The sequence below is a fragment of the Coenobita brevimanus genome, chromosome 55 (assembly GCF_032717465.1).
Source record: "Coenobita brevimanus isolate Jiangsu-jjx chromosome 55, ASM3271746v2, whole genome shotgun sequence".
NCBI lineage: Eukaryota > Metazoa > Arthropoda > Malacostraca > Decapoda > Coenobitidae > Coenobita > Coenobita brevimanus.
In genome coordinates this window covers 52,115,178-52,173,181 of record NC_137008.1, presented here as the reverse complement: position 1 = coordinate 52,173,181, position 58,004 = coordinate 52,115,178, and the positions used below count along the sequence as shown (strand labels likewise).

At 42.1% G+C, this 58,004-nt stretch overlaps 1 protein-coding gene across 2 annotated transcripts; it reads left to right on the top strand.

Annotated features, from left to right (window-relative positions):
• Positions 1 to 5,772: 5,772 nt before the first annotated feature.
• Positions 5,773 to 39,145, top strand: TP53INP (Tumor protein p53 inducible nuclear protein). Of its 2 annotated transcripts, none has more exons than XM_080273531.1 (4): positions 5,773 to 5,826; positions 26,240 to 26,419; positions 33,820 to 34,418; positions 34,655 to 39,145. In XM_080273531.1, exons 2-4 carry the CDS (start codon positions 26,245 to 26,247, stop codon positions 34,811 to 34,813), a joined length of 933 nt encoding a protein of 310 aa, XP_080129657.1. In that variant the 5' UTR covers positions 5,773 to 5,826; positions 26,240 to 26,244; the 3' UTR covers positions 34,814 to 39,145. The 2 variants fall into 2 exon arrangements, with proteins under 2 accessions (XP_080129657.1, XP_080129658.1); XM_080273532.1 differs by having other exon boundaries at positions 5,803 to 5,826; positions 26,245 to 26,419.
• Positions 39,146 to 58,004: the final 18,859 nt, after the last annotated feature.

Below are 58,004 nucleotides of genomic sequence, written 5' to 3'. Positions count from 1 at the left end.
GGCTACTGGCCGTGGCCTGGGGGAGGGAGCAGCTACAGGCCAACTCAGGGGCACCTTCAGAGTGGCTACCAGCCATCTACTGGTTACCTCCGGAGCGGCCGCGGGCCGTCTCCTGTAGGAGAGTTGAGCAGCTATAGGCCGTCCCTCAAGGGACACCTTCAGAGCGGCTGCCGGCTGTCTCCTGGTTACCTCCGGAGAGGCTGCAGGCTGTCTCCTGTAGGAGGGTCGAGCGGCTACCGGCCGTCTTAATAGGGGTACCTTCAGAGCGGCTTCTGGCTGTCTCCTGACGAAGGTGGGAGCGGCTGCAGGCCGTCTCCTGTAGGAGGGTTGAGTGGCTAGAGGCCGTCCCTCGAGGGGCACCTTCAGAGTGGCTACTGGCCCTCTCCTGATGAAGATGGCTACCGGGTGTCTCCTGGTTACCTCCGGAGCAGGCCGTCTCCTGTAGGAGGGTCGAGCGGCTACAGGCCGTGTCTCAAGGGGCACCTTCAGAGCGGCTACCAGCCGTCTCCTGGTTACCTCCGGAGCAGGCCATCTCCTGTAGGAGGGTCAAGCGGCTACCGGCCGTCTCCTGGTTACCTCCAGAGTGGCTGCAGGCCGTCTCCTGTAGGAGGGTCGAGCGGCTATTGGCCGTCTCGTTAGGGACACCTTCAGAGCGGCTTCTGGCAGTCTCCTGACGAAAGCGGGAGCGGCTACCGTCCATCTCCTGGTTACCTCCAGAGCGGCTGCAGGCCGTCTCCTGTAGGGGGGTTGAGCGGCTACCGGCCGTCTCAGGAGTGCTGACTGGAGCTGGAGTAACAGCTCCACACCGTGGTTGTCGGTGGTCGGCTCGCCGGGAAGGTAGTCTCGCTTTCCTGCTATGGTGGCGGGGGGCGAGCTTCGGGTCATGGGGGCGCGCGGCCCGGGCGGACTGTCCCTGTCGCCCGGAGTCCAGTCGCGCTGTATTTGCTCCTCCGTAGGCTCCTTCTAGGGGTGTTGGGTTGCCCTCTGTGATACTGCACAGCATTTTACTAATAGTTCTTTCACCTTAACTTGGCTCCGATTTTCGTCCATCTGCAGCTATTTTGCGTAATTTTTGTGGCAGAAGACAGTGCTTGACATCATTTCTATAGCATATCCTCGTGACGGGGATGGTGTTGAGAAGTCATATTTAAATTTCTCTGGACCTGATATTGCACATATCTGGACAATTACACGTCTGTATCTGCATTTCTTGTTTCAAACTGCAGTGAAATGTTGCAGTGAATGAATTATAACCACATAATAAAACTGTGGGAAAAGAGGTCGGAGTAGTGATGTTTAACACTCATACAAGAACAGTAGAGGACCCAAGCCGTGCTCTGTGCTGACAATTTCAATGCCCGGATTTTTTTTTAACATAATGGAATTTATTTAATTTGAGGATGCAGGACATTTAGTGGGTCCAAGTCGAGTGAAACTGCTGTATTCAAACAATAAATAAATGTTCAGAGTGTAGTTGTGATATTTCTGTGTGTTGTCTGCGCCTATCCTGTGAGGAGTGGCCTTAACTTGAAACTTATTGTTGTAGGCAAAACAACAGACGGTGACGGGTCGTACCACACACCTCCTGATGAAGATATTAAAGTATACAATCAAGAACTTAAGGACCTCTGAATATTTCTGTCTCAACTCAATAACGACTTATCTTCTTACAGTAGAGCAATCTAGAATATATACTTTCCCATTTTGTCTTTTTGTATTGTATGGATGAAAATTATAGCGAGCCATGGCAACTAGTTGGATGCCTTGGTTATGTCATGTTCCTTGTGACGTCATTTCCTTAGCAGAGAGAGAGAGAGAGAGAGAGAGAGAGAGAGAGAGAGAGAGAGAATGCTAATATTAAGTGGAGAGTCTGAATGGATTCTTTATATTAATCAGTATACATTACATTATTTACAAGCTGCTCACAGTGCTCAGGCATTTGCCACCGCTATCAGGCTGGACATTCTTTGTCAATAAAGCATTTAAATCTCTCTCTCTCTCTCTCTCTCTCTCTCTGTCATAGTAAAAGTGAAATTTATTGTCCACGAAGTAAATTAAAACTTGCTAAGCTCTTGATGAAAGTGGTGAGAAGTGTAGGTTGTAGCTACGACAGTCAGGTACAGAAGTTTGCTAAGTATTGGTGTCTTCTAGCTTCTTCCTACTAGCTAATATTCCTACGTTGAGAGCGGCGTGGTACATTTCTTTGGCCAGATGATTCGCTTGATATAATGCGTCAGGGAGGAAATTTATTGTCATGCGCTAAGTACTCATAGACGCCTTGGCACGGTCAGCTTCTTCCCCAGACTGTGCTGTACATGAGTGTCAGGTCAGTCTATATTTAGTACCCGAGGTGGTCACTTGGGTCAGCAGCTGTCTGTCCATCCCGACCCTCACTGGAACGTGGGAATACCCTCTCTGTCTGTCTGTCTCTCAGTCCCGAGATACTGGTTGTGATGCATTCATTGTTCACGTAGTTTGTACCACTACTACTACTGCTGACTACTAATGATAATGGTTTATGTGTGTGTGTGTGTGTGTGTGTGTGTGGTTAGCAACAGTTCTGTAGGATGCCAACCCGCGCTATATTTACCTTGAGCCTAGCTTACCTGTCAGGCATGCTAATATGCCTTTACACACACACACACACACACACACACACACACTTACAAGGCCACAGCTTAGTGAGAATCACTTTTAGGTACAGGCGACAATTTCATAAAGAATCTTATCAACGTCCATGATAAGCTAGTCTCTGAAGTACTTAACTATTATTAGACATCTATTTATTTTTCGTACTTTCAATTTAATATTCACTCACGTTTGATTTTTAAGCGTTTGGTATCCATCCGAGGTAGGGAAAAAAGCACAAGCAGTCGCAATACTCAAGAAAGTTTATGAATATGATCCTAGAACAAGATCAGACTGGTATTCTGGGAGACTGTTCGCCTGTGGCCGTATTCATAAACGTTCGTGAGCTTTAGTTGTGTCTGAGTTCGATTACTTATACTTTTATCTCAACTCCAGGCGCCCCACAACCAAAGTGAATAAGAAAATGAAAAATTACAGAACAAAACCATTCATCATCATCATCATCATAACTGCCACGGAGACCTCTGCTTACCGTAAAGCCTGGCTAAGATAATACGTAAATACACCCTGGTCACCCCCCCTTCCCTCCTCCCCGGTGGTCATGTATACCTGAAGAGGCTAGAATTTGGGCCGAAACCGTTGAATCTCCCCAGTAAACAACTTTCCAGATGTACGTATAATTCTGACAGACAGTATATATTCAAAATAGGCAAAATTTTCGGATCACAAACTAGCTAGTCTTGGTTTTGATGGGCAGTTTGTATTCACCTACAAGAGAGAGTTCTCGAAATTGATTCTGGATGTAAGGTCATAATTATTATGTGACCAGCAATTTCGTAATACCTTTCATTAGCGATTTATTTTGCACCTCGCACCTCAGTATCCTCCAGTATGTGTTTGATGCAGAGCCATATGTTGATATTAAAACGGAATTAATAACATATACAAGAGAGTGTTAAGTGGTAATATGCTAAATAAATCGACAAGGAAGTGGAACTATGAAGTCTCCAGTGCCACTAGGAATTCATTATCCCCCTCGTGTACCCCATCATTAGTATAGTCCCTTCGTTTTCACCAGACACAGTCGGGACTTTCCCACAACTTTAATACTAAAAGTGGTGTCATGAAATTTGATGAGCCTCCGTTATGATTTAGGAATGAATCTCCTTAGTTACCGTACTATTCAGATTAGCCCCACGGCCTAACTACACTTGACCATCAATTGAGCTGAAGGGTGTTAGGAATCTTTGTCAAGTCGTTGTTAACACGCTACAGAGGTTCTTCGAAAGCCTGATTAAAATGGAGAACATGCCGTATTGAAAGGACGATTAAAGTAACAAAAGTTATATAAAGTAATAGTAAATAAATATATAAATAAAAGGATTGTCTTGAAGGACTGAAATATGCATCCAGAATTTCGTATATTTGGCGGGTTAGGTTGGAACAGGCAGCCATCCAATGAGTCAGTGGGAAGAAAGTTGGGAGAGGCCTTTGTTCTGTTTGTTTAGCTGCTGCTGTTGTCGTAGCTTGCAAGGTACACAAACTTGCCGAATTTTTGCCTACTGCAACGTAGACTGCATTTTTCGTTTTCTTTTACTGGAGGGATTAATGAAGAATATATATAATCCCCCTAGTCCGAGAAATATCTTATTCAAAATAAAATCGTCTAGTAGTAACAAAAGTATGATAGAAATGACCTGCTCATAGTGAATGGGATTATCAGCATCGAATTAACTGCCAAATTGTCAAATATTTTGTAGTAGCATAGCCAAGCCAGAAATGAATCCTTGTACAGGGCAACCTTAACTCCCTGGGTGAGAAATACGAGTTTTGCTCGTACAAGCTTTTTGTGCTAACGTTATGTGATTTTATTTGACTCAGAATCTAGTGCAGGGAAGGTAGAGTATAGCTTTTTATTTAGGCTTTAAGTTTCTGAAGGAAATACCAACGCCTCTGCACACTGTTATCCTCAGAATGATAACTTCTTGCAGCCACAAAGGATTTTCTGCAGAAACTTTTTGAACTGAAGCGGCTATGTAGAGCTTTCATTTTCCCCATACTTCTAGAGGTCTTTTGTAAGACAAAGATAATCGTCTCGGAGTAGCAAGAATTATGTAAAGTCCATCATTGTATTAAAGGGGTCAGTTTTATGCTTCTCTATTCTGAGTTCGTTTCTCCGCACTCGTTGCTGTATGAGGATATTCACCTTCAGTCTTCCTCCTCCTCGAAACGCTCTGATAACCGCTTCTTCTTCTTATGACGTTGGTTTTTGTGCAAATAAGTGTATTGCGAGATACCTTTCGTGAGCTGTGGAAAAATGATGTCAATATATTTGTGGAGTCAACTCTTGGTAAATTAAATGCAGTTGAATTAAAGATCTTCGAATTAGAAACCCACGGGGTTTCTAAACCTCTGCCAGTCTTCTTTGTTTATCACAGGCACAGTGGTGCCACATGTCGTAACTTTCGTGGAGCAGTATCTGCAGTATTTTTAAAGCATTTTGGGATCGTGGCAGTTTTGAACTGGTAAATTTTCACTGAGGCACAGATAATTCATAAATTAGGAAAGGTGTAGGTATATTTAGACGTGGCAATTTGTTTCTATGTTTTGATCGGTGACGCGCGCACGAGGAGTGTAGAAAATGATGCCAAATGTCAGTATTTACGAAATTCATACCAACAATTTCTGTAATGATTTTGGATATTGCAGAGGCAATAGCTAATGTTTAAGGGATCGTATTTTGAGCGCTTGAAATTTGTACGGCTGTGAACCCTATACGTAAATGAAAAATGAAAGTGGAGATCTGTGGCAAGCTAGTGTTTAGTCACGTGATCAGAGGCAGGCGATCAGCTGGGAACTGTCAACGTTTAAATTTCTCCGTATTTCACTCAGATATCGTTATATAGCGTCTCTTTCAGAGCAGCGTAAGCAACGAAGTGAGATGGAAAGGCGTAAAATATGTCATGAATATTTCAATATTTAAAGTGTTGTGTCGAAAGTATTGAAGGTCATGCTTGTTACAACAATGGTGTTGTAAAGAAACAATGAAGCTTTTTTTCTTTTTTTTTTGGGGGGGGGAGGAGGTGAACGAAACTCTGGCGCAGACAGGGAGAAATATGGCAACGTGTGGCAACGAGCTTTCCTGCCAGGGTTTCGCAGCCGAGGGTCGCCAGTATTGATCTTTCCTTCGAGTAGGGGTGTACTCTGCGGGGTTGGATAATATATTTTTCAAAATCGGTAAGTAATTTCTTTTTTTTACATGTGTAATGTTTGTTCGGTGATATCAAAGGGCTTATGGATGTTGTAGATGTGTTTCGCTTGATAAACCGTATTCTTGTTAGCCTACTGTATATGGTTTCGTGATGCCTCCTCCCAGCGGTTTACAGTGTTTTACTGAAGCCTGTGTCACAGATGCAGGATTTGTCGGTATTTGAAGCACCTAAAGTGTATACTAGAGAATGTCAAAGTGTAAAATGCAAAATAAGTCGCTGAGGAAGAGGTGCCACGAAGTCTATGCAGGTGACAATAAGCCTTGTTCGGTAACTCAGGCTCACTCGAGTAGGGTTTTAACATTGATAGGTTGGCAACGGATGTAACGGACTTTTTATGTGCATTGCAGAGTTATTGGTACTGCTATTTTTAGGCAGGGTATTACATTGCTGTTCATCGTAGGGAGCGAATACCCTTTTAGAATAGTTAATGTGGGATAGCAAGGGGGAAAGTAGGGGCTCACAATCCCGTACTTCGTAAGTTTCTCGGTGTAACTGTGTTCTTTTCACGGGTTAGGGAAGGACAAAATTGCAGAAGCTTCATATGGCTCTTCATGGGTGCCAGGTGAGATAGTAGGCATGATATGAGTGGAAAATTAACGAGCTTTTGAATTCGGAAACAGGATAAACTCTTGCGCTCCCTTCCCCGTCGTTATGTATTTATTATCACAGGAGGAATGGAGAAAGTGCACAGAAACATCCCACTCCTGGTCTGTTTCTTCCTGCATAAAAAAATATTAGTTGGGAGGAATATTATCTTTGAGAATAATAAGGAAAAGAGGTTGCAGACTTCCCATGTAAATAGCGGCAACGAGAGGAATATTGCCGCCAGGAAGGAGGGTTCAGAAACCAAGGGACATATCGTTTCACAGTAAATCTTAAAGATTGCAGAACCTTTCCAAGTCTCCCAGTCAAAAGTAAATCTTGAGAGAAAAATAGGAAGTAGAAGAGGAAAATACAATTTTTTCGCTTGTCCTGTCCACCCTTCAAGAATAAATTTAAAGAGCAAAATGTGAAGAAGAACTAGGAGAGAAGAATGCAGCAACTTCTCGAGTTTTCTGTTATTCCCAGCGCACTTAGAAATATTACGTACGAAGAAGGAAGGGAGCGTGAAGAAAAGCCCAATCTGTCTTTGTATCTATCTATCTATATATTTATCGATTCCCGCAAAAAAAATCGGAGAAAAGTATTAGGAAGAAGGAGAGGAGAATGCAGCATCTTCAAGGCTCTTCCAGCCAAACTTAGGAGCGAATAATTATTGTGAGTTGTTTTCTTCATCTCGGCCAAGGTTTAGTGCCATGATCACTAATTTCACCATAGTACCCAGTTAAACAAGTTACTACTACTACTGCTAATTTATTATTATAATTATTATTAATTATCGTCCCAAATCTTATTCCCACCCACAGTAGAGGGTATGATGTAGGATTGAGAAACCAAGGAAGAGAAGGCAAGAATGGAAAACTGTCAACAGGATTCTTAGTGAAATGGGCCACACATTTACATGCCGATCGAGCCAGTGTAATGGTAATTTCAACGCCTAATGATCTGGCCAGAGGTTTAGTAACACTCTGTTCATGATGCTGCGACCTGTTTATGGAGCGAGAGCAGAAGATGCACCTCTCTCTCTCTCTCTCTCTCTCTCTTTCTCGCCTCACACACACATTCATAGCGGATTAAGGTATTGCTATTCCGGAAAAAGACTGGAAAACTCCTCAACATTTCCTAGTTCTTCCATTCTTGTCAGCTTTCCTCGTAACTCCCAGTTGATATTGTACGAGAAAAACGAGACTCGAGGAATGTTATGCATTCTCTTTTCCTTGCCCTCCGAAATTCATCTTGGTTACGTTGGCGACAAATTGAATGTAAGTTTATCAGTCTTAGACCCAGTTCGTTGTCAGATGTTAAGGTAGGTTGCCTGTGTGAACGTTTTTTTTTTTTTTTTTTCCCCAAAAAGAGACCATTCAGAAACTTCCTTTGGACGCAGACAAACCATACTTATATACGGAAGATAGTTGATGGTAAGTTTGTGTGTGGATGTGGGGGCAACCTGTTTATTGTTTTCAGTGGTAACACTAACTCTCCGACATTTAATGTTTACAAAACCCATTCACAGCTGTAAGCGTCATCCAACCATTTCTCCAAAACCACTCTTCGATTATTGCTTAATACTAACGAGTTTTTATTGCCAGAAAAATTAGTGGACAAACTACCTGTGGCTGTGTGTGTGTGTGTGTGTGTGTAATTCACCGGGTCGGTCAGGATCACTTGATGGTCGTGATCGTCAGCTTTTACCCTCCCGGAAGGGAGCTGAGAGCTCATATAGTCCGATCTAAGGGCAAGGCTGTGACCTTCACACAAGCACACACCCGTCCCCTTGCTCGAGGGGGACAGTAACCACCCACTTCGTCAGTGAAACTTTTCGCAACCTGAGCGAGGCGCGAACTCCCGTCCACCAGTTGGCAAGCGAGAACGTTACCACTGCACCAGCGAGCGGTGTATATCAGTCTTAGACCCACGGATCTTGCCTGTGTGTGTGTGTGTGTGTGTGTGTGTGTGTGTGTGTGTTCAAAAAACAAATTACGCGGGACATTTGATAGTTTGTAAGTCAGGGTCACAATGGTATTTACAAGCATTTTTGAGCCAGAGTTATATCAGATTGCTTTATTTATACTTTCTTCCTCATTCATACAGGCACCAGCCAAACTATGGAGACTTTTAAGGGAAAAGTTAGACAAAATATGTGATTCTTGATAAAATTTTCTTTAGTATTATGTTTATCCCAGAAATTGACTAGATCTTTGAGTAGGGCTCAAGGCTATATGTGTTTTCCACCGTCTGACATTTAAACTTCAAAACACATTCGGTGGTATCTGATTCACGTAGGCTAGCTAGTGCGCGATGTTGATTGTACAGTTGAAGAGCTGAATAAAATTGAAGAAAAAAATTTAACTTACCCCACAAAATGGCGTTAATGTTGAGAATACTGGCAGGATGTTTCATTAATTGATTTATAGATTGTGTGCGTTGAACGGCGATTTAAAAAAAAGAAAATGCTATACATTCTGGGTTAATTTAATGTGCGAGCTTAGTATAGTTCATATACCTTAACTTGGCAGAGATTTTCGTCCCTTTGCAGTCCATTTCCCTTTGATCAGTGACAGTAGAAGACAGTACTAGGGCTCTATCCTGTTCATAGCATGTCTGTGAGTAGCATGATATTCTCTGGTTAATATCTTGTTACACCTCAGCATTCAAGATGGAGATGGTAGTTTAATGCAGGTTGAAGTGAAGAGTATAGCGGAATGAAGAAGTGAATGTTGAGTAGGATGAAGGGTGGGCGAGGTGACGAATGGTAGGGACGCGCGAACTGATGACGTCAAATTGATGACATCACACTGCAGCTTTGACTGAACAACGAACACGGATCTTGCCTGTTACTCCGATGGTCGTTGTGGGTCATGTCATTGGGGCACATACTAGGTGGCAGAGGAGGCTTCGTAATACCTCTTCCCTAGCGATTTATATTGCTATTACAACTTAGTGTTTTCTGTAGTTTGCATTGGTTACAGACAAGAGGCTATTTAATGTAATGTACAGAATAAATCGGAAAGAGGTGTTACGAAATTCCAAAGTCAGAGAACCCTTAAAGAAAAATCCCCAAATATGACGTTAATGCAGCCAGCTTGTCAAAAACAAAGCGTGAGTAGGTGTGGGATCACCCCAGACGATTTCTTGTTGGGGAAGGAAATGTAATTTTTTGTTGTTGACATTCTCACAAGGTGCTGTTTAAAAGGTGTCACATACGTTTTCAGTCACGGAGTTCTTATTTACGAAGTCTTTATTTTTTTTATGAAGTTTTTACTGTGCCCTTATTGACGGCATTTTTAGTCTTATTTGCGAAGTTTTTATGTATTCTGCATTTTCGAAGTTTTGAACCCCTTTCTTACAGTCTCGGCCAGTGTTTGTTTCCCCGGCCGTGGTCTTTTTATCGGCACGAACTCAACTTTTTCATTTTTAAGTTTCCTTAACATCTTTATCTTCGACGCCCTTGGTTGAAAAAGAAAAGAAGAGCCATTTATCGCTGCACCCTTTTATCTAACCACATAACTTTTTTTTTTTTTTAATCCCATTTCCTCTCACCTAGGTATTCAGTCTTTCCCAGGAACTCTTTTGTTACTCTCGCAGTCTACTCAAATGGTCAACTGTTTCATCAGTGAGGACAACGACCACTTTAGTTGCATCAGCCCCCTCCTGCAGCTGTCATGTTTAAGGCTACCTCTCTCTCTCTCTCTCTCTCTCAGCACGATGCTTCGAACAAGCGAGGAAGAGATAATAGAAAAGCCGGAGTAATAAGGGTCGTGGGCTTGTATGAGACGGTGTTGTGCTGTGGTGGGAGGGGCCATTTCCGTGTTTGCACCGGAATTGCCTGGAGGAAGTCTTCTTTTTTAGGTAGCTATCGTACAGCAGGATACAACCACAGAGAGTAGACAGACGGACCGACGAACTACTGTAGATACATGGGCTGAAATATAATTATGGTGGAATGGTTGAAGTAACTGACTGCGGTTCGTAAAAGCGGGAGTTCGAAGATGACAATCAGGTATATAGCCAATAACATGCAGAGCAGGGGTCGGCAACCATAGGCACGCGTGCCAGACTTAGCACGTGAAGTGCTATACTATGGCACTCGACGTGATCCAGTGTATCAAAGAAAATACTGAAAACGCAGAGAGAGAGAGAGAGAGAGAGAGAGAGAGGTGGGCACGTCCTTTCTTACTAAATCAGTTAACACTGTCGCTACAGTGTTAAAAAATCTTACCTGACACGCAAAGTGGCGAAAAAATTGGCATTAATTATAAATTGGCACACTATGTTCAAAAGGTTGCCGACCCTTGATGCTGAGTAATAAGGCTCGTGGAGTAATAAGGGTCGTGGGCTTGTACGAGACAGGATGTTGTGTTGTGGTGGGAGGGGCCATTTCCGAGTTTGCACCGGAAATGCCTGGAGGATTTTTTTTATTTTTTTTTATAGGTAACTAGCTCTCGTACAGCAGGATACAACCACGGGGAGTAGACAGACGGACCGACGAACTAGATGCATGGGCTGAAATATGATGATGGAATGGTTAAAGGAACTGACTGCGATTCGTAAAAGCGGGAGTTCAAAGATGACATAATCAGGTAAATAGCCAATAACATGCAGAATAAATCGCTGAGAAATTGTGCTGGAAATCCTCCTAAGCTGACGAAAATATGGCCCAGATTTAAAAGTCATCATCATTATGGTGTCAGTGAACTTAATGATACTAGAGATGGCCTGTAACCCAAACCCCTGTGAAGTCGGGGACTATCAACTGCTCCCTGCACATGAGACGCAGAAGACAGCAATGACCTTGTGTGTGTGTGTGTGTGTGTGTGTGTGTGTGTGTGTGTGTGTGTGTGTTAAAGGTAAGTGGAATCTCTTGGCCACAACACGACTTATGCGAGGTCACTCGCCTAAATCAATACTGTAGACGTGGGGTGATTAGGACTGGGAGGGACCGATGGAAGGTCTTTATGTATTCAGCTCCCAGACAGCACAGAGTCAGGAGCCCTAGGCCTGTTCATAAGCTTTCATAGTCGTAAGTTATGTACCGGTAAAGGATTAGTTGTTTCTACTTTTATCTTGATCCGTACCGCAGCCAAGCACTTCTCATCAGACGAGAGTAAAACGAAAAAAAGTTTGATAACTTCTATGTAGGGATATATGGAGCCATAATCGACCCTTTGGAATCTGCGGTACCGGTATATATCCAAAGTTGAGTTAAAATCATCCGATGGTAGCAAGAATACGCAAAAAAAAAAAAAAAAAAAAAAAAAAATCAAGGGGTTTAGATTGTATAGGCTTTTGACATCATGGATGCAGGTACCTGGCACTACTTAATCACCTTAGAATGAAACGGGAAAAACAAATCAATCTATAATAATAACTAACGAATGGAGACGAGGAGTACACGTACGATATTGTACCCCTTTCGCACCTTACGGGGGTACGAAACGTCACTGTTTGGGGGTACGAAACACTAGCAGATTCACAGTATACGGCACAAGGTTATTTTATTTATTTTATTTATTTTACAATTTTGGTGCCCTCTTTTTGCTCTTAAACATCGATATTTTTTCCGTACCAGTATATATGTGATGTGCGCCACTTTCATAATTAGTAAACCATGGTTCTTACTCTTATCTCGGTCAGATATTGAAGAGGCTAAAAATAGAATGATGTCAAATGTCAATAACATTGATATCACTTGTAGGCTACTGCGTTCCAGTTGAGGGTTTAAGATATTGAACTGTCAAGAGTAGTAATATGTATAGGTCGTCCTTAACTAGACTGAGAGTTTCGTCCTTTTGCTGGTACTTATTTCCTGTTGCTCATTGACAATAAGGCTATACTATGGCTTTACGGTACATCTTTTCCATAGCATTTCTTGACTAGCATTATATTGCATTAGTAATCTCTTGTTACATGCTAGATGGAGATGACAGTTTTAGGCCAGATTTGAACGAGTGTGCCTATAGCATCATATGGCAATGTTAGTTTGTTATTACAACTCACTATTCAAGATGGAGAGTTGGCAGTATTAGGCTAAGTTAAAGTGGGTAGGATATAGTATCGTGTAGTAGTATTAATTTCTTGTTAAACATCTGCATTCAAGATGGAGTTACGGCAATTTTAAGCTTAGTTAAAGTGAACAAAATATGACTATTTCATTTTTGCCACTAACTCGGCGTTCAGGACTGAGAGGTGCCAGTTTCAAGGCTGTTAGTGTTGCTTTCTTTGTGCAATTCAGCATTCAGAATGTATGTATGTTAATTTTAAGTAAGGTCAGTTCCTTGTATCAACTCTGCATTCAAGATGGAGGGATTAGTGTTGCTTTCTGTGTGCAACTCAGCATTCAGAATTGATATGTTAATTTTTAGTAATGTTAATTCCTTGTAACAGCTTGGCATTGAAGATGGAAAGATGGCAATTTCAGTCCAGGTTGAAGTGTATAGTGTAATGCGTGGCGGGTAATTGAGTGGAAAGCCTTTGAATGGTGGAGGTTGGTGGTCGCAGTAGCCTGACAGCCTCGGCGCAGATAATTTGCTGACCTTCATAGTTTTAAATATGTGTTTGAGAGTGAGCTTGCAGATGAGATCAAGGGACGTATATTACGTGGATCTTCGCAGTAGCCTGACCGCCTCGGCGCAGATGATTTGCTGTCCTGCATGGGTTTAAATGTTAGTGAGCTTGCAGATGAGAGAAAGGAACGTATATTAGGTGGCAGAGGAGGCTTCGTAACACCTCTTCCTTAGCGATTTAAGCTTTGCATATTACTCCATGGTACTACCTTATATTCTGCTTGCTTCGTTTCCGTATTATAGTCTGCGTCAGTAACATAAGAGGATAGTGAGATGCGATGTGCAAAGAAAACCGCCAAGGAAGAGGTGCTACGAACCCCACCCCCCATGACATGACCTAGAGCTTGAAGAAGAAAAAACGTACTGTCGGCAAGGTAAATAGGTTATTACCCCTAGGACCTGCTCACACTTAGGCTGGGTTCGGCCGTATGTTCACGTCAATTGCTCGATGTTGTAGATATGTACTGAGACCGAAAGAACATCCAGTTTTATCGGGACTTTTTGGACAAGAAGTTTGTGACAAACGTGATTTCTGAGACAATGAGAAGCTTGTGTCCAGAATGTGATTTAAACGAAACGTGCTATTCTTCCAACTTGTATACCGACGTACAGTACACAGACGGACATTGCCAGGAAGAGAGAGAGAGAGAGAGAGAGAGAGAGAGACGGTACTGCACATGATACTTTTTCGAAATTGACCATTGATTCAGGTAGAAACTTGTACTGAAAATGTACCTTACGGTAACAGCACATTTTTTTGGTGACCATGTCAACCTTATGCAATACGCTAAGGATGGTGGGTGAGTTGCCAAGCGAGGTATCTTGCTGAAGGTACGGTGCACATTTTTATCTCTGGCCAGTCAATTGTGCAGGGCTAGTGCTGACGTGAGCCACGCACAGTTCCCAAACGAACCGGGTGTATTCATATCTCAGTTGTTGGCATTTGTATTTGTTTATTTTGCCGTAGCTAATTTAATTCCCTTATTGTTACCTTTTCGTTGCTAAAATTTAACAAAACCTGGTGGTCTAAAAGAGAGAGACCGACCGTGAATCCATCCATTATTGAGAAAAGGTTAATCGAAGCTGTTTAAAGTGGAAGAATTGCAGGGGATTTCCATATTATATTTACTATGATAGCTACAGTTTCACCCTGACTCGAGCCCTCTTCTTAGAAATGTCCAAGTCGAGCTAAATTTGTGCATCGTCACAGTATGCACTTCTGGATATTGGCATAGCTAATGGTTCAATATAAACAATCCATCATTAAAATCAAGTACTGAATGTGAAAACAGCTTGAAGCCATAATTATGTTGCATGTCAGCAGTAGTAGCGAGGAACAAGGTTGAGCAGAAACGTGCCAGTAGATATAATTATATACTTAGCTGATTGCCTACTAACGATGTTGTTAATTAGCAAACTAACATCGAAATACACGAACCCGCCCGTGGTTAATATTTGGGCATAGAAACAAGATCGACTTAGTATATCATTTGGCTTCCGATACTTCTTCATACAGTTAAGCTGTACGAGTGCTCAATATATTTACGGTGTTGGAATTTGACTTATTTAAAAATAGTGCAGTTCTGTGACGTGGCAGAAGAAAGGCCATACAGAAGGAACAGCCGTGTTTGATGTCACAGATCGACCGATTTCACCTTTCTGGAAACGCTGACTATTCTCCCTTTTTTTTTTTTTTTTTTTTTTTTTTTTTTTTTTTTTTTTTAAACAAGGGAAGGTCAAGGCAAGAGGCACCATTCGGATGCCATAAACACTTGTTGCCACATCCTCAGATCATCTGTTTGGTTCACGGCCCGGATCCAAAACAAACTTGTGGTCATCAGTGGTAACTCGGATTTTGCTTTCCAAGAAGGACAGTATATGGACAATTTCTGCACTCTCCTTACCTTGACCTTCTTAAGAAGAACGGATCAGTTACGACTGGGAATTGATCGTAAGTGTGTGTGGTTTGGACCAGTGACTTTGGTCGGGTAATCTCGTAAGGATGGAAGGATTCTAGCACGGTCCTTAGCAGCCTTTTTACACACACACACACACACACACACACACACACACTCTCTCTCTCTCTCTCTCTCTCTCTCTCTCTCTCTCTCTCTCTCTCTCTCTCTCTCTCTCTCTCAACAGTTTATTATAAAACGATCAGTCACTACCATATTACCCCTAGATCTGAATCTAGACTCCTTTTCCCCAAACGTGGCCCATGTTTTTGCTCTGTTGCAGTTTATTTGAATTAGTTCAGTGGGATATACGAATACTGTGGCTGTACATCCTTTCCATAGCACGTCATGACTACATTGTATTTTAATGTTAATCGCCTGTTACAACTCTGTATTCAAGATGGAGGGATGGCAATTTCAGGCCAGGTTAGAAAAAAAGTGGTGCTGTAAAGGCTATGGAGACCCAGTTAATTTGGGATGTAAGAGATCCACCCACGTCCTTGGCAGTTTACCTATAGAAAAACCAGTGATCGGCTTGTACCTGATAAAAAAAAAAAAAAAAAAAAAAAATCCACCTCTGGGATCTGAACTCTAGCACGTTAAATAGCAGTCCTCTTAGACCACTGAGGCATGTGAGTGATAATTATGTTAGAGTAAATATTAGTGCATTAGAAGTAAATTGGTAGGGAGTTGGTAGATGGATTCCCAACTTCAAAATAATAGCTGAAAGTCGTTTTCTAAGTGACTTGTGATTTCGTAACACCTCTCTCTTAGAGATTTATTCTACACATGACACTACCTTCTTTGATTGTACTGATGCAAACTATATCGATATTCCAGTGACGTAAGGTAAGTAGACTACTAGAAAATGGTAAGGTGTAATATGCAAAATTAATAGCTAAGGAAGAGGTGTTACAAAGCCTCCTTTGGCACCTAGAATACGGATTTCTGATACGGAAGGAATGAGGGAGGAAGAACTGGTAAGTATATACCGGTACCATGAAACGTGAAGATAAAAACAAGGAACAACCACGGAGGGAGATAAGATAGGCAGCCAAAGAAAATCATTTAGGAAAGGGCGCTTTGAATCCTCCATTGCACCAAATATATTTTTTTTAATGCAGGAGGAGTGATTGAGGAAAAGCTTACGTAACATGAAACAAGAAAAGAGGAATGAAGAACCACGGAGGAAGATTGCAGGCAGTTAAGATAATAGCTTAGGAGAGGGCACTAGGAAGTCTCCAGTACCACCTAGACTACGGTTTTCTAGTGCGGAAGGAGTGATTGAGGAAGTACCATGAAGCGCAGATAAAAATAAGAACCGTGGAGAAAGATATAACAGCAGATAGGCAAGATAAATCGCTTAGGAAGGGGCACTACGAAACCCCTAATGCCACCTATTTACGGTTTTCTAATACGGAAGAAGTGATTGAGGAAGTTACCCAAGAACCATGAAACGTGAAGACATAAATAAGGAAGAACCATTGAGGAAGATAGGGTAGCAGGCAGTGTGTCCTTGGCGAGTCCGTGGCTGGTAATAATAAAAGCTCCGAACGAATTTACCACGATGGACAGAAATAGGCTAATGCTACTTTTTTTTTTTTTTTTTTTTTTTTTTTAAAGCCGATTGTAGTTTGGAATGTTTGATAATTGTATGAATTAAGAAAATGTATCATAACAGGAAGTCATGTATAAGAATTATTTCAAGAAATTTTGTGAATATGGCTCGTGGCTATATTGAACATAGAGATGGCTGGCAACTGATTCACGTGCGGACACTGCTGCCAAGGGGTCGTATTTAAAAAGAATCCCAAGTCGTTCAGGTGATTTAAAGAAGCCCAACTTGTACTGGCGGTATTTATAAAGAATCCCAACTCGTACAGGAAAAACAAGTCTCCATAGTTACTGTAACTGTCATTACCAGTAGTTTCGTTTTCATGTTTTTTTTTTTCTCTACTGTTCGCTTAGATTTGATCGTAAAGTGTTTAGTTGCCGTATGAGCGAAGACAATGCAATGCAAAGCAGCTAACAATTGTTGCAAACTTTGTTTCCTATTTCTTTCGCATAATTTAGTCTGATAATGTATTTCCTTGCTTTAATATTTTCTCAGATTATGAAGTGTTTGGCAGATGTATGAATGAAGAAAAATTTATTAACCAAAAAGCAATTATGCACAGCCTAAGCATAGGAAGGTTTATAAATAGAGCCCAGGTCAGGGACGGTCGGTCTTGCACTTGGCACGGTCGCTACCAGATTATTCCGGGGCGGGCTGAGGGTGAGATAACTTGTCCCAGTCCACAATCGCCTAACTTGGGACCCACAGTCTTGCCTTCAGCTGTGGTGTACCCTGGGACGATTTGCCCTTTAGTGCTCATTAGGTACGATACAGTTTGCATAGTTGTAGCTTGCGACAACCCGATTTAGTCCTTTATTTTATTTGTAACTTGGGACCCACAACCATACCTACCTTCAGTGTGGTATACCCTGGAATTATTTGCCCTTTAGTTCCCTTTACGTACCGGTACGATACCGTTTATTTACTTGTAGCTTGTAGCTTTCATTTATTATTCGTATATTATTGTGACGTAAGTCTTTAGTTTGTAGTGACCCGCTTTTTAGTTTATTCGTTCATTAATTATGGGTTTCGTGCTAAAGCGTCCTGTTTCAGTTCTTTCTTGCGTCGATCTATGTTTGTCTGTAGTCCTAGCCTACTTGTGGTGATCTTTTCTGTCTTAATTGCGACGACCTGTTCTTTCATACTTCTGGTGACATGTTTTTACTTGTGACGACCTGTTTAAGTTCTTGTGATAACCTCTTGTAGTTTTTTTATTTATTTATTATTTATAACTGATTATGTTCCTTTTCTTCGACAACCTGCGCAATTTGTCACTTACAACGACCTGGTGCACTTCTGACGATGATCTGCGTAGCTCTTCGCTGGGACGACCTGCGCTTTTACTTCTCCGCAACGACCTGCTCTAGTTATCGATGTAATAAGTCGTGTGCTGCCGCTTCGACACAACATACGTAACCTACTTACCGGTACATTCATAGTGTTCATACATGCGTTCATGAATTTATGCATACATAAGTCTTGAAGTTTGTGATTTATGAAATTCAGATTATCGTAAAATACAACTCGTTAGCAAGCAAGAGATGCTGTTTGTCTTCAGTAAGCAAGCTAAAATTGCTGTTTAAGAATGCAATCAAGAGGTGCCTTTTTGTCGTAATTATGCTTTTTTTTTTTTTTTTTTTTTTTTTTTTTTTTTAAGACATGAAGTGCCATGTTTTGTCTTAAAGTAGGCAAACAAGTGGTGCTCTTTTAACAAAGCAGACATGTTGCTTGCCATCAGTAAACAAAGGGAATTTTTCTTAAGTAGCAAAGTAGTAGTGCTGTGTTTGTATTGTAAAAAAAAAAAAAAGTGTTTGTACTGGTATTTGTTTATAAAATTGACGAACACAGGTATTTTATCAGGTTAGAAGAGAGATGTTTTGTGTGCTTATAAGGACGAACGCAGGTTTATTTGTTGACCACGGATTAATATTTTTTAGTGTATAATTTTAGTACCGGTAAGCAAAAAGATGCTGGGTTTGTTTTTCGAGTATAATGCTTAGGGAAGCACATAATGCCGGCTATTGTCTATATCGTTACTAATAAAAAAAAAAAAGTTTCAAATATCTGGTTCTTAATGGCATTGATCAGCGTGGGACATCTGTGTTTTTCAGATTTTGCTCAAGGACAAGTAGGCTGCTGTTTGTATTCTGGTGTTTCAGGTTAAACAAGAATACCGTTTGTAGTTAGTTGTCGCGGAAGTTTAACAGCTCTTTATTGTTTGTAGTACGTTGTTTATCAGGTAAACGAACACAAGAACGACTGTACTGTTCGAGCTTAGTTAAGTTGAGCAACGTAACTGAGTGAGGATAGGTGGCAGGTAGCCAAGGAGGGCAGTCAGCCAGGGTGGCGCCACACACACACACACACACACACACACACACACACACACACACACACACACACACACACACACTCGCCGGTGCAGTGGTAACGCTCTCGCTTGCCAATTGGTGGACGAGAGTTCGCGCCTCGCTCAGGTTGCAAAAAAGTTTCACTGACGAAGTGGGTGGTTACTGTCCCCCTTGAGCAAGGGGACGGGTGTGTGCGTGTGTGAAGGTCACAGCCTTGCCCTTAGATCGGACTATATGAGCTCTCAGCTCCCTTCCGGGAGGGTAAAAGCTGACGATCACGACCATCAAGTGATCCTGACCGACCCGGTGAATTACACACACACACACACACACACACACACACACACACTGGAAGAACAAAGAAAATAGATACTGTACTCTATTTCTGGCGGATCACAAGGGACACCGGTTAAGCAGGCAGAGAGAGAGAGAGAGACTGAAGTGCTTCATCTGCTAGGGAGTGAGCGATTTGCAGATGCGACCACATTGCTGCATATATTCCACTAGCCTAGACACATCAGTTAGTTTGATTTCCATTGTAGTATACCGGTACTCTTTTTACTCTGACTTGGGCTAAATTTGCCTCCTTTTCACTTTGAATTCTCACATGTATGAATTAACACTAGAATATGATTCTAGTCACGTAGTTCCTTGGAAGGTATGTAGAGACGCAGCATTATATTTTTCTCCCACTGACCTACGTGAAGTTAGTCACAAGAGGACAAAAATCTCGGGCAAGTTAAAGAAAATAGATACGGTGTGTGTGTGTGTGTGTATATATATATATATATATATATATATATATATATATATATATATATATATATATATATATATATAATCATCAGCCGTTGAGGTCCACTGCAGGACCGGCCTATCCCTAGCGAAGCAGGGACGATACAGCCAATGTATCTCTACCCAGTGGCTTAGGCCGTCTGGTAGAGATTGTATGTAGGGTGAGAAGTGCTTGTGAGTGTGATTGCAGTGGCTTTGGATGTGTGTGTAGTCTGTGAACCAAGTGTAATCGGCCCGCCTTAAGCCGATTGAGTGCAAACATACTACTGTATAGTCGCGGCACACGACTCTGAGGTCTTCATTATCGTACACTGGCAACCTACACGTCAACTGTGCTTCCGATTTCATATTTAATATGATACGCCTGTGATTCATGTATAATATGTTCGTGTATAATATTCGTGTATATTTGTGTATAATAATATGATTCGTGTAAAATATGATACGAAATCGGAAGCACAGTTGCCGGGTAGGTTGCCAGGGTACGATAATAACAATCTCAGAGTCGTGCGCCGCGACTATAGTATGCGACACTGGTTCAACCACAGCACCCCTTGCGTCCGCCAAAGTAGCAAGTGGCTTGGTGAACGTTTCCCAAAGTTTTTACAACTCTGGCGGGAGGCGAACCCGCGCTCACCAGCGTGCGAAACGCACACCAGTGTACCACATAGGCTCCGTATATATATATATATATATATATATATATATATATATATATATATATATATATATATATCACACACACACACACATACACCGTATAATTCGATACCGTGCTAAAACTGTGAAGTCAGTAGTAATCAAGAATTGTTAGAACGCCACGGGATGTAACCTTGAGTATTATTGAAATTCATCTTGAGTTTCGGCGCACGTGAGAACGGGTTTTCCGACCGATATTCGAGAATGTCAAGATTAGTCAAGATAGGGTATCTTGCATGTCTAAATTGAGGAGGTAATGCTTTGAACGATCGCTGCACCATTCTTGCCGGACTGTTGTAGATCAGTTTTGTTTTACTTGCAACCTTCCTTGTACTGCTTGTTAATTTCATCGTTGTAATGTTAATTTCATTCTTCAGTTCCTAGTTTTGTCGTGTAGTCTTAGTATGTTTTCTTGAGCAAAGGAATCAAGTGCTCAGTTTGTTGTCATGATTACGGTACCGTATGTCCTTTTCCCTCAAGACAGCACTGCTCGAAGTTCTGTTAGTTTTTCAGGATAATTTGACTTTTCTAATCCGTTAACCCTTTCAGTCCCCTGTCGTCTAAGTTCCTTTAGTTTTTTCGTAATTCACATATTCTTCCCTAAAGCCTGAAACTTCAGTTCGTGACGTCTATATTTTATTTTGTGTTGCTATCCGATTTTCTTGTTTAACAGCGCGCCTTAGTAGTGAAGAGGTTGATAAATGCCATATCTAAACCTAGTTCGTAAAGTACCGGTATATATGTCCGTAGCTGCTGAGTAAAACCGTCTGGAGATGAATACAGTTCGTGTCATCATAATGAAGCAGTTCTTTTGCAATAAAATTACTGCTACTACTACTAGCATATTTGTCTCTGTTCATTATTAGACCATACAGGAGAAAAAAATCAGTTGCTTGGTTTGAGCAAAGGATTAAGTACTGGCAGAGCGAGTGAGAAACACTTGTGCTGCAATAACGTGTGTGTGTGTGTGTGTGTATGTGTGAGAGAGAGAGAGAGAGGGGGGGGACGGTCACGTGAAAATAGGGAGCCCCATCTTTGAATGTGTCACCTAATTTTGTAAGACAGGTGGGCGTTGGTGGGTGTGACCTTGGCAGTGACTATATAGCAGCTGCCAGGAGAGCATCTTCTACAAATAAACCCATCTTTCTCCACTCATCATCTCTGTGGTAAGTATTTCTGTCGTTAGTGTTAGGCACATAGTCCAAGACTACATTATCGTTCAAGAAATTCCCGGGAAAACACTGATAATACAATGAAAAGACTTAAAGTACACACAATGGCAGACTAAATTATTTCAGTACATTCTCATGTCATACTTACCTGGAGTTATCTTATTTTCATAGGCCCCTATTCGTAAGGTAAACTTTTCCTCAGTGATTTGTATTTGCACATTACACTTTAATATCCCCCAGTGTGATGTTGGTGCACCCTGTCGAATTGCAGTTGATAGTAGTATAAATAACATAGCAGTCCACCAAAGTGTAATAAGCAGAATTAATAATTAGGGAAGAGGTGTTACAAAGTCGTATGTAGAAAATAAATCTATAGATTTTTTGTATGCAATTGTGTGTGTGTGTGTGTGTGTGTGTGTGTGCTCCGTTATACCCTGAACATCAGTATTATTTTAGTTTCTTTGCCTTTGGGTTCAGTGCTGGTACATTGATGACGTTATTGGCATTAATTTAAGGTTTAGCCTGAAGCTCTGATTATAATTTACCGGTACGAAAAACACTAACTTGTGAGTGGTATAACAAGGTACGGTAGGTTGTTACCACGCTCTTTAAACTCTTATAGTGTAGTGTAATCGCGGCATGTATCATGACGTCAACCAACACCTGTTATTGAGCTAGGTAAATATACCCAGGCGTAACTTGTTTATCAACTCGCTTTTGTCGTACACCAAGCTCGGGATTATTTACCATCACAACACGGAATTTACAGTGGTACAATATATTCATCTAAGTTTATATATGAAGTAACCTGTTTATATACCATTTCACGTGCGAGTGATAAATGTGACTTGTACTGGTAATGAAAAAGCGGACTGCAAACCATTTCCTACAACAACGCGCCATTTTCGTCGATGCGGTGACGTCAGCAAGCGCATTGGCCAAGGATTTTGTGTTCAGGTTATTGGATGATTGTCCTTCGTGTGTACTAGGTATTATTACAGTATGGTCATATTGACCGTTTCATTTTAATGTTTGCAGTTTAGGCTAATCTTGTTTCCGTGTTGCACCATTGTTTACTTCGGAATAAAGACGAGAGGTCTTTCGTAAGCTGAATAAAACAGTCTGACGGTAGTAATAATACAAAAGACGTCATGGGACTGAAGGTCCGATATGTCTGTATAACACCATGAGAGCAAGCGAACAAACAAATTTAAAGTTTGTGCAATCAGCAAAATTACATCCACAAATTCGATTAATCAGAGATGAACATCGTGTGTCTGGTAAATTTCTTGAATGCTCAATAATTAACAAACAACACCTGTAATGAAAATTTTACTTATGGTATAACCACATTATTTTGTATTAGTAAATTTCCCATAGATGAATGAATTCGTCAAGCACTGATCGAAAATGAAAGGTTAATGTGTTATGCCAGTGTGTGTTAGCCTATGTATTTATAATGGTTGCTGGAGTAGGTTAAAGTACTACTTCGTAATTCTAAATAGCTACCTTTCTTCTGTTTCAAAATGTAAAGCAGTACCAAAGTAGAGGTGCTTTTTGCTGGCGACTGTACCTGTTAGTTGTGAAGGTCAGCAGACAAGGACGTGCCTCCTCTATAACTGTACATTCATGGACATTGGCTCTGTACTTGGGGAGGTTTCATACTAAGTAGCTGGAAAGGAAGCATTTTTGTTAAACATTGTTGGTGAAACTGATCAGCTCATTTTCTGTGGGAAGTCTAAAAATTTTAAAAGAATTATAAATATCTGTTGCTTATGAGAAAACTGATCGGTATCATGAGGTTTTTTTGGGATGGGAGGTATGGATGTTTTGAAAATGCAAATGAGTTTACAAGGGATCAATGAAGGTGGATAATGTGTAATGTGTGGATCTGGATATAAGGATTTCATTCCCCCCCACCCCATTTTTATACTATCCTACAATGTGTGTGAGAGAGAGAGAGAGCGAGAGAGTACGGAAACACCTTTTTTTTAAGGTGGATCCAAGAGACAGAAGGCTTGCATGATTGTTATTGATTATTTGGCCCATTTCTCCGAATGTGATGTTTGGTACAAGTAGTTCTGCCTTTATTTTATTATTATTATTATTATTATATTGTTATTATTATTATTGTTATTATTATTATTGTTATTATTATTATTGTTATTATTATTATTATTATTATAACATTATTATTATTATAACATTATTATTATTATTATTATTACTACTACTACTACTAACATCTTCACTGTGTCTTGGGTGAGAATCAGTGATGATGATGATGATTTATATTTTTTAATATGATGCTGGTGATATACAGTATTTTATTCACACTACCACGAAGAGTTTGTTTAGCTATACTGTATTAAAAAAGCCAGTGTTAGAGGAGGAAATTCATATTTCAAGGTTGTGCGCTGTAGCTGGCATTATCATATATGTAAGAGAATGAAGTCATCTCCCAGAGTAAAATTAATTCTTTCTTTTCTCTCAGCCACATTTTTCTACATCTTATTCCTCTTTCATAAGTTAACCTGTGCTCTCTCTCTCTCTCTCTCTCTCTCTCTCTCTCTCTCATACGAAGATTTATATCATTCTGTTAACAACCATACTTAATATTCTTCATAGGTGTATGAGTCCTTACAAGCAGTACATATGGTAGGTGGCTGCCATTAAACCTGCGAGGTACAATACAACCATAAGCATGAACTGTGGCTGCATCTTGGCAACAAACCATATACAGGCATTTCTCTCCATTTCTTGCTTTGTTTCCTTCCCCCCGTAAAGTTCTCAGTAAATTAAAAACACACCAAATAAACATCCACTGCTACCTGTGAAGGTGATCTCACATCTCAGTTAGCAGTGGCAGTTGTACCAGTATGTAAAAAGTCAAGATATTTTAATCATAATTCAGTTTCAGGCTTTAGGACAATCTGTGAATCATGAGCCACAGAAAAAAGTACAGTAATCCCTCTACTATCTGATGTAATAGAGCCAAAGGCATGTCCTGAAGGTGGTTCCATCTGGAAAGTGGGCCTCTGCCTTCTGGACTGGTACTTATGACCCTAACCCAGCCTAACTTTGAAAGCCACCTAAATAACTCCCTACCTGACATGCATAGTACTTATTTAAACCTATTTAAGACCTTATTCACACCAATAATGTACATAAAGCATGAAAGAAATGAAAAGGAACCAGAGAATGAGAAATTAGATGTGAGTATGGAAAATACTTAGGCCTAGCAGTGTACAGGATACTGTACTTACAGCACGTCTGTGGCCGCCTCCTCTAACTCTTTAAGGCTCTGGTAGTTTTGAAAATGCTCTTGAAGCACGTATAGTAATCCAGTGTTCTGCTACACTTAATTCTTTGCACTGTGAGTTATAATTGTTTAACACTGCACATTCTTCTTAATTGCACCACGCCAGTTTCAACCGCCACTTTGCACTGCACACTCAGTCCACACTTAATCCTTTTCACTCTAAATTTTAATTTCTTAACACTGCACAACACTGTAAATTCCCATGTGGTCTAGTGGCGAGGTATTGCTGTTTATTCACTGTTTATTCATAAAAAACTATCACGTGTGGCATCCACTGTGATGGATGTCTTCCCTGAACAAAGGCAGTAACTGGGGACAGGGTTGCCAGATCTGAACTCGGCCACATTACCAAACTCCTCAATTTTAATTACCAAATTTAACTTTTCATTACCAAATTCTTAAAGGAAGCATTTATTCTTCACCAATTATAGGTTCAAATGGAAATAATCACTCTTTATAATCAGCAGCATGTGTATTTTGCACTATGTATGGTAGCAGACAATCAAAAAAAGCAGACAGTCCTCTGTCTCCATTCTCTATATCTTCATACATGTGAAAAATCTGTTTCATAATGGATCATGCCGATTCACTACCAAACGAACTTTTCAGTACCAAAGTGACCCACATTTGTTAATGAAAAATACAAAATGGCAACCGTGACTGGGGAGGGGGGAGGAAGGAAGGGGTGAAGGGGCTGTGGTGTAAACAGCTGTTTGGCACCGCGCAGCAGTTTCAAATTACGGGTGGGGAAAAATTCGTATTTTGGGGGGATTTTTTTTTCTTTTTTTGGCCATTTTTGGGTTCCGAAGGTCCAGGCCCACAATGTCCGGAAAATTGGCGCCCGGAAAGTGTTGTAGGTCTCGAGAACGGTCTTGGTTTCGAGACCAGTTTGATGTGGTCTTGGTCTTGCTTGACGTGGTCTTGGTCTTGATCTTGGTCTCAAAGTTTCTGGTCTTGGAGTTTTGACTCGAGCTTAGGTCGAGACCAGCATTACAAAGTGCATTGCAGCGTGGGGAAGGTTGGATTTTTAAACATACATGGAGAAATATCGTGGCTGATTCGGTTCATGGTGTGCCATACAGCGTTGTACTGTCTATAGATACCAGTGTTGTAGGTCTCGATAGCGGTCTTGGTCTCGAGACCAGTTTGATGTGGTCTTGGTCTTGATCTTGGTCTTGGTCTCGGAGGGTCTGGTCTTGGTCTTGGTCTCAAGGTGCCTGGTCTTGACTACAATACTCTTATTAACTAAAATATTAAATGTAGAGCACCATGTGTACCTTTATAATATTTTTTATCTTGGTTTCAGAGAAGATGCTCGCCAACCTCGCGTCTCTGATCTGGGGCAGCGAGAGCACTGCAACCCCAGCCACCAATACCAGCACAGCCTTCCCTGATGGCGGCCATGACACCTCCACCAAGTTCAACATCAGAGCCGCAACACCCGCAGATGAGGAGGAGGCTGACTGGCTCCTGGTTGACAGAGCCGGTTTGTATTGCATATTAGCTTCTTAACCTGTTGGTGCTGGAGAGGGATGCTTTCATGTGGTTACACTTAAAGACAGTAACTGAGTACCGTGAACCGGGGTGACTTCGTACGATTTTGAAGGTTTTTTCATCCTGACACAATTTATTTTGGCCAAAATACTGATGTTAAGTATTACATACGTACGTGAGCCAATAACCTGTAAGCATCTAAGAGCTAGATAATCTCAGAATCTCCATCTAGACGTAGTAAAATATTTTATAGGTGTCCGAGGTCACCCCGGACTGGGGAGACTTCGGACTGCCTTGGGGTGACCCCGGACACTCATTAGAAATGCACTGAAATGGGCCCCTAGTAGCTCAGCTGAATGTTTGGACAGTTCTGGGGAGTCTTCGGACACTGCGCGACTTTTAAAAAAATTGCTGAAAAAAATACAAAAAAATACAGAACAATTACAAGTAAATAGTAGTGATATATAGCAAAAATAGATGAAAAAATAAATTTTCCATTGACTTACAACCCCAGTTTAGTTGATTATACATATACATTATAGGGAGTACATTCCCACGCTATGCGCAGGTTAAAGGCACGATTGTGACTGACTGACCGGACGGTTTAAAGCGTGCCGGCTATTTAAATGCCTAATTAAAGGGAACTTGGAATGGAGGAACATAAGATAGGGAAGGAAAGAGCTAAAGAGTGAAGGAGCTTGGGAAGGAGAAACAGGAGGAGTCAGGAATGGAAGGGGGGAGTAGATGAGGAATAAGAGGAGGGAGTGGAGACGAACTATAAGGATATCATACCGGTACCGTACCATATGGTAACTTAAATAATGTGTGTTCTCACATTGCACAAAACCAATTAAACTAAATAATATCTCTTCTCAGACTAGAAATGTGACATAAATACGGTACATTCCCACGCTATGCGCAGGTTTAAAGGCACGATTGTGACTGACTGACCGGACGGTTTAAAGCGTGCCGGCTATTTAAATGCCTAATTAAAGGGAACTTGGAATGGAGGAACAGAAGATAGGGAAGGAAAGAGCTAAAGAGTGAAGGAGCTTCGGAAGGAATGAGAGAAGGAGCTTGGGAAGGAGAAACAGGAGGAGTTAGGAATGGAAGGGGGGAGTAGATGAGGAACAAGAGGAGGGAGTGGGGACAAACTATAAGGATATCATACCGGTACCATATGGTAACTTAAATAATATGTGTTCTCACATTGCACAAAACCAATTAAACTAAATAATATCTCTTCTCATACTAGAAATGTGACATAAATACCGGTACAGAACGAATGCCATTCTATGAGATCACAGTGACTTACTGTGGCCATGAATTAACATAAAGATTGAAAATCATATCTTCTCCTTTTTCAAGAACAGACTAGAAATATGACAAGAATAAGGCACAATAAATATTACAACAAAGTGAACAACTGGAATTCTAAGAGATCACACAATGACTTACTGTGGCCATGAGGTAACATCTAGATAAAAAATCATACGTTCTCGTTTGTCCAGGATTGGCTCCTGTAAGTACATTACTATGTCTGACTCGTCTATGGCACACATTTCATCACCTGGAACATTAGAAGTTACAAACACATTCTTTGTACCTCTTACATGTTTTAAGAACCTAACTTTCAATGTTTGTACATCAATGACAATAGCAACAAAATACTTCCTCCTCTTTCCTGTCTTATCTGAAAGTTGTACAATCACCCAGTCATGTAGCTTAGGATTACGTGTTGGCCCTACATCTGTCTCTGCTGTCTCAGTTGTAGTTCTGGTACCAGTACTTGTTACTGTTGCTTGCGTCATAGCTGTCCCATCAGTGCTGGTACTTGCCTCTAATTCTTGTGTCTCAAGTGTCCCATCATTACTTGCCCCTGCTGCTTCAGGAGAATATTCTTCTGCTTGATTCACTGGCTGTATTTGCAGGTCCTCACCATCCATATCTATGATAGGGAGCTCTACTTCACTAAGTATTGCAGCAGTACCGGTACCAGTACTGGATGACTCAGAATCTGTGCTTACAGTTCCTCTTCTCTCATTTTCCTTAGTCGTTTAGCTGTTACACTCTTGCCTGCAGGCACTTTTAGTTTCCTCTTCCTCTGGCATGATTGCTTCTTTCCATATCGCATTTCCGATAGAACACTGACCAATGACTCATCAAAATGTGATGCAAAATCACTACCGGTGGTACTACTGGCACTTGAATTTCTTGCAGGTACATGTGGGGTTGTTGCATAACCCGAGGTAGATGCTTGAGATGAGGCATTGGTACTGGTACCGGTATCAGTGTTAATCTCTGAAGTAACAGTGGTACCGGTATCAGTACTGGAATCAGTGTGTTGTGGTAGACGAGCTAGTACCTCCTGTCGGTTAAGTGGCGTTATCCCACACTTGCGAAAGCCATTCATGATATTCTTCATAATATTATCACTTATTCTATTGAGCAGTTGTCCTAGAAGCTTTGGGAACTCTGATTTTGGAAGGGATACACTTCTTCTTCCAATACTTGATGTTTTGAATTCACTTAGAATTTTACGCCAATGAGTTTTCACTGCACGGAAGACAGCAACATCTAAGGGTTGGGTGAGATGTGTAGAATTGGGGGGCAATAAAACAAAATCAATGTTGTGCTCCTCACAAGCTTCCACAACAGACAGAGAAAGGTGGCTAGCTAAATTATCCCCTATGAACACTACTTTGCCGTCCTGACGTTTTGCATGAGGTAATCCAACTTTAAAGAACCAGTCCTCAAACGTATTACTGTCGAACCACCCGCTCTCTGTCCTGTTGTATCGCACATTTGAAGGGGCCACCTTCTGTCCAAGTGTTGTACAAGTTTACTGCCTTGTACACCACATATGGTGGAAGCATCTTTCAGATCCGGAACAAGAGAACATGATGGAGATGTTGGATTTTGTGTGGTTCATTACCCTCTCTGGATATCTGGTACCTCGGCGAACTAAGATTTTCTTGTTTCCTGGGTCATCAGAGAGATTGGTTTTCATCATAGTTAATGATGTTACTAGGAGGCACATCTTTCAGTGTTTTTCAAGATTATCAAAATATTGATTGATTTCAATTGGACCGACTTTAGCACGTGCAACTTTAATATTCTGAGATACCCTCTGAGCCAGTTTGTTTTTGTGGCGCAACAGAAAACACGAACTCCAATCAGTTCCAGGAAGATTGTTCTTGAAGCGTTTCACAGTAATCCCACGTTCGTCTAAGTAGCACTTTATTAACATTCGCAGTTCAAAAGTGTCAATAGGCAGACCCCATTCTCCCAGTGTAATGACTCGGTTCACAATATGTAGTTCTTCTTCTGGAGTAAAGACAGTTTGTCCACCTGGTTTTTTTACATGTTTCTTTGTCATATAGTCATGTAAAGTACTTTTAGAAACATCATATTTCTTAGCAGCCTGTCTGACACTTAACTTTCCATCACGTACGTCTGCACTAGCACACTCTAAAAGGCTGCCACGGCGTTCCACCGTATAGTGTCTTCTACCATCACTGGTAGATACACTCACTCTCTTGTAATTTCGAGGCATTGTGGCTTAGTTCATCTCACACATCATCTGTTATATAAATGCAAAAACAAAGATAAGCATGCAGACTATGTACATTGTACAAAATATGTTTTATTACATATAAAAAAAGCAAATTAGATATGCTGTCTGACCTCAGCCCTTTAAATATCCATTGTCCGAAGTCACCCCTTTAAATCCCAAAAATGCGTACACATTCACTCATGTCATGTTTACATACATTTAAATTGCAGATTTTAACCCTTTCTCTGTTCCAATCTTCAAGTTAGACGTTAAAGTAAACCTCTAAATGTGTATAAGCGTGCGGTTTGTTATGGTTCGTTCACACCAGACCAAGTTTTCCCGTTTTCATTTTTTCACCAAAAAATAGCATTGTCTTTATTACAATATATTCACCAGTGGAAAATAATATTTTAAAAAGATAATTATACATAACATTTTACAAAACCTATGGAACATTATCCAGTTTAAAGATATGCGATATCTTTCTTCGTTTAGCAGCTGCGTAGCATTTAATCTTTTTATGCAAATTTCGTCCGAAGCCACCCCGTGTCCGAATTCACCCCGGTTCACGGTAACTCCTCTGCCTGGTTATACAGATGTCCCTCCACTCCATCAGTCCCACAACAGAAAGGTAATGGACTGCTGGAAAAGGACTGTTTCAGCCTGCAGCCTGTTGAGTTTATGTGCAGTTACTGCTAGTATTTTAACTTTTTCAGTCCAGCAACTTTTTAACAACTACCACTTGGTTTACTGTACTCAACTTAGTAGAGACCTTAAACTGTAGTGGTTTGGTGCAGTCTTTGGTAACCTCTGGTACAAGAAACTATTCCTTATCAGAATTCGATTGTCCGGAAGTAGCAAAAAAAAAAAAAAAAAAAAAAAAAAAAAAAAGGTCACTGAATTGAAGTGGTCGGGCATAAGTGAAAGGTTGTGAAGTATGGGACTGAAATTTTTTTGGTGGAGTAAGGCAGGTGTGACAATGAAAGGGCAGTGCCAGTTTTGTGTGTGTGTGAGAGAGAGAGAGAGAGAGAGACTATGAGAGATTGCAGTGAAGATTAAAGAGTATGGGACAGTAGTATGGATGGATAATGTTGACAGTGCAGTTATGTTTTGTGTGTATAACAGATACTGATCTGGCCATGATTATCTGGTGCTGTGTTATTTGAGGGGTGATCTTAACAAAATGATCTCAAGGCATTTCTGTTCTTAATCAATTATGACCTTTATGACTGTTTTGCGCAACCTCTCTCGTATTGATTTGTTGTTGCTGTAGCCCTAGGGTCCTCCAAACCTGAATCCAGTTGACTGCTGGCAGAAATTGCTCTTCTGCAATCCATGAACCTCATTTTGGGAGGATAGGAAGTTGAAGGATGCAAGGATGTTTGTGTAAGCAAACAGCAGAACCACCTGGTTATATTTCCCACCACATGAAAGTGTCCCATTATAGAACTCCTTTGATGTGTTAAGTGGTATGTTTCCATCCTGGCTCGACCACAGTGTTTGGACCCCGTATACAGTAAACTGTCTTTGTAACAAACCTCTTTTTACAGAATTTTGGCTTTAATGAAATCTTTGGGCCAGGTGTAGAATTTACCTGGGTTATAAGGTGGATGCAACTAACTAACAATGATGTTAACAAGGCAAGAGGTGTCATCAGAAGTGGGAGGAGTGGAAGAGAGAATAATTGGAGGAGAGAGTGTACTTTGCCATGAGAAGGTCATGGCAACCATGAAGTAGGTTAAATGGACAGAATTTTATTGCCAGGAGATATGGTCAGATGTAAACAGCACTGGAGGAGGGTTGTAGTTGTAGTTTGGGTTTGGTTTTTCTTCTGATTCATTACGAATGGAATGACTCTGCCTGAAAGGTACCATAAATATGAAGCACATCTATATGTACTGTACTGGTATGCATAGTTCTGCCTGGAAAGTGAAACCTTAATTCCAGAGGCTTGAATGATTGTGTGACCAAACCCATTTTTGTGGGTGTGCTATTTGATAGTTCCTACTTCGTTGCTTTCTCTACCTTTTTCTCTTTGTTACCTCTCGTGATTTTCTAGTTGGGAATAAGGGCTTGAGTGATTATACAATTAGCTGTAGGTAGCAGTACTGTATATTATTATACAGCATTACTGTCAGCAGAACCCTAGGACAACAGACAGTATTTCAGTGCATTTGGGACATTGAAGATTGTAGCTACTTCCTTAACAAGTTAATATTTTTGAGTCCATATTAACCTACTGCATGCCAGTGCCATTTTAAAACAGTGTGACAAAAATCTGCGGTCGGTGCCAGTGCCATTTTAAAATGGCTTAAAATTAAAAAATTCACTGTGACCGTATTTTTCAAGATTCATGGGTAAAAATTGGCAGGCATGTATGGTAACCCTTCCTATACCAGGCCGCAGGCCATCAAGGCCATACCCCCACTCGCTTCCCCCCTCACGCTCGCTGTGCCTCACACTGCCTGTGTGACTCAACCAGTGCTGTACATAGTGAAGGCATGTTGTAAATATTTACACATAAGTGTAAGGACTATACATAGTGAAGTCAGGTTGTACCTATCATCAAGTAAGTGTAAGACAATGCATTCACGGTGAGAGGTGCAAATTGTGACAGATGTTGAAGTAATAAGTAATCAGGAAAGTGTACTAAACATTGCTATACCTTCCCAGCATAAATACCTGAGTCTACCTTACATAGAAAACAGCTTTCTCTCACCTGCGTGGTGCGCGTGAGAGAGCGGGAATACCTGTATATGAGTATGCAGGACTCGATAAAACCCATTTCCGAGCTTCAGTGAATATTTTAATGGTGAAATTCATTGTTTTCACATCAAAATTTATCATTATAGCCCCCTCAAAAAAAGATTAAAAAATGGCCGGCACGGAGGCAACCCGTAAGGCTAAAAACAGCTGGCATGAGGCGAGTTAAATTTTAACTCTTTCAGGACACTGATGTCTTTCAGCTTATTGCTACCACCATAGGATTGGAAGAAAAAGAACACTCTAGTTTATTAGGTACATAAGATCTCAGCAAAGCTCATTGTAATGCTGGAGACAGCAAAATAAAATAATTGTCATTATACTGTACTGAAGGATTAATATCAGGTGCCTTATTATGAGCAAGAAAGTTTGGCACTATGAGTATATGAAGATTAATATAATTTGTTGTAAATGTAATCTTGTGGTAGGTAGGGGCGCTCACCATCTACTCACTCAATGCAGTGCTGCTCTCGGGTGTCTGCCCTTTTCTCTCCTCCATCCTTCTTTCCTTCCATCCTCTTCTGTCTTTCTTTTCTTCACTCTTTCCTCGTCCTTCTGCCTACGGGTGACTTTAGACTTTCCCTTATGTCTTTCATTCCTTCGTTCTTTTCTCTTCCTTCTGCATGTGGGTGACTCTACAATGAGTGACAAGCCAAATGGTTTCCTTTACTCAAGGAAACCATTTACTATGCAGGGTGGTAACCATATAACCAAATTATGGCGTCTGGTGGTTTAGTGGGTAATTACGGCACTCCAGTCGGATAGAGCTGGTGAAGGTTTATATCCAAGGGATGGTTGGGGTGTATTGCTCATGTAATGCCACTCAGGGATGAGTGAGGCTGGTCACTTTCATCTTAAATGTCAGGACCAACTTACCTAGCCCCGGGCTCCCATGCTCCTCATGGGGCAATGTAGGATTGGATGATGATGATGATGATGTAAATGTAATCTTCCACTGACTTTCCTGTGAGTACCCAGTATTCCTTCACTGAGAAGTTTGTTGAAAATTATTGTTTTGGAGCAGTGCAGGTGAGGTGTGGCGTGGCACTAATGGTGGGGGTGGTGTTTGGCAGAGGTTGGTGCAGCGAGTGGTGGTGGTGAGGACCAGAGCTTGCAGGAGGAAGCAAGTGTGGGTGGTACTGCAGCGGTGACATCAACACCATCACCAGCTATCACCACCACTGTTACATCTGCAGTCACCACCATCACCACCACCAACATCCAACCATCGCCAGCATCTTCTGTTCCATCAACCCCCACCCCTACTGCTGGTGGGGCCGATCTCAGCGAGGGTGGGGCCCAAGGATGGCTGGTGATGCCCCCTCCCTGCTTCACACGCTCCCAGGCTGCCCCCCTCGCCACCTCTCCTCTTGAAAATTTACTGATAGAACACCCTAGCATGTCCGTTTACCTGCCACGCCCCACCTACACCAGTACTGCCTCCATCAGAATATTCCCCCAACGCGTTTTGTCTCACTCGCATTCTTCCCCCTCAGCCTCTCCCTCCTCTCAGCCTGCTACTGCAGAGAGAGAGGAGTCCCCCATGAGAGAGGAGGTTGGTAGTGAGGGAGGTGGCCAGGTAGTTGAGGCGGCCGCAGCGCCTCGCACGGGGGTGGCACATAGATCACCCTCTCTCCTCCAAGCCATTGACATCTTAAGACCAGCTCAGAAGGTCAGTTAGCTACTCTAGACATCAATTTGATGGTTATAATAACTTTCACAGGTACACAGTATCATAGTCTTCTTTAAAGTTGTTTCATTATGTATCTTTTAATGGTTGGGAAATCTGTATTACATGTACTGTACTTGATTTCAGATAATGCCATACAGTTGTACCTGACTGAAAGAGTGTTGTAAGAACCTGGGAGTGTTGTTACTTTCCCCATTAACTAGATTTGTTGTGTACAGGCTCAGCGTCGGCGTGAGGAGCGACGGCTGAAGCGGACACCCCTGGAGCGTTCCAACAAGGCCCGCATGGTGGCTGCTCAGGGCAACAAGCGTGCCAAGAGGTGTGACATGATGACACCTGCTAAGTTCTCCCGGGCTGTCAACAACCGCAAGTGTTAATTGTGATAGGCTGTGAAACTACCAATCCCTTTCACTAAAATGGTGTACTGTATTTTTTTTTTTGCCCCTTCAGTCTGATGACGTTGTTATATTTTTTGTATATCTAAATGGTTCAGTTATCATAGGAGAGGCTTGAAACCAGAGGAGCTGGATGTAGCTTCAATGGCCCTTTCACTGGAAGAGATCTTCCCTAGCTGATCCTCTGTAGGTAGCAAGAATATAACAAAAAATGTCAGTAGATGGAAGGGTGTTACCATACTTGTTATTCTTGCAAGCAACAGACAAATTTATACAACTTATGAAAAGCCTTGGGTAGCTAAGTTAATGAAGGATATATGTAACCCCTCCAGGTCTTCAAGCCTGCCAGAGGTGAATGAAATTGTTTGGTAGTTGCAAGAATGTAGAGTAAAAGGAAAAATACATCATCAGATATTGATTACTAAGGGATGATGGCTAGGGTTTCTTCAGGAAACACTCTGAGTGCACTGAACATGCTGTATTGCAGAAAATAATGGATGTTTTGCCTTATGTAAATGAATTTTCTTCTTTAATACTGAAATAGTGTTAATAACTCAAGTACTGGTATTTGATGTTACAAGTACCGGGTAGTTTTTTTTTTTTTTTTTTTTGATAGTGGGAACATTTTAATTTTGCGTGAAAGTACAGTAATATAGCGATTTACAAAACTAAAATTTGATTACCTCTATGGTATTTTATCCTATTACAGTACTGTAAAGAATGTATTCTTTCCTGAAGTTACTGTTGGTGGTGTTTTCTTGATATTTTTAATCAAATTTTTAGAAGTGCATCATTTTATTTAATGCCATGAGGCTGAAGCATTTCCAGACTGGATAAAATATATGGAAGGCAGCACTGTCACAGAGATGCCTATTTGACAAGTGGGCCTTAAAGGGTTTAAGTTAATGTTTTAATTGTTCAGGAATCTCTTCTTGATATAGTGGTCACTGTTTTCAGAATCTCATACTGAAAAAAGTGAGATAAAAAAAAAAAAAAAAATGATGCTGAAAGTATGCAACTGATATTGCATTTATGCCTGAGCACCAAAAATTATATGTATTAAATAATAACAACTACAGCTGGCGCAATGGAAGTCTGGACCTAGTCAGGGCACTACCAAAACAACAACAAATCATCATAGAAAACATTTATTTACGAACAGAAAATGTACTTCAGTGCTTACGTTAGTACTTTTCATTTCCCCCTTGGCTTTGATCACCTCTTGCATTCTCCTTGGCATACTGTCTACTAGATTAGTGAAGTAATTGATATCCATCTCCAGACACCACACACGCTTGATAACCTCCTGGAGCTTGGGCACTGACGACACTTTGGCAGCCTTTACCTTGTCCTTGATCTCTTCCATGCATTTTCAGTACGATTTAAGTCGGGACTGTTGCCTGGCCATGGAAGAATGTGAATATTTTTACTCTGGAGCAACTTCTTCACTTTTTGAGCAGTGTGACAGGGGGCTGAGTCATGCATGAAGTTGGAGGTCCTGTGGATAGCCATATGATCAAATAGATGCCTCTTCAGAACCTCACTGTATCGAGCAGCATTCATTGTGCAGCTTTTCGGTAAGAAACACATACCACCTCTGCCCATTTTGGCACTGAAACAAGCCCAAACTATCACTGAGGGACTGTGCTTTACGGTCTTGATGATGTAGCGCCTATCATACCTGTTAGTCCTCTCTGGACTGCGTACCTTGATTCAATGTGAGCTAAGCACCTGAAATGTACTTTCATCTGAGAACATTACTTCACTCCAGCCTTGGATGGTCCAGTGCTGATGTTGTCTTGCAAATTCAAGTCGTTTCTTCCTCATCTTTTCTGTCAGGAGAGGCTTCAGTGCAGCAGTACTGCTGGGGATCTTGAGGTCTTTCTGAAGTCGATGATGTATGGTTCTTTCAGATACATCTTTCAGCAAATCAGGGTACATATCTTTCAGTTGTCTAGCAGTCAAATGTGGGTCTTTTAGCACAGCTTGCTTCAGTAACCTGTCTGTAGTTGGCGATGTCTTCCTTTTAGGTCATAGCCTGTCTTTATGTTGGGGAATTCTGTTTTTTGGCAGGCGGCGGGCAGCTGCAAGGAGTGACAATGGTAGATTTTCCACGCCCAGTTCGAACACAAATATCCTTAATTTTTACATTTTCCTCTCTCATAGTTAAAATTCGGGCTTTTTCTACATTAGTTAGTGGCTTGGGATCCGTCTCCAATGATTCACTAAGGCAGAGGAGGGTGTGAAAAAGAGAGCTTTGAAATTAACAAGGGCCAGGCAGGACAAGAAAATCTGACGTACTCTCCCATCCAAAGTCAGGCAGGCACTGAGCTCATACTCTCACAGCATGTGGTGATAAGCCTGTAAAGTTGCTAGAAATCAGAAAAAAAATCCACCAACTAGAGGAATTTTCCCACAATATTTCCTGGACCGCACCAAATATATGGTGTAAATTATAGGGTCCAGACTTCCGTTGCGCCGACTGTACATTTCAGTTCTTATCCAGAACTTTAGCCTTTAAATGTATGTTGTATTAGTGACATTGCCTCCAGTTTAGTTTTAGCAGACTTTGAGATTATCCAGATCATTTGATGTGTACACTTAAAAAAAAATATCCCGTCAGATGTTAAGTGCGATACTTAGGATTAAGGGAAAAAAAATATTAAAAAGTATAAAATGAAAAATGTACATATAAAAAATGTCTTTCATAATGAGTGTATGTTAAGCACTTGCCTGTATGTTTTGTGACTGTTATAATTACTAGATTTTGGATTGATGGGAAATATGTGTTCTTAACCTCTTGAGGTCAGTGACGTGTTTCCAGCCTATTCTTGCCAACTCCAGTTGATTTTATTCACTTTAGAATGAACTTTTGTACCTGGAGGGGTTAGATTTAGCCTTCATTAACCCTTTAATAATGAAGGCACATCATTGCTGAGTTAAATTGTCTGGAGACAGCAAGATTAAACTGAAGAAGCGTCGTTGCAGTGAAGAGGTTAATTTCCAAGTGTTGTGTAGATGCTTCTGAGTGCTTTTGCCATTTACTGTTTCCAGAGAATCAACCACTGCCATTATTATTTCAAAGATTTCATCAACATCTTCAATTACCAAGTGGAGTTTGAAAGAATGGCATTGCTTAGTTTTAAGATAATGGCAATATTGATGTACATAAAATGAGCCAGCTGGTGTAATGCAAACGATCTCACAAGTGTAAGAGTACATTTACCTAGTCTTTAGGTGCTGCAGTGACTGTGAGGATGTTTTTTAAATATGCGCATTGTAAATTGAACATTCATTACTCATGCCACACCATACTATTTTTACAGCTGTAAAAAAAAGTAGTGTACATTGTTGTATGTATCAGTGTTTACGGTAATCACCAGTACCAAGAGAACCTTTTCCACAGAAGGTGTACAGTCAACATTTACCCATTTCAGTACCATGATGCCTTTTTATTGTATTCTTGCAACTATGAGACTGTTATATCTTGCTTATGTGAAACCCTGTAGTGAATAGGTTAATGGAGACACTTTCCAATGCCTCCACTAAGAGAGGTCTCCTAGTGGAGACTTTGTCTAATCCCATCAATATGAGCATTATGAAGGGTGTTACTTGTAGCTGATGACCCGGATTTGTGCTGGATTTTGGCACTAGGTTTTTATTGTTCGTCTTCTATGAAGGGAGTTGCTTAAGTTAAATAAAATAAGCTGATAGGAGCATGAATCATCAAATAAAAGAGGTAGTGATGGTATTGAAGTGGTGAACCAAGTATCTGTATTGATGCAAAGACACACACAGCTCAGGGACTAGTTTTATCACATGTCATTATGACCCCTCCCACCATCCAGTCATTTGTGTCATTCCAGTGTTTGCTAAGAAATGTTTGGTAGTGTGGCAGCGTGGTCGTGCAGCCCAGCACCGGAGACCAGCTGGGGTCTGGGGTCTGGATTTATACTCAAAGTTATGATCAGTCCTCTGTTGTAACTGGGAATTATTTATAGGAAGAAAAATTATTGGGTTTGGAATTAGACAAACTTCAGACAAATTTACCATCGATCCTTTGTCATAACTGATTCATTTGTACAGGAGAGTCCTGGGAAGTGCAGAGGTCTCATGTTTCTTCATCAGTCAAACACAAAGCACAGTTATGAAAGGAAATTGAAGTTTTTGTTTTTGTGGGGAGGGCAGAGATTGGTGTACAGAGTAATCCCTTGTTACTATTAAAAAAAAAAAAAAAAAAAAAAAAAAAAAAAAAAAATGGAGGAATATCAAAAAGGGAAAAATCTACCAATCTTTTCTTCTTGCAAAAACTTTCACAGCCACAACAGTGGACTGATAGTAGGTTTGTGAATCTGGCCCCTGCTCGGCTTCTATATACAGTAGACTGGATTGCAGAAGTGTTGCTCCCTGTCAGTGGAGTATTGACCTGATGTGTTGCTGTGTTGTGTGAGGTAACCACATGGCTCACTAAAAAAATACATATAATAGAGGAATTTTTTCTTAACCAAGGCACAAAGTGTATATTTAAACTAATTGTGTGTATAAAATAGTACAGTACCAAATTAGTATACAGTACATGATTTAAGTATGATCATCTTGGTGTAAATACTGTATAGTATTTGAAATGATTGTAAATTCTTTTATTTATTTTTGTCTTTTAAGCCTACACACAGTTCCATCTTTTACATCCATTGTCATCAGAAATTAGATTATAACATTATATTTCAAGATAAACCATAAAATGCCAAACTTTGTTGTTTGCATGATCGTCAGTCCCAAGGGTATTATTTTTTTGTTAGAGCGGTTATGTCTATGTATGTGGGTGCGTGCACCCATGTAAGGGTGAATGGAGATTTCAGTGATGAGTCGTCTGTGAATGTTGGTATGCATCCAGAGGTCAGTCTTGAGCCCTTTGTTGTAGTAGTAGTGGTAGTAGTTGTTCCCCAGGCAGTCTGGCCGAACAGCCTCGGGTCCCTAAGGAAGGCCACAGCCGAGACTGTGCTTTCCCACAGAGCTCTCAAGGAGTATGTTGTGTGTTGGCGTAGGTGAGTGTGTGCAATGCAGTCTTCCATAATGTGCTTAATAGTATGGGATGTTGTGTTGCATCCTGGACAGGCATCAGTGATGGAGTCATCCAGCCACTTCTGACAACTCGAGAGGGCTGGATGATGCCCACATCTCCGTCTGGCCAGGTGTACCCTGTCTTCATAAGAGCGATAGGATTCAGAAGGGTGAATATCAGGAGGCTGTACATGCAGCTGTGTGTTGTCTTTAAGTGACTGAATGAAGCGGCGAGTGATCCAAGTATGAATATGCTTCTGGAAGCTGGTCTGAGGCGGGCGAGTGGGAAGAGATGACAATTTGTGTATGAAATCGTGTGCTGGATGTTGTTTTGATGTTCCTTGGTGTGTGTGGATGTGCTACCATGTAGTGTAGTGGATGGTGTGGGTTTGTGGAGGCTGCGGCGAGAATTTGGGTGCCTCTCATGTCTAGATGATCCTTGACATTGAGGACTTTGGTTTCTTGGTGTAGGTGGTTTGTGGGTGTAACAGCTGTGTAGCCTGTGATTATTTTTAGGGCCTTGTTCTGTATGGTCTGTAGAGTGTTGTACTGTGTTTTAGTGAGGTTAGAAGCCCAAGCAGGGCTTTCATAATAATTCATCACTGAACGTTTATGTTGTTTGTATACTGTGGTGGTGGTTCCTTTGTTGCGTCCAAATGTTGTATGGGCAAGTGACCTCAAGGCGTTGAGTCTTGGTGTTAATTTAACTTTAATGTTTAAGATGTGCTGTGGAGGCACTCGCCATCCACTCACTCGATGTAGTGCTGCTTTCGGGTGTCTGCCCATTCCTCTCCTCCATCCTTCTTTCCTTCCATCCTCTTGTCTTTCCATCATTCTTTCCTCATCCTTCTGCCTATGGGTGACTTTACACTCCCTCCTTTGTCTTTCATTCCTTCATTCTTTCCTCTTCCTTCTGCCTGTGGGTGACTCTACACTGAGTGACAAGCCAAATCGTTTCCTGTATAACAGGAAACCATTTACTACGCTGGGTGGTAACCACATAACCAAATTATGCGCCTGGTGGTTTAGTGGGTAATTACGGAGCTCCAGTTGGATTGAGCTGGTGAAGGTTTATATCCAAGGGGTGGTTGGGGTTTATTGCTCACATACCGCCACTCAGGGATGAGTGAGGCTGGTCACTCTCATCATAAATGTCAGGACCAACTTGCCTAGCCCCGGGCTCATACGCTCCTCATGGGGCAACGTAGGATTGGATGATGAATGAATGAATGTTTAAATGACATTGATGTAAGTTACACCAAGGATTTTGTGTGTGTGTGTGTGTGTGTGTTTAAGGGAGTGTTGTTTATGGTGAGGTGTGTAATGTGAGTGTTCTGTTGTCCAGTTTGTGAGAAGGGTCACTATAGCCCCTTGTTTATGACCAGAAATGGACTCCCGTGGGAGATGTATGCTGATGATTTGGTGTTGATTGCAGAGAATGAAAGGGAGGCAGAGGAAAGATTTAGGAAGCGGAGAGATGGTATGGGACACATGGCCTTAAGAGTAAATTCAGATAAAACGAAGTGATGGTGTATAGGGCTCATGGCAGTACTGTCAAAGTAGAGGGGGAGTTGCCATGTGCGATTTTCCAGATGACCTTGTGCAGTGTTTGTGATAAGTGCGTGCATAAGCGATGTGGTGGTACTAGAGGTTGACGCGAGATAATGCTGATTTCATGTCTGCGGTGTCCGGGAAAGCATGTTGAGATTGTCAGGTGTGAAAGGATTGATCTAGCTGGTGTTTCTTGAGTGGTTGAAGAGTTTTGTTATTTGGGAGACATGTTATGTGCTGGAGATGGGGCTGGAGCTAGCTCTGTGGCTAGAGCGAGGAGGGGTTGGAAAAAGTTCAGGGAGCTGTTGCCTCTCCACACACACAGAGGGCTTTCCCTCTGTGCTGAGGGATCTTTGTGTGCGGCATGTGCTAAGAATGTAATGCTGTATGGCGGTGAGACCTGGGCAGGATATTCGCAGGCTCAAATGTACAGAAATGACAATGATTAGCTGGATGTGCAGAGCGTCCTTGAGTGAAAGGCCTGGGGAGGCTAGGTTTACGATGGTAAGTTGATAGGCGGAGTGGGACTGGGATGTATTGGTGGTGTGGTGAGGAGAGGTAGACTGAGATGGTCAGGGCATGTGTAGAGGATGGGGGATGATAATGGGGTGCAGAAAGTGAGAAGTGTTAACGATAGAGGCAGGCCGAAAAGAAACTTGGGACGAGGTGACTGAGCGTGACCTCAGGGATAAAGGACTGAACAGGGAAGCTGCCAGAGGTCGAGCAGCATGGACAGCTGCCATTAGATTGGCCAAGGCCAACGCATGTAAGCATGTTTGAGCCTTTTAAAACGAAATGAAATGAAACTATTGCCTAGGTTCCCCTACAAGTTGCTCATCATTACCATCTAATCCTTTTGCTGCCCGATTAGGAATGTAGAGGTGTTATGGTAGGTGTTCTTAGGTCCACCTCTCGTCCTTAGAACACTAGCTACTGAGCCGGGATTCTCTTTCGAGACCGGAACTATAATACACAACAAGAGGAACAGGGCATAAAAACTCGGCTGACCAACCTTACACGTATATTACCTTAGTTTCAATCAGTACAGTACAATGAAAATAGTATACACAGATAGGTTAGGGTCCGGGCTGCGGTGGATCTGGGCTGCTTATAGATGGCGCCCAGGCGTGGGAGGTAGCTCGTCAGGTGTGCCTTCCCGTAGGAGGTGTCGCCCGGACAGGGCTGCTGGTCGGCGTGGAAGGAGGCCCTTCCCTGGTGGGACCTCGATAGGGAAGGCGGTCCTCTGGACAGGGGCCGAACAGGGCAAACAGGCATGATTGCCTCCGCCTGCTCCTGGAGGAGGGCTGCCTGCTGGTGGGGCTGGGGAGGTCACGGCCCGGAGTCCTAGGGGTGCCCCAGGGTGTCTGGGGGCTGCGGTCTCCGCAGGGTCAGACCCGCCGTCAGGAGCTGCCTGCTGCGTCCCTCATGGAGTCCGTCAGCAGAGGGTGTCGTCCGGAGGCTGGCTGCAGGGCACGGATCCCCAGGCTCGTGATGGGTCCTCACCACAGCTCCTCTAGCTGCAACTCCTCTGTGGGGCTGCACCTGTGGGGAGAGAGAGAGAAGGGCGTTCCACTCGGCCTCTGGCTGGGTGGTGGGCCGAGCCAGGGACTTCCTCCAAGGGGATAGTCTCAAGGGCAGTGGACTAAGGGCGTACAGTGGTCATCCCTTCCTTCTCGGTGCATACAGTAGCCGTCACCGCGGGGCTGCAGGGGGCAACAGCTAAAGGGCGTGCAGTGGCCGTCCCTTCCTTCCCTGTGCGTACAGTGGCAGCGCCACCTCTTTGGGTGGGTGTCACCTCCCCATGTCCTCCTGGGGTGGTGGTGTCGGGGTCGCTCCGTCGGATGGGTATTTCACTCTCCTTTATCAGTTCTTTAGCCTCTCAAAGTTCTGTACTTGACTTTTTCACACATCTATATCCATCCACTGTCTTCTTGGCCTATAGTGTCTCCTCCCACCTTCACACTCACTGACTTAAACCCGTTTCAACAGTTTATCTACGTACTTTCCTTGAATACTGTCTAAGAACACTCCTACCCTATAATTAAGACTTCCCGACTCCACATCTTTTGCACATCACTGTTTCTTATCCTGTCCACCACTCTGCACTCCACCATATTCGTAAATATTGCAATTTCTATTGCTCTTGTCCGTAATTTTCACTCTCATCCTATACGAAAGTTTCACACCCATATGCTGATGTGGACGTAATGAACCACCATGAAGTGCTCTTGCTTCCTAACAGGGCTTTCATAGCACCAGTCACTTTCATTACGTTTCCCACTTTGACACCTTTTGCTAAGACCCTAGTAGCAATGAGCACTCATCAGCCGCATTCATCATGTCTGAGATACAGTACTCCACCTTTCACCATTAACACTTTCCGTCTTGGCAGCAGTAGCCTATTCTGCACAGTTCCGTAAGGACTTTTCTCCACAGCTTTGGTTTTAATCACACACACACACACACACACACACACACACACACACACACACACACACACACACACACACACACACACACACACACACACACACACACACACACACACACACACACACACACACACACACACACACACACACACACACACACACACACACACACACACACACACACACACACACACACACACACACACACACACACACACACACACACACACACACACACACACACACACACACACACACACACACACACACACACACACACACACACACACACACACACACACACACACACACACACACACACACACACACACACACACACACACACACACACACACACACACACACACACACACACACACACACACACACACACACACACACACACACACACACACACACACACACACACACACACACACACACACACACACACACACACACACACACACACACACACACACACACACACACACACACACACACACACACACACACACACACACACACACACACACACACACACACACACACACACACACACACACACACACACACACACACACACACACACATGGGGATATCTCAAGCCCTTGTCCTACTCCAGTACTAATGATGATCCACTCAGTCACTTACTATTATATTTCACTAACATGAAAAACTAATTGCTGTACAGCATTCAGCAGTTCTCCACTCACTCCATACATATATAAAAGTTCCATAATTCCTTCATTTTAACTGACATGCACCGTATCCTAATCCATAAATGCCATAAATACCTTCCATTCCTCCTCACATGCTTTTCCCCTCCATTTGTCTACTGCAAATATCTGGCCCACACATCTGCATTCCCAGAACCACCCTGCACATCACGTATCATTCTGTTGTACGTTCCTCTATAACTATAATGTACAGCTGACATCCCATGAAAATTTTTGTATCCAGTTTCAACCACCTTTACTTTTTTCCTCTTCCACTACAATATGACAGGAAATAAAATGTTACATATTAAACTTAATATTCCTTTATTTACTGTTTATATCGGTTTAACATCGACAGTTTTCATCGATAGCATACAAGAAGGTACCGAGGTGTAATGTGTAGAATAAATCACTAAGGATGAGGTGTTATGAAATTTCCAGTCAGTATACAACCAAGTGTTCTTGTCTAATCAATGGCAGTGGGACATGATTGTAAAATACCCAGTCCAAAGTAATGCCGATCAAATCATTAAATGGTTGGTCAGAATCTTGTGACTGGCAGCAAGATGAATTAATTTTAAAGAAACCCAGGTAAGGTACAATGAAAGCTCTTCTTTAACCCCTTCAATCCAATAAACTGTTTTATATTTAATATATATGTATCCTGTATCCTTACGATTCAAACGAACTGAGAAAGGACCCCTATCAGTGGTGTTGATGAATGTTATATTAAACCCCCATCCATAATTGCCTACCCTTACCTAAAGTTAATTATCTGAAGATAGCTAGACTGAAATGAAAAATGTTTATCGGATTAAAGAAGTAAAAAACCCAGCCAGGTTTCATCTGGGTATAACAATGAGGAAAGGAGCAAGTGCAAACAAATCTCTCCCAGTGCTTTTGAGTGCCTTCAGTGGTATACTCTTCTGACTATAACCTGGCTAAAATTGCCATACTTTCATCTTGATCACTGAGCTGTAACGACTTATTAACACTGGAATATGATGACAGACACGAAGCAGTGCTGTGGAAAGAATGTAGGGCCATTGTCCCACTCTGCCAATTAGCTGCAGTAAGCTGCAAAATGACAAAAATCTGGGCCAAGTTAATCCTATAGGACTAGGTAGCAAACAACTTTTATGGTTAGTTTCACCCACCTAATCCACCTCAAGGAACACTGTCCACCAGCTATTGTAAATTTTGTTTCTGCAGGAAGAACAGTGTCAGGAGTGTATATCTTTCTGAGTCATTCTTCTTGGAATAGCAAATCATTATTACAACAGGGTTATCGAGGTGGAGTGAATGGTGCAGAGAAAATTGGAACGAGGTTGATGGTAATCTTTATATAACACACACACACACACACACACACAAAACCTTTGAGTTTTTGATCCTCACTCTTTATCAGTTTCATATTGTAAATATTATTACAGCATGTCAAGTATAATTTTCATACTGCAGTGGAGTAATACAAGGGATAAAAGGTTTCCTACGCTGCCCCTAGTTCAATATCTCATAGAAATAAACCACCACTCTGATCCTCGCTTTCTTCGTCCTGCCTCCAATGTTCTGTCTTGTCATCCCTTGCGTGAAATACAGGTTGGCATTATGAGTTCTCCCTACTGCAGGTCTAGAAATGGAACTCTGTCAGGATTTCTTCTGGAATATACTGCAGCCGTAATCGCAATAAGAAAAGAAAAAAGAAAACGTCATAAATATATGCTTATAATAAATAACTGTACAAATTATTTGTCAGGCAACAACAAACTGTCCCCATTTGAACCTAAGCACGTCTCGACTCTGAAATGCAGGAAAACCTCTAGGATCGGCTCCGTCCGTCTGTCTCCCATGAACAATTTTCGGACGCGAGTTGCCTCCCTGGTTGCCTCACTTGCGTAGTCTTAAGTAGCTTTGGCAAAGTCATACACACCACCTTCTATACCACTATATTACCCTCACACCATCCCACAAAAAAATGACCCTCCCACGCAGCGCCACACAGGAGGGCCCTGAATTTTACACATCTACTTTAATACTGATGATTGACTGACTTAATATTTATTGTTGTAAAGGCGTACAGAGTACTTATACAACAAAAGAAGGTGGTGGATTTTGCCACACACCTCCTTCAGCAAATACAGTTTGATATAGCCAGTGGTAATAAATCGTGGGTGTAGCTATACGCCCTTTGGCAAAAATCAGTTACAGTATGTGCTATGAAATGTAAATGGATTTGTAAGATACACTACATACAGGAGTGAGAAGTAATATCAGTGTGGTATAGAAGTACAGCAAGGCAACATTTGCCACAGCCTAAGATAATTGCATCGCACAGTCTTATCAGTGGGTCGTATGGGGTCGGTGAGTGATGGGCAAAACAACCACCAACACGACACCACTCTCTCCCTCTCGCTCACTCCCAGCTTCACCATTTTTTAGTTGTTTAATTGTTTATTACAAGTCCTGTAGTGATACACACCAGTTTTCTCTTTTACATTGTCTTGAGTGGTATATTTGTCAGCGTCTAATGCTAGGTTGTGGCAAGGGAAGACGTAGGCTGTGCGGATATTATGTAAATATATATCTATCTTTATTGCCAGTCGCCTTAATCCCGTAAGGGGTTGCCACAAACAAATCTCCTCCATGTCGCCCTATCCCCCCCCCCCACTTCACTGCCCTGCTCCCAGCTCACATCCCCCTCTCTCATATACCTCTCCACTCCATCCCTCCATTTCATCCTTGGCCTCTCCCTCCCTCTCCCCCCCTACACCTCACTCACATATACTCTCCTCGTCAGTCTCTCACTCTCCATCCTCTCCACATGGTCAAACCACCTCAGTGTGTTTCTCCTAACGCCTCCTATCACATCCACATCCACACCACAACGCTTCTTCACTTCCTCATTTGTCAGTCTCTCTCTCTCTATGTGACTCCACTTGCTCCTTTCAAATAACTCATTTCCACTGTTCTCACTCTTCACTTCTGTCCCTCCAACAAGGTCCAAGCTTCACTTCCATACGCTAGAGTTGGTATCACAATACTCTCATGTAGTAACTTTTTCACTTCCATGCTCACTTCCCTCTTTCTTATCACTGCTTTCAGGGAATCGGCATCCTTTCTTCTTTGTTGTATCCTTTCAAGCACTTCACCCTCTAAACATCCATCCTTACTCATCACGCTACCCAAGTACTTAGACGTAGTCGCATTTTCCATTTCCTCCTCATCCATCCTCACTGTACATTTATTGACTTCACTTCCCTCGAAGACCATAACTTTACTCTTCCCTACATTCACCTTTAGATTCCGTTTCTTACACCCTCTCCCAAACTCATCCACCAAGCCTTGCAGCTCTCCTTCGTCTTCACTCAACAACACAACCTCATCTGCAACCGACAGTACAGGGAGATTCCAAACACTGCCCTCTCTCACAGGAGCCGCTCCAACATCCACTGCCCTACCTCGTATCTCTTTTATAACCCCATCCATATACAGACTGAACAACCATGGAGACATGACACATCCCTGTTTCAATCCAATCTTCAAATAGAAAAATTCACTCAGTTCACTATCCACACTCACTGCAGCCTTAGCACCCTCATACATACTCTTCACGGCAATCAACAACTTCCCATCTACTCCATATATTCTTAATACTTTCCACAATCCTAGTCTATCCACCCTGTCATATGCTTTCTCCAAATCCATAAAGGCCGCGTACAACTTCTTTCCCTTCTCTAGAAACTTTTCCACTAAAGATCTAAGAATGAATATCTGATCTACACAATCTCTTCCCTTCCTAAAAGCTCCCCGTTCTTCTCCAACTAATTCCTCTGTTATTCCCCTAACTCTGTCAGTAAGTATCCTACCATATACTTTTCCTATTACACTAAGAAGACAAATGCCCCTATGATTACCACACACTTCTTTTTTCCCTTGTCCTTTGTACAGGGGAATAATACCTGACTGCCAATCCTCCGGGACTCTAACTTCCTCCCAGGCCAATCTGCACAGCTTCCACATCCATTCTACTACTATCTCTCCCACCATGCTTCAGTATTTCACCACACACTCCATCATTTCCTGGGGCTTTTCTCATTTTAACTTTCTTCATTACTTCCACAACTTCCATCCTACTGATTTCTTCCTCTCATCTCACATCCCTCCGTCTCCCAGCCATTCCTCAGCCACTTACACTTGCATTTCTTTCATTCTCTATGTTCAACAATTCCTTAACGTGTTCTCTCCATCCGCTCACTTTTTCTCCATTCTTCGCTAGTAATCTACCATTTTTCCTTTCACTCCCCAGCTAACTTCTTTGGCACCCTGTCTAACTCTCTTTACCTCTTTCCAGAACATTTTCTTACATTCCCTCCACTTGCACTCGAATTCCTTCCAAATTTCTCATCCACGCTCTTCTTACTCTCTCTTACTAATCTTTTCACCTCTCTCTTCCTCTCTGCATATAACTCTGTCTTCCGTCTCTCAACTTCTTCCACGCCCCTGTTTCTCATCCACCCACTATATGCTTTCTTTTTTTTGTGTCACAGCCTCTCTCACCTCTTCATTCCACCATGCTGTTCCTTGCACCCCCTTTCGTTTTCTTATCACCCCACACACTACTTCACACGCTGCACAGATTTCTTCTGTGAATATCTTACACACACCTTTCACGTCCCCTCGTCTGCTGCAATCCATATTTACCCAAATGCTCCTCCACTTCCCTCTTATATTCTGCCTTTTGTTTCCATCCTCTTGTAACACTTCCACTCTCCCTGTATGAACCACTTCCCCCTGTTCTTCCTTTCTTCTATTTCTCCTTTTGGACCTTGATTGGTCAGAAAGTCCACTCCCACAACCTCTATATACTCTTGCATCCATTACACAACCTCTCAACCTGTCATCCACACACACACAATCAATCATTGCCTTCCGTTCATTCAGTTCACCACCCGCCCTTCTCATCACTCGCCACGTATACCTATGGATCATTTTGTGCCTGAAGAGGGTATTGGCTATCACCAACCCCCTCCCGGCACAAATGTCCACTGAAGCACTGCCATTCTCATCCATCTCTGCAGGCACACCCCACTCACCAACTACTCCATCCACCTTCACATTCCCTACTTTTCCATTCATATCTTCAATCAAAAACATTTTCAAACTTTTCCATGCACGCTTCCACATTTGTCCAGAACACTTCTCTCACTCTGCTTGCAAGATCTTGCTTTGGAGCATGCATGCACACAGCCGCCCACATTTGTAGTCCAACTTTCAATCTTACCCACACAATCCTTGAGCCAACTGATCCATACCTTTTATATTCTACTTCCATCTGTTACTCACAACAATACACGCTCCTTCTTTTGCCCTCTCATTCTCATCTACTCCCGCGCATGTATCCCATCCATACTCCCATTCTCTCACACTCTCACCTCTCCGTTTAGTTTCATTTAATCCACATACATCCACTTTCGGATCCTCAAGTACTTGGACAATCTCTCTTTCTTTTACCTCATCATTTGCATCCCTTACATTCCATAGCTATGCTTACCATGTCCTTTGTTCGGTCCTTAGTCATCACCTTTTGGTCAGTCCTGGTCCGAGGCTTGTTGTTCGTATTTTTAGTTGGGTGTTTTCCGGCAAGGGGCACTAACCCACTGCCAACCCACTTGTTGTCACGTAGGGAACACGTGTTGGAACATGTGATGTAAATATACAAACAAAATATATATGATATTGAGTAACATAGTTAATGGTGCAGAAAAAAGTAACATAGACAGAAGAACAGCAGCTATTTGTGTGTGGAACTATACATTTAATAAATGTAATGCTTTCTAGAACTTTGGTACAAATGGTTGTCTATGGAAATGGAAAGTCACTGATTTAAAATTGATTAAAACTAAGATTTTTTCAGGTGGGGGCAGATGACTGCCTACCTCCTGCAAGGCAACAGAGTTTGGTTTATGCACTAACGCAGGAGTGTAGGTCAGTAATGCGGGTCCGTAAGCCATTTACTTTCCAGGTCAGAAAGGTACAAGTGGAGCTAAAAATTGGAATTCAATTTCCTTGTTAACTGGTCCGTCCTCGCGTTACACCGCCCCGGCTCTTGTGTCAGTCCTACCAGAGTTTGGCACATGCCATCAAGCCCCCCTTGAACAGACTTTTCAACCTGGCCAGGGGGGGCTGCCTTAGTTGCTGCCTTTGCACGAGCTCCCTCTGCGTTCGGTTGTCCACCCGCAAGCTCCTCTCCGCCGCCATGACCTTTAAGAGCGGAAGCCTCACGTTGCACGCGTCTGCAGAATCTCCGCTTTCAATGTTAGACCTGGCAAAGTAGTCCTCATGGTGCTGCAAACATTGCTCGACCCGCTGGAGTTTCCGGGATTGGTCCCGCACAGCAAAGTGTAGATCCCTGAGGACAACCCGTAGACTGGTGTCGTGCTAATTGGATTCGCCATCTGGAGACTGTAACCAGGGTCTAGTATCTCACTAGACCTTGGCTGTAACTTGCCAAGGATTCAGCAGGGCGTACTGGTGGCTGACTGTGCACAGGTGCGGCAGTGGTTGTTTTCCCCAGCTGTAGGAAATTCGAGGCCTGTAGACTGGCCTCCCAGACATTGGTAGGTGCCGGCGGTGGTGGGAGTGCTACTTGGCCTTGAGCTGCAGTGTGCTATGGTGCCTGGGTCGTCCTTGGTTTTGGGGGACACAAGGACGAGTGGGCATTGCGTTCCCCTTCACAGTTGCAGCACATGGATTTGAAGTGTTCACCTTTCCTACTCTTTCCCAGACAGGTGCTACCTTCGTGTCTCCCAGCACAAAAACGACACCTTTATGCCGCCCTGCACTTCCATGCCAGATACCCCCACCTACTGCAGCGGTAACAGAGGTCAGCTCCGAAACATTGCATGCAACCTTCCTGTGTCCCAGTGGCCCGATGTCTCACCCTCTATCAGAGCAATAAGCTGTGGCCTCGGACATTTGCCAAACAATCTTCTCTTCATCCACAAGACATTTTCTGGAGCTTGAAGATTCTCCATCGCCAGTAGACAGGAAAGTTATGAATAATAATCCTGGTTTTGGGACGGTTGGTAACTGTTTCCAAAACAACGTCATTAAATTCATTATAGTCAAATAATTCACAGCATGGCCACTTCTCACTGTCACATACGGACGTGTCTTAACTCCTTTGAACAGTACCTCATATCCAGGAAACTGTTTTGCTACAAAAACAGGGGGACCTCACAATCCGAAACGAAATTCAGCTTCACTCTGGCGTAACGGGCCGGATGCACTAACGCAGTTACGGTCCCGTAACTCCCTACGGTCGGGAGAAAAGGGAGCGGCGTCGGAGTTCCAGTTCACCACATTCTATTTCAGCAGCTGTATGCATCGCTGTCCTCCCCGTGCGTAGGCGTTTGCCGGGTCCTGCACCCACGGTGTAAACTGTAAAGAAGAGGTGGTGTACTCACTCGCGGGTGAAAACAGGTACAGTCGCGCGCATGACGTTAGCAGGTCCCCACTCCCGGGACCGACCTCAGTTCAAAGTTGGGTTTCAGTCATGTTAGGTCAGTCCAGTTTCCCATCATTTATTCTTTGATTTAACTAATATATCCCTAGCACATGTGCTGTCTTTGAGCGCCCATCACTCGCGCAAAAGACGAAATTTCCCTTTACCGCTGTCCCACACAGGAGGAACTCCGGCAGAAACAGATTCATTCGTTTAGAAGAAAAGATCAGCGCTGATAATGCACGGATATGTAATAAATTCAGCATTTTAAATCATGGGCCTTTATAGGAAGTCTTAAACATGATTTACTTTATCTACCAATATCAAAGAAGCATAAAAAGCTTAAAGATGATGAATTTTCGGTTTCTCATAAGTCATGGACTTTTTTTTCTTGAAAATAATGGAAATTATGTAGATATACAGATACATAGATGTGCAGTGTTATGGCTGTATGTAGTAGATTAATTTATGTGTTGTGATGGCATGTGGTAGTTGCGTTACTCTGGTATATGTATACAAATTAGATGTTATGCTGGTATGTAGTAAGAGAGATATACTGTGACTGTATGTGAGATGTGTTGTTTGTTGTGGCTCGTTGGCCGTTGCTAATGGTTTCTTTTATGAGACTAGTTGTGATGGTGTGTGAAGTGAGTGTCATATACTGCATTAAAACAAGGATGTGGAGGTGTGTGCTTGAATTGTATGTTATTATGGTGTATGGTATATTATAGTCTGATGATTTACGGCGCGTATCTTAAACAGTAAAGTGGAGTCATGAAGAAAATACAGTCGGATGACGTCAAAGCTTATGAAGAACTGGATGGAGGAGATAGAATGAGGGACAGATACTGTGAAGAGGGTTATGGAGTGAGAAAGCAAGAGGGAGGAAGAAATATAGAAAGGGAAAGATGGAGAAAGCAGGATGAGGGAGAGACAGGAGGAATGGAGATATTATGAGAGTGAAGGAGAGACGGGGAAGAAGGTAAAAGGTGACATGGAGAAAGGAGACAATTAAGGAAAAACAGAGGAGAGAGATAGGGTGAGTTCGAAAGAATACCGAGATTAAATATAGCAAAGCAGGAAGACGGAGGAAACAGAGTGAAGGAATAGAGGGAGGAAAAGACAGAGGAAAGAGACAGATGGAAGCAGCGAGGGAAAGACATAGGAGAGAGACTGGGGGAGTTCGAAAGAGAAGACCGAGATTCAATATAGCAAAGCATGAAGGAGGAGGAAACAAAGAGAAGGGGTATAGGGAGGAAAAGAGGAATGAAGCAGATGGAGACAGAGTGAGAACAACTAAGATAGGGAGAAACAGACGAAAGGATATATATGAATGTTACTAATGATCACGTCTACTGTATGAATATCACTGTTTTATTTCAGCAGTAGAGTACGTATATTCTACTCGGGTTATCCTCTTCTCTTAATGTTTTTATATATGTACAGTACTTTATAATGTACAGGGTAGGTGTCTATGTTATGAAATAAACTATCTTCACAGTTTCTTTAGTTTTATACTCATGAGATTCATACAAACGTTTAGGTACAGCAATAAAAAAATTGTATGCGATTCGTTTCGCTTCATTTATAAGATTAGAAACAATTTTCTACCAATCTTCATTGTTTGGAAGCTACATAATTACTCTAAAAGCAAAATTGACAATAAAGCAACGACACACCATTCACTGGTAATCAGGCAGGAGGGTTGTGTTCTCCAGCTGATGTCAGCATGCTCCGCCCACCTGCGCGTGAGTACACACCTCTTCTCAGCATCATGCCTGCACCGTTCGTGACATATGGTGCCGTTTGCGCCGCCGCACCAAAGGTCCCGCCATCCATGTTCGTTTCTCGTCCCTGGGGCTGTTCCTGCCCTTCCCCGTCACTCTCCGAGGTCGAGAGACTATCACTGGCGCGAGCCTGTCCCACGATGCTGCAGGTGTGATTAGAAGGGCGAGGCCTTCGGCGTTTACGGCGACGGCTGCGCGTATGCATTGCAACACACCTGCATCCTGCGGCCGCCCGGCTGGTACTCGTACTTAAATACGTTAATTTATACTTGCATTCTACTGCTTTGCTTTAATTCTCTCACGATTACATCTAAATTATAGCTTGTGCTGGCTTTCACGCCCACTATGTATTTATCTGATAGGCAGACGATGATCATCATTTGGTAACCGAAGATATTTTTTCTGTGGTTCTGAATTTATGTATTTAAGTGGTCCAAACATACGGTGTCAAGCAACAGAAAGATATACTGGTGTATACAGTAGATATCTCATACGCTGACCGCTTTCAACTGCAGACAAGGGGAAGATACCGGATGGAATATGGAAACCAATAACAACAACAGCCAATGATGAGAATGAAACTGTAAAGTGATATTCAATATAAACTTGTTAAAAGGTGTTATTATCAGTGGCCTTCAAAGTGACCAACATTCTACTGGACAATAATTAGTTAAGAATCAAGAACAGAGCACAGAGAAAACCCGCCATTAACTCAATAGGAATTTCTAGGCAGAGTTGTCTTATGTCCTCCAGCTAGGTAATGCACTTAGCGGGTTGCCCCAAGCATTGTAAACATGTTTTGTTTTCGTGCGCTGAAGGGGTAGATGCAAAGTTTCCTGATACAAAATTAGCTTATCTTACAGCCTACACATTAAGGTTACCCGCTTCCGTTGATTACTGAATGCAATACGATTTGATATACTTCACTGCATAAGACTCTTCTAATATTATAGCATGGTTTCTGAGTAACAGTGACAGACATGGATGTGATGAAACAAGTCATAGCGTGTGTGTGTGTGTGTGTGTTCCAGACTAGGAAAACTGACAGTGCTTGCAACGGCGCCGCTACTGCAAACAGTGAATAACTGCTCTTTCATGTTGTCATAAACTCAGTGCAAAGAATCCACTACCTTATTGCCCCCTAAGTACTGAATATACTGGGTCGAGCAAGCGTGTTTCCTGCAGACAATGGTGCTACTGAAAAACCGATTCAAGAATAAGGTGCAGCTGGCAACAGGGCTGCAACAACACACTCACACCCCGACTCCGCACAACCTGCCAGTCTGCCTAGCTCCGTTGGTTGCATCGGTGGGTGTGATTCTGGCTGTGGAACTGATTATTGCACTTGATACGTCCATAATTTGCGATTTCTCGTTGACTTTGGAGGTTTCATAACGCCTCTTTCTCAATTATTTAGCCTACTCTGCCTTTTATGTGTAAATAATCTACATGTATGTAACTGATGCAATTTGTCAGAGTAAAAATGATGTACCGGTAAAGAACATGCAGGACAATATCAAGGTGAGCTGTGCAAAATAAATCGCCGTGAAATAAGTGCTAAGAAGTCTATGCCAAAAAGTAAACCCGATGACGCCACGCTTACCTATACTTCCATCGGAGTACTGCAGCCCATATTCTCGGCGGGAAAGGTGGCTCCCAAGCACCTCATCCTTAGCGATTTATTTTTCGATATGGATAGTTAATATTTATATTTACGTTATCTGTGGAGTGTATAGCGATAATAGAATGATTTTTTGTCAAACGGAGATAGACAGTAAGGTGTAATATGCAAAATAAGTCGCTTAGGAAAGGTGTTAAGGTGCTTCCATATCTGACAAGAATGCGGGCCGGTGTGAGAAGAGCATAGCTTTATAGCCTTGTCAATTCAGTGCCTTATTTTTTACTTTAGCGCTGCAGATAATTTTGTTCGGCTTGGGAGAGATTTTACAAACTGGAGAGGGTATAGCCTATATATATATATATATATATATATATATATATATATATATATATATATATATATATATCCAGACCTCCTTTCCCACCCTACGGCAGGGTGACCTAGGGCAGGGTGAGGGGTAGCAATGTCCAGACATCCCAAGTTTACCCAGTTCAGTGGGCCACGCTTCCAATCACTCATCATTCAAGTCCCCGGAATCCTGGTTCTATCTGATACGCCAAAAACATTCACCACATTCTGTTTCACATAAATGTATCCGACAGAGTCAATTCGGACATTGTCACATTAAAAAGGGGTGCCAAATCCCTGATCATGCACTTCTCAAAACATTCACCCAGCCAGCTAGATCTCTTGTCAGTCCCCTAACCTCACCGACTTCAATACCTCTCTTCCTTACACTGTCATCCACCATATCCCTCCACTTTCTTCTTGGCCTACCTCTCTTCCTCCCTCCTTCAAATTCGCTCACATATACATTTTTCACCACTCTGTTGTCATCCATTTTCTTCGCATGACCATATCATCTCGGTACACGTTTTTCTATTTTGGTGGCCACAGACCTCCTCACTCTTCATTTTTCACGAATCACATTATTTCGTATCCTGTCCACTCTGTACCCCACATACATTCCTCAACAGTCCCATCTCTATTGCTGTCACTCTTGACTTTTCATTTTCATGCCACACCTTAGTCTCACAACCATATGTTATAGATGGCACTAACACTCCTTCATGTAAACCTCGCGCAACCGCAACACTCAAGCCTCTGTTTCTTATCAAGGCCTTCATAGCACCAGCTACATTCCTTCCTTGTGTCACTCTACTTTCCACTTCTTTTCCACATTTTCCTCTCTTTTCTATCACTGTACCCAGGTATTTGAACTCTCACCAATTCCAGTTTCTCTCCTTTCACTGTAGCATCACACTGGGAGTCACCATCTCTCTCAGATAACCATCACTGTTTTTTTTTCTACATTTACTCTCAAGGCACGACGCCACAGACATTAGCAAAACTCTGCACAAGATGGACGGTGGGGTGTAATAAGCATAATAAGTCGTTTTGGAAAGATGTTAAGGTAGAGGTGATTAAAGTCGACTGATGGTAATTTACTCTCAATAAATGGTAACTGATGTCACCATATCGAAGATGTTAACGGTGGACGTTGATTCCCAGACAAACTTATGACCATTTCCTGCTTAATTATATTGCACTTCTCTCGGTAGGCTATATCAAACACGGGAGTATAAAATTCTTCATTCTCTATAACCTGGTTACCACAGGAAATGATAAGTTTGTGAATTACCTCATGGTTATAACGCATTAGTGTTCTAACCTGACCAAAATTCCTAACCCCTTTAAGCCCAGTCGATGGACAAAATATATGCGAGTTAGGCCAGAGGGTTGCTTTAACTAGTAACTAAAAACACTCATTCCAACCTCATAAACTATAAAATTGCTCATCGAATTTCATGCATGTAGCAGTGTAACGTTCATTTGGGTATTTTTTTACTGATGATCTGTACTGGAAGTTCGACACTGCATCCTGTTAGCCAAAGTGACAAACGTTTGTTGTAAGAATTAGAAACTTTTTTTTTTTTTTTACTGGCAAAGTAGGTCGCTCTCCACTTTGTCTCACAATGTTTAAGATATTTATATATATGACAGTTAAACATTTCCTTTTTTTAAGCACCGCAGCTACATAGTTTGTGTGTTTGATTTTGTTATACATACTTCATAATCACTACACACGAAACAAGGGAAGAAGAACCTCAGTAGAAAATACAGAGCCTTGTGATTACCCTCCTCATGTATTTACACACACACACACACACACACACACACACACACACACACACACATATATATATATATATATATATATATATATATATATATATATATATATATATATATGAGAGAGAGAGAGAGAGAGTCTTCTAAAATCAATGTAGGATCCTTTAACCTCGTAAGTCAAAGAGTCATTTATATTTAATCCTACCATTCCTAAACAACCTTATTCAGCTTAGGAACAACAACATACATGTCCTACCCTCGGCATCCTTCAATCGTACCCTTGGCAAAGTAGAGAGACGCAAACTATGATTTTCACGGTTAGATCAGGTTAGGTGTTCTTAGATCTGGTTTTTGAAATATCCATA

Bases quoted from the DNA above. Each gene is read 5' to 3' on its own strand.
- TP53INP (XM_080273531.1), top strand. From the start codon at position 26,245: ATGCTCGCCAACCTCGCGTCTCTGATCTGGGGCAGCGAGAGCACTGCA. The intron at 26,420-33,819 runs GTTTGTATTGCA...GGTGTTTGGCAG, and splicing joins GCTCCTGGTTGACAGAGCCG to AGGTTGGTGCAGCGAGTGGT. The intron at 34,419-34,654 runs GTCAGTTAGCTA...TGTTGTGTACAG, and splicing joins TCTTAAGACCAGCTCAGAAG to GCTCAGCGTCGGCGTGAGGA.